At 43.7% G+C, this 72,089-nt stretch overlaps 1 protein-coding gene across 5 annotated transcripts; it reads left to right on the top strand.

Annotated features, from left to right (window-relative positions):
• The first annotated feature begins 7,053 nt into the window (after positions 1-7,053).
• On the top strand, positions 7,054-41,856 carry NPFFR2 (neuropeptide FF receptor 2). Of its 5 annotated transcripts, XM_039355132.1 has the most exons (5): positions 7,054-7,576; positions 19,156-19,275; positions 28,586-28,928; positions 32,105-32,204; positions 40,277-41,856. In XM_039355132.1, the coding sequence occupies exons 3-5, from the start codon at positions 28,598-28,600 to the stop codon at positions 41,118-41,120; spliced, it is 1,275 nt and encodes a 424-aa protein (XP_039211066.1). In that variant the 5' UTR covers positions 7,054-7,576; positions 19,156-19,275; positions 28,586-28,597; the 3' UTR covers positions 41,121-41,856. The 5 variants fall into 5 exon arrangements, with proteins under 5 accessions (XP_039211066.1, XP_039211064.1, XP_039211068.1 ...); XM_039355130.1 differs by lacking the exon at positions 19,156-19,275; XM_039355134.1 differs by lacking the exon at positions 19,156-19,275 and having other exon boundaries at positions 28,592-28,928.
• Positions 41,857-72,089: the final 30,233 nt, after the last annotated feature.

The following is a 72,089-nucleotide window of genomic DNA, read 5'->3' on the forward strand; positions in this document are numbered from 1 at the left end:
CTTCTCAATTTTGACTTTGTATAAATTTGTCCTTAAGGCTTGGTCGTATGCAGCCAGAATTAGTCCCTCGGTCTCTTTCTTCAATTTTCCTGCTCTTAGCCATTGCCAGATCTTGTTATTATCTGCTTCCCCAGCTATTTTTTTAATGTACTGGCCATGTAGTGCTTTGTCTTCCTATGCCTCTATTCCAGGGGTGTCAAACTCAATTTCCTTGAGGGCTGCATCAGCGTTGCAGTTGCCCTCAAGGGGCCGGGTAGGTGTGGCCAGGGTGGGTGCGGCCTACTGGATGGGTGTGGATAGAGTGGGTGTGGCCTACTGTGGGTGTGGCCAGCTCTACTTCATTTGCATCAAGAGTGCCTATGGGGGCCTGGGCAGAAGTGAGACAGATCTGAGGGTCTCTGGCAGAAGGGGGTGGGACCAGGACTAGTGCCAAGGCATGGTCCACTGGAGGAGCCTCACTGTTCCTCTCAGGCCATGCGGGGAGGGGGGGGGGCTGGATGGTGGTGCAAGCTGCTGAGAGCCCTGGGCAGCAGACGTCAAATGCCCAGCCTGGCTCTCGAGCACCCGTGGCACCAACCCCAGCCCCACTTCCCCAAGGGGGCGTCCAACTGCACTTACCTCCTCCTCAAAGCTGCTGCTGCTGTGCTTGCTCTCCTTAGCCAGGTTGCTCATGATGGGTACGAGGGCAGAGACAGAGGGAGGCCCATTCCCTCTCCATGGGAGGAGACCCGGCTTTGTATCCAAAGCTTCCTTAGCAATAGGATGGGAGACCCCCAGAATAGGCCAGGAGGAGAGGGCAAGGGGATGGTGAAAGGGCAGCAGAGCAGGACTAAGGCAGGACTTCCCTCAGACCTTCTATCTCCTTCCTTCCTTCCTTCCTTCCTTCCTTCCTTCCTTCCTTCCTTCCTTCCTTCCTTCCTTCCTTCCTTCCTTCCTTCCCACCTTCCTTCCTTCCTTCCTAAGTACAGAGTGGTGGGAAAATATTTGAGATAAGGGAGGGAGAAAAACAGGCTAGAAACGCAGCTGGGGAGGTGTTACCCTTTGTGAGGAAGGACGAAATGCACTATCGCCTGGAAGTAGCCAGCACATGGCCCTCACCTATTTCCAGCGTCTTAGCCTCCATTTTATTGACTCCTAGCTTGGAGCTGGACCTGATTTTTCTTTCAGTGCACTAGCTTATGAAAAAATAAAAGCACTGATGATGTTACCTAGTAGGGTCATGAAATGTCCTCAACAAAAACAACCAAGCTCAGAGAGCACCAAGGACCCCTCAGTTCAATCTTGATGCACAAAAGTTCTCTTTTACTGGTTAATAAAATCCATTTAATCTGAGCCACTGCTCTGGAACCCTTCCCAGACTTAAAATGGAAGCTGATCTGGATCTCTCATGCTCTTCCCTATTTACACCGTGGGATCCTTCAAGGTTTCTCACAGAAGAAGGCCCTGTTCAAATTCTTTCCCTCATGCTTAAATGATGAAGAAACCACGAACAGTCTATAGAAAAGCATACGTCTTACGCCGTCTGGCAGGATGAGTATAAAAGAAGCAGATGCAACTGATGTGTAGGAACATGCTGGAAAGCTAAGCATCTGGCGGGGAAGGAGCTTGTGAGAAGGTGGAGAGAATAATCATAGCTGACGGGGACTTTGTGGGCTTTTAGTTTCAACCTTTTGCTCAGTGCATGATTCAGCATAGACAAATGATGCTCAAGAGATAATTCTCCATGTTCTATTTGAAGATCTCCACTCCAGGGCAGTGGTTTGATAAAAGAGAGAAGCAACCAAGAACTGAGGAGACATTTCCTATCAGCGAGAACAATAAACTCGTGGAACGAGTTGCCTCCAAAAATTGTGGGTGCTTCAAGACTGGAGGTTTTTAAGAAGAGACTGGACAGCCATTTATCTGAATTGGCATAGGGCAGTGGTGGCGAACCTATGGCACGGATGCCAAAGGCGGCACTCAGAGCCCTCTCTGTGGGCACACGCGCCATCGCCCCAGTCCTAGGTCTTCAGCTGGGTTTTATAAAATCTTTTTGTTTTAGGCCTCCGCCGCCGTGTGCGGAAAAAAAAAGGTTCAATCGGTCAATTTCAACTTCTAGCGGGGAAAAAAAAGGTCTTGCAAACTTGGAATTGATTGAACTTTTTAGTCCCATCCAGTCTGCCGTTACCACTGCAGTCACGCCCACCCAATGGGCCACACCCACCTGGCACTTGACGATGCATAAATGGGTTTTGGGTTGCAGTTTAGGCACTCGGTCTCTAAAAGGTTCGCCATCATTGGCATAGGGCACAGGTCGGCAACCTGCGGCTCCGGAGCCGCATGCAGCTCTTTGAGCCTTCCCCTGTGGCTCCCAGCCTCCTCTGCCTTTGCAGAGAGAGACAGAGAGAGGCAATTTCGCTTCGCTTCTCTCTCTCTCTCTCTCTCTCTCTCTCTCTCTCTCTGTGTGTGTAAAAAAAAGAGAGTGTACTCACAGTGTTATCCGAGGAGCTGAAAAGCTTACTGGGTGGAGCTCCTCCCTTTGCTGCGTCTCTGCAGGAAGCAGGAAGCAGGAAGGGCAGGAGAGAGCTAGCTAGCCTAGCTAGGCTGACTCAGGAATTCTGGGAGTTGAAGTCCATGAGTCATAAAAGAGACGAGGTTGCTTGTTGGACAACAGCTTGAAGCTTGCCAGGTGAGCAGCAGATAGGAGAGGGGGGAGAAAGAGAGAAAGAGAGAGAGGGAGGGAGAGAGAGAGAGAGAGAGGAAAGAGAGAGAGAAAGAGAGTGGGGGAAGAGGAGTGGCAGACCAAGGGCAGATAGAGAGGGAGGGAGAGAGAGAGACAGAGAGAGACCCTTTTGACATCTAAAATGAAGATAACACTGCATATATCCTTTTTTACCTTTATTATGGGTGTGTGTGTGTTTGTGTGTTTGTGTGTGTTTGTGTATACATATATACACACACACATACATACACACACAAACACACACACATACACAAACACACACACTGATAATAAAGGTAAAAAAGGATATATGCAGTGTTATCTTCATTTTAGATATCAAAATGGTTTTGTGGCTCCCAGTGTTTTGTTTTTGGTGAGAAACGGGTCCAAGTGGCTCTTTAAGTGTTTTGGGTTGCCTACCCCTGGCATAGGGTCTCTGTACTGGAAGACCTCCAGGTTCCTTCTGATGCTGATGGAGGAGGAGGAGGAGGAAGAGGAGGAGAAGGAGGAAGAGAAGGAAGAGGAGGAGGAATATTAATACTAATTTGGGCCTTTGAATGGGCCTTCACTCATACTTCTGAGCAACGAGATCTAAAATTGACTTTTCTTTTCAAGGATTGCCGTGCTTCTTCTGCAGGATTCTACAGTTGGCAGCCATTTAAGCGGTAGATAATTTCACATTCTTATTAATATAAGTGGCACGTCTTCAAGTACGACTTGGAGAAATCAAAGCAAGCAGATGATAAAGAGGCCATCTTGGTTAAAATTGGTCCTCTCTCAACAGAGGGGGTGGGATACAACAGTCACTTGTCTGAAATGGTACAGGGGGCTGGACTGGAAGACCTCCAAGGTCCCTTCCAGATTCTATTCTATTCTATTCTATTCTATTCATTCTAATTCTAATTCTATTCTCCTATCCTATAGTCTATTCTACTCTACTCTACTCTGTTCTATCCTATTCTAATCTAGTCTCTATTCTATTCTATTCTATTCTATTCTATTCTATTCTATTCTATTCTATTCTATTCTATTCTATTCTATTCTATTCTATTCTACTCTCTATTCTAATTCTAATTCTATTCTATTCTCCTATCCTATAGTCTATTCTATTCTACTCTGTTCTACTCTACTCTACTCTATTCTATTCTATTCTATTCTATTCTATTCTATTCTATTCTATTCTATTCTATTCTATTCTATTCTACTCTACTCTCTATTCTAATTCTAATTCTATTCTATTCTCCTATCCTATAGTCTATTCTACTCTACTCTGTTCTATTCTATTCTATTCTATTCTATTCTATTCTACTCTACTCTCTATTCTAATTCTATTCTATTCTCCTATCCTATAGTCTATTCTACTCTACTCTACTCTACTCTATTCTATTCTATTCTACTCTACCCTACTCTCTATTCTAATTCTAATTCTATTCTATTCTATTCTCCTATCCTATATCTATTCTACTCTACTCTACTCTACTCTATTCTATTCTATTCTATTCTACTCTACTCTCTATTCTAATTCTAATTCTATTCTATTCTCCTATCCTATAGTCTATTCTATTCTATTCTATTCTATTCTATTCTATTCTATTCTATTCTATTCTATGCTATTCTATTCTATTCTACTCTATCCTACTCTCTATTCTAATTCTAATTCTATTCTATTCTCCTATCCTATAGTCTATTCTATTCTATTCTATTCTATGCTATTCTATTCTATTCTATTCTATTCTATTCTATTCTACTCTTCCCTACTCTCTATTCTAATTCTAATTCTATTCTATTCTCCTATCCTATAGTCTATTCTACTCTACTCTACTCTACTCTACTCTACTCTACTCTACTCTACTCTACTCTATTCTATTCTATTCTGTTCTGTTGTTCTGTTCTATCCTATCCTATCCTATCCTATCCTATCCTATCCTATCCTATCCTATCCTATCCTATCCTATCCTAGTCTAGTCTAGTCTAGTCTCCTATTCTCTATTCTATTCTGTCCTGTCCTGTCCTATTCTTTCCTATCACACCACCTATAGTATCTCCTGTTTACAACACAGTCCTTTCAGCAGTCCCCAAAAGGTACCACACCCGTTTGCATTCCGATTCAGGATCCCTGAGGATACTGATAAACCTCCAAGTGGCCTCAACAACTCAAGGTAGTTCACCGCCAACCTTCAGAGCGTTAACGACCATCCAGCTGCAAAAAAAATAAACCTTTCCATTCCCCTGAGAACCAGCTGACTGCAGAGCGCATAAATCCTTCCATTCTGCACCCTTCAGACAGAACCGAAGAAGTTTTCTTGGATGAGAAGTGAAAGATTTTCAAAGGGGAAAAAAACAATCCCAAGGAAGTTCAGTTGCCTTTTGAAAAGGATTCAGTTGGATGCTGCAGAAGGTTAGGAAGATAAACAGCCCTTCAAGGTATGAATTTGTGCAGGAAAACCTGGGAATTGCCTCTAAAAAATGGTCATATACCAAGAGGAATGGAAACAGCTGCAATTAACAGGAAACGTTCCTCGATGTGCATGTCGTCGGAAGGGCTCTTGAAAAGACACCCTTGTATTCAGGTAAGGCTAGCTTCAAAAGACATCATGAGAATAGAATTCCTTATTGGCCTTGTGCACAATACACAAGGAAGAACTGTTCTTTTCTACTTTTGGGGTGTGCTCTCTTGCCCCCCCATACAGAGATGTTTAAGCAAATTATTCTGAAATGATTATCCCCCCCCGCGCGCCCCACCCCTCGAAAAAATAAATAAAGCAGCATGCAAAATCTTTGATCATCATCTATCCCTAACCTGTTCTTCCTTTTAACATCAATCTTCCAATTTGAAAAAATCTGGGCGTCTTCTAAACTAAGACCATGGTGCTGTTTATTCATTGTTTTGGGAAACTTTCTGGTTTGTGATTCGACCATGCCCCTCCCTTTTTCTTCCTCTCTCTCTCTCTCTCTCCTCTCCCTTTTTCTCACTCTCCCTCCCTCCTTCTCTCCCTTCCTCTCTCTCTTTCCTCTCCCTCTCTCTTTTTTTCTCTCTCTCTCCCTCCTTCCTTACCCCCCTTTCTCCCTCTCGCTTTCCTCTCCCTCCCTCCCTTTCTCTCTTTCCTCTCCCTCTCTTTTTCTCTCTCTCCCTCCCTCCCCTTTCCTCTCTCCCTCCCTTCCTCCCTCCCTTTCTCTCTCTCTTTCCTCTCCCTCTCTTTCTCTCTCCCTCCCCTTCTCTTTCCTCTCCCTTTTTATCTTTCCCTCCCTTTCCTCTCCCTCTTTTTCTCTCTCCCTCCCTCCTTCCTTCCCTCCCCCTTCTCTCCCTCTCTTTCTTTCCTCTCCCTCCCTCTCTATCTCTTTCCTCTCCCTTTTTCTCTCTCCCTCCCTCCTTCCTTCCCTCCCTCTCCCTCCCTCTCTTTCCTCTCCCTCCCTCCCTCCCTTCTCTCCCTCCCTCCCTCTCTTTCCTCTCCCTCTCTTTTTCTCTTTCTCTCTCCCTCCTTCCCCCTTCTCTCCCTCTCGCTTTCCTCTCCCTCTTTTTCTCTCCCTCCCTCCCTCCCCTTTCCTCTCTCTCTTTCCTCTCCCTCCCTCCCTTCTCTCCCTCCCTCCCTTTCTCTCTTTCCTCTCCCTCTTTTTCTCTCTCCCTCCCCTCCCTTTCCTCTCCCTCTTTTTCTCTCTCCCTCCCTCCTTCCTTCCCTCCCCCTTCTCTCCCTCTCTTTCTTTCCTCTCCCTCCCTCCCTATCTCTTTCCTCTCCCGTTTTCTCTCTCCCTCCTTCCTTCCTTCCCTCCCTCCCTCTCCCTCCCACCCTCCCTCTCTTTCCTCTCCCTCTCTTTTTCTCTCTCCCTCCCGTTCTCTCCCTCTCCCTTTCTCTTTCCTCTCCCTTTTTCTCTCTCCCTCCCTCTCTCTCTTTTTCTCTCCCTTCCTCCTTCCTTCCCTCCCCCTTCTCTCCCTCTCTCTCTCTCTCTTTCCTCTCCCTCCCTCCTCCCTCTTTCTCTCTTTCCTCTCCCTCTCTTTTTCTCTCGCCCTCCCTCCTTCTTTCCCTCCCCCCTCTCTCTTTCCTCTCCCTCCCTTCCTTCTCTCCCTCCCTCCTCCCTTTCTCTCTCTCTTTCCTCTCCCTCTCTCTTTTTTTTCTCTCCCTCCTGCGTTTTGAAAGGTTTTTCGTTCTGGAACCGTTGGAAGAAGGCGGACGAAATAGGGGAGTGGGGGGGGGGACACCACGAGAGGCAAGCGGACAAAATCTCTCTGCAAGAGACGCTCCAAACCGCTGGCTTAACCCGCCCGCTCTTTAATTGGGTGGCGGGGGGGGAGAGGATTATAAATTCAATTAGACCCCCCCTCTCTCTCAGGATCGGGCGCTTCCTTGCTTTAGGATCGGGCTGCGCTCAGCCACGCGCTTCCACACCACCACCACCATCACCCTACTTGGCGCGCGCCACTTTTGGGAAACGCCAGCCAGCCACTTGCGCTCGGCGGGATCCGGAGGTTTAGGATAGATAGAAGCGCAGAGGCGCCCCTGGCTTGGGCTCTCTTTTTCTCTGCCCCGGCTCTCCGAAGGGAGGGCGGCCCAGCAAGTGGGGGGGGGATTTGGGCCACCCCCGCCGCCAAGGAGGCCGGCGGGAGCCCCTCCGCCTCTCCGCAGCAGGCGGCAAGGGCCGGGGGCGGAGCGGCGAGGCGAGGCGAAGCGAGGCGGCGCTTGGCTGGCGGAGACCGATCGAGGGCGCGGCGCGCCTTCCACGCTGCGCTCGCCTAGCCGGGCTGGAGTGAAGCTGCTCGCCGCTCCGACGGGACTCCGGTGGGGTTGGCCATGGAGCCGCGCCCGGCGAAGGGCGGAGGATCTGGTCCGGATTTGGGTTTCGTCGGAGCCTCCTTTCCGCCCAGGGTCGTCTCCTGAGCCGGTGAGTGGTCCGCGAAGGGCGCCCCGACGGGGCGGAGGGGGGTTTAATCTGCCGGGTTGTCTGAAACGAGGAATGGCCGTTTGGGACACGGGAAGGCGTGTGTGTGTGTGTGTGTCTGTGTGTGTGTGTTAACAGTAAGGGGTTTTCGATTTGGTTCCACCGATGGCTTTCCCGATTGGGTCAATTCCCACGTGCAATCTTTGCCCCGTGTCAGGTTTCGGGTTCCCGCAAGAGTCTTGCTTGCAGTTGAACGCTCATTCCCGGCGTCTTTAATTTAATCAGAATAGAGCCGGACGGGACCTTGGAGGTCGTCTAGTCCAACCCCCTGCTCAGGCAGGAAACCCTATACCATTTCAGACAAATGGCTGTTCAGTCTCTTCTTAAAAACTTCCTGTGTTGGAGCATTCACCGCTTCTGGAGGCAGGTTGTTCCACTGGTTAATTGTTCTGAATGTTAGGAAATTCCTCCTTAGTTCCAGGTTGCTTCTCTCCTTGATCAGTTTCCATCCGTTGTTTCCATCCGTTGTCTTTGTCCACCCGAAACTCTTGAAGCTGGCCAGACTCTGTCCATGCCTCCAAGCGTTTTTGCCTCTGCTTTGGACGATGGGGGTGTGTGCATTTTATTTTATTTCCAACCCTGAGAAAGGCAAGGGATGGGTGTGTCTGGGCAGTGTGATACGGTGGTGTTTGTTGTAATTCAGCTCCACTTCTGGGGTCTTCTGTTCCTGTGGGACTTCAGCAACCATCCGTCCCAGCCAGGCTGGCTTGACAAAAAACAAGATGCGGAGGCCCCAGAAAGAGTGCAGAGAAGAGCAACTAAGGTGATAAAGGGTCTGGATGAACGATTCATATGATGAATGGTTGAGGCAACTAGCAATAGAATAGAATAGAATAGAATAGAATAGAATAGAATAGAATAGAATAGAATAGAATAGAATAGAAGCTGGAAGGGACCTTGGAGGTCCTCTAGTCCAGCTCCCTGCTCAAGCAGGAGAACCTATACCAACTTTAGTTGACTGTGTTCAGCAGGTCAGCGGTTCAAATCTCACCGGCTCAAGGTTGACTCAGCCTTCCATCCTTCCGGGGTAGGTAAAATGAGGACCCAGATTGTTGGAGGCAATGTAAATATATATAGACATTGCTTAGTGGTGTACACCGCTTAGAGAGTGCTTGCACTTAAAGCGGTATATAAGTCTCATAAATAAAATAAAATAAAAAATCTCAGACAGGTGATTGTCCAGTTTTTTCTTGAAAATTTCCAGTGATAGAGCGCCCACGATTTCTGAAGGCAAGCTGTTCCACTGATTGTCCTCACTGTCAGGAAGTTTCTCCTTAATTCCAGGTTGCTTCTCTCCTTGATCAGTTTCCAACCATTGTTTCTTGTCCTGCCCTCTGGTGCTTTGGTGAATAACATGACCCCCTCTTCCTTGTGGCAGCCCCTCAGATACTGGAAGACTGCTATCATGTCTCCCCTATTTCTTCTTTTCTTTAGAGTAGGCAAACTCAAGTCCTGTAGCCGTTCTTCCTATGTTTTAGTCTCCAGGCCTTTGAATATCTTAGTTTCTCTTCCCTGAATTTTTTCCAAAGTCTCAACATCTTTTTTGTGATATGGTGACCAAAATTGGCTGCGGTATTCCAGGTGTGGTCTTACTAGGGCTTTGTAAAGCCGTACAAGTACTTTGCGTGATCTTGATTCTGTGCCCCTGTTTATACAACCCAGGATTGTATTAGGTTTTTTTGGTTGCTGCTGCACACTGCTGGCTCATAGTCAAGTGATCCAAAGACCCTCTCACAGTTACTGTTGAAGAGAAGGTGACATAACAGCATCTTCCAATACTGTCACTGGGAAGAGGGGAGTCCATTTACCCTCCAAAGCACACCTGAGGGCAGAACAAGAAGCAATGGACACGGGAAGGCGTGTGTGTGTGTGTGTGTGTGTGTTCAGAGGGAGAACCAACATGGAAATCACGAGGAATTTCCTGACACTGAAATCCACTGATCAATTGAACAGCTTGCCCCTCTGAACTTTGGGTGCTCCATCCTCAGAGGTCTTCAAGAAAAGATTGGACAACCAATTGTCCAGGATAGTATGAGGACTCTTGCTTTGGGCAAGACGTTGGACTAGAACAGTGGTTCTTAACTTGGGCGATATTGCCCCCCAGGGGGCGATTTCATTTTTCAGGGGGGCGATGAAACAAAAAGGGGTGACGCGGGGACGAAGGAACAACAAGGGGGCAATATGGGGGTGATGGAGCGAGAGGTTTTGGGGACACTTTTGAGACTTTTTCGTACAGTGAATCACTGTATATCTGATGGAGGGGGGAGCGCTTCTTTCGAAACATTGCATGCTGAGTGGCTCTGTAAAACATTTTGTATTGTATTTTTTTTAGCGTGCGCTCCAGTTCGATATTATATTTTCTTTGTGTCTTTTTAATCCTTTTTACAGTGTGCGTGACTATATATGCTTTCCTCGAATCTTAATTTAGTTTCAGAGTTTTCGTCTTGAAATTCATAGTTCCTGCACTGCGGTTTGTTCTTATGCCCTTTTTATATTTCTTTTTGCATCTTAAATTTCACTTGTAGTTCAATCATTAAATGTTACTGTTTTTCTTTTTGGGCATTTCACTTTCTTGCAATTGGATTTTGTTTTCAGTGGTCACTACATTTAAGTGAATAAATAAGATAATAATGAAATACATGTATCATGAAGTTTGGGAATAAAGTGATGGATGGCACCAAACATTTTTCACACAGTTGAGATATGGGAAAAAGACTGGAAATAAACTATGTGCATCGATATGTCCTGATGACAATTTTAAGGAAAACAAAAAAAGTGTTTGCATAAATTGAAGAATTATTTCCTATGTTGTGATTGAGAGGTTATGTTGGGGGAGGGGGGCGATGACAACTTCCTCATTGGCTCAAGGGGGTGATTCGTTCAAAAAGGTTAAGAACCACTGGACTAGATGACCTCCAAGGTCCCTTCCAGTCCTATGGTTCTCTGTTTTAAGCTCAGGTGTCATACGTTTTCTAGTTTAAGTCACCCATTTAGCAAAGGATTCCGCTGTAGGATGGGATTACTGCTTGTGATAACCATACTGTTAAGGTGCCTTTTGGATCAAGATAAATGTGTACTGGGCTCTTGCCTAAATGAAGCTCTTTTCATCCATCAGCTGAATGCTAAATTATAAGCAAGTGCCTACATCTGCAAAACCATCAAAGTCAACCTATCAAAAAAAAAAAAACCATACCAAAACAAAATCTTAATGGAGACAGAAATTAAGGAACTCCATATTTGATGCAAATGAAACCATTAAGTACTTTAAATGACTCCATTTACAAGCCAGGCTATGGAGCTTGGGAATGAGGACCCTGTAGCGTATTTGCAATAATTGCAAAACAAGGGGATTTTTGCATATGTTTTGGGGGGGGGGGATTTAAGATAGTAGTCATCCAGTATTTTGAAAGGCTGCCACAAAGAAAAGGGGATCAGCTTATTTTCCAATGCACCTGAAGGCAGAACAAGAAGCAACGGATGGAAATTATCGAAAGGGAGAGCCAACCTAGAACTAAGGAGAAATTTCCTGATAGTGAGAACAATTAATCAGCGGAACAACCTGCCTCCAGAAGTTGTGGGTTCTCAAATCACTGGAGGCTTTTGAGATTTATTTATTTATTTATGAGACTTATATACCGCTTTAAGTGCAAGCACTCTCTAAGCGGTGTACACCAGTAAGCAATGTATATATATATTTACATTGCCCCCAACAATCTGGGTCCTTGTTCCAGACAAACAAGCGTTTGTCTGGAAGGGTATAGGGTCTCCTGCTTGAGCAGGGGGTTGGACTAGAAGATCTCCAAGGTCCCTTCTAGTTCTATTCTGACTAAGATCCTCTGGTCCTGGGGAGCATTTTTCTCTCTCTGCTACTCCGCATTGTTACGGCATTATCAGCAAACCTTCAGGATGACATGGGAATCGCTCTGTTTGATCAAAGAAAGGAATGCAGGAGAGAGAGAATTATTTTGTCTGGCTACCAAAAGACTGCTTCCTTGTCTAGTTTGTAAATAGCTAACATTTCTGAACTCTTGATCTTTGTCTCCAAATTCTTTAGCATTCAGGCTTGTAGGAAAATCTGAAAATTGCTTGTTGGGTTTATTGTATTCCTGATCTTGGCAAACTGATTTATGTGACAAGCTTCTGTGACCAATTGAGGTTGGACAGCCTTTAATATTGAATGGCCAGATGGACTATTTACTATGGAATTGAGCCCTTCCATCTCTTGAACTTGTCTGAATATCGATACTCTTGAATAGTTCTGGTTAAACCGAAGCTGGGAAAATGTTAATAATCTTGCATCAATCACATTCGGTTTTGTCATGCCTGCATTGAGACCTTCAAGTCTTCACTGTAATTCAGCAAGGGGAATCTGAATTCTTCTAAATAAATACATTTGGCTGCTGTCCAAGGTTCTGAATGCATTCCAGCATTTGAAAATGATTAGGTTGTTGGCAACATGGTTTATCCTTGACTGTGGAGTCAACTTGGAGCTGTTATCCAAGGTCTTGAATGCACAACAGTATTTGAGAGTGATTAGGCTGTTGGCTACACAGTTTATCCTTGAAACTCTACTCAGCTTGTAACTGCTGTCCAAGGTCCTGAATGCATTATCAGCATTTGAGCATGATTAGCTTGTTGGCTACATGGGTCATCCTTGAATTGTAGTCAACTTAGAGTTGCCATTCGAGTTCAAGTCATTAGCTCAGTCATCTCCACATCCAAGGAAGGATTAGAATGTCTGATTTTAGTTGTCTACATAGGTTCAGGTTTATTAATGCAAAGTTTATAATGCAAATAATATGAATGTAATGCAACAACAGAAAGTGGGATGTTATTTTTGTCATAAATTGATTTAGTGGTTTTGGCATACAGGTGCTGTTGTGTTATAAATCTGTTGTCATCATTGTGACTGTAAAGGTTTCAAAAAGAATGTGCATCAACTTAATTTTTTTGTGGATGTCCGACAGTATTCTAGGAGATGAAGATTGCTTTAAAGTTTTCTGTTGCCTTTTTCCATTGATCTGTCCAATTTTATCGAGCCTAGCATCATGAGTGGATATTGTGCTGTTCAACACAATGTCTGTGTTGGATTCCCTTAAAAGAAAGTGACCGTTTCCCCCTGACTCCATCTCTGTATCCCTAGGAAACATATGTATTTATTCATAGCTCTCCTGTCAATCCAAAAGGAATGTGATTATGCTTTTTGTTCCCTGCTGTTTCCCTGATCTAAACAATGCAAAAGAATGCCTGCTTTTAAATTCCACTGACTTAATGTTTTATTTACATAGTTTAGTAAAGCGTAATTTCAAAAAGAACGACCACAATTAAGAATATTTTTGACACCTTAAAAAAGCTAACCAGTTCATTTTTGCACTCATTTTGTGTCTCCAGGTGATGCATAATAATAATAATAATAATAATAATAATAATAATAATAATACAAAGACCTACAAATAGAAATAGAAAGACTGTGGCAAAAGCAAGCAAGGGTAGTACCAATAGTCATAGGCTCCTTGGGCGCAATCCCAAAACAACTGGAGCACCACTTGAACACCATTGGCATTGACAAATTCGCTATTAGTCAATTGCAAAAGGCGGCCTTATTAGGAACTGCTTCCATCCTGCGACGATACCTGTAATACCATCAAACATCCACATCTGCCTATCCCAGGTCCTGGGTAAGGACTCGATAGGTAGACAAAATGCCAAATCCAGTCTGAACATCTGGCTGACTGTGCGATGATTGATAATAATAATATCTGAACATCTGGCTGACTGTGCGATGATCAATAATAATAATAATAATAATAATAATAATAATAATAATAATAATAATAGTAAAGTTAGAAGGGACCTTGGAGGTCATCTAGTCCAACCCCCTGCACAGGAAGGAAACCCTATGCCATTTCAGAAAAATGGCTGTCCAGTCTCTTCTTAAAAACTTCCAGTGTTGGAGCATTCACCACTTCTGGAGGCAGGTTGTTCCACTGGTTAATTGTTCTCACTGTCAGGAAGTTCCTCCTTAGTTCTAGGTTGCTTCTCTCCTTGATGAGTTTCTATCCATTGCTTCTTGTCCTGCCTTCCGGCGCTTTGGAGAATAGCTTGACTCTCTCTTCTTTGGGGCAGCCCCTGAGATACTGGAACGCTGCTATCATGTCCCCCCTTGTCCTTCTCTTCATTAGACACTAGACCTGCCCAATTCCAGCCACCGTTTCTTATATGTTTGAGCCTCCGGTCCCCTGATCATCTTTGTTGCTCTTCTCTGCCCTCTTCCTAGAGTCTCAGCATCTTTTCTACATCGTGGTGAGCAAAACACTTGTGCAATCAACTTCCATACAAGCTATGTATGTCTAGCTACTTCTTCCTTTATGGGGTTGCAGAAAAGGACTTTACTTATTCTAGAAACAATGTTCAGGCATTTGTAATCTCATATCAGATCAAAATGATTAAACCTTATCTTTTCTTGCTTTGAAATTTAGACAGCCCTATGAGGATGTTGCTCTTTTGCAATTCTTCCTAGCCTTTTCCATTCCTGTGCCAGCTAGATTGTTGTTCTTCACATACCCTTTGCAAGTTTTTGTTTTTTAATTATGCCACCCATAGCAAGAGAATAGGCTTTTGGAAATGGAATCCAGGATGAATGGAATCTCATATTTTGAGTAACGTAACAGGAATGTCAGCTGTTTATCCATTCATAACCTTACTAACTCTCCCCCTTCTTTTAATTTAATTTAATTTTATTTTAAACCAATAAAACAGAACAAAACAAAGCAAAACTTAACACACATACACACACAGTATATATTCCTCCCCCCTTTTTTAACAGCAATTACGTAATGGTAATCTATTATTTACATTTCCCCCCCTTATTCTTCTTTAGAATATTTGTCCTTATTGCCCCGTTGTTTCTTATTTACATTTTTCTTCCTTCATACTCTACTTCTTACTAAGAATAATTCATATTATTATTATTATACATTATTATACACATATTTTCACTTTTGACCTTTCCATATTTATTCTCCTCTATTATTTCTAGTCTCCAACCAGTCATACCACTTGTTCCATGTTATATAGTACTCTGTGTCTTCCTTTTCTTTTATCTCTTTTGTTAATTTGTCCATCTCAGCACAGTCCAGGATTTTTCTTATCACTTCTTCCTCTGATGGTATATTCTCATTTTTCCAGCACTGTGCATATGCTATTCTTGCCGCCGTTATTATATGTAAAATTAAGTACCATATTTCTTTACTATATTTTCTGTTTAAAATACCCAGCAAAAAGATCTCTGGTTTCCAGTCTACGGGTTGGTCTATTATTTCTTTGATCCATCTTCTTATTGTAGTCCAGTATTTTTTTGCAACTGGGCATGTCCACCATAAATGATAATATGTTCCATGTACTTTTTTACATTTCCAGCATGTTGGCAAATTGTTCTGGAACATCTTGGCAAGCTTTGCTAGTGGAAGATGCCATCTGTAAAACATCTTCAACTGGTTTTCCTTGATTGCCGCTGACATAGTCAATTTTATATTTATTTCCCATATTTTTTCCCATTTCTCCAATTCTATATTATATCCAAAATTTTTTGCCCATCTAATCATTGTGTCTTTGACAACCTCGTCTTCTATTTTATATCCCCCCCACTTCTATATTGAAGTTTTTTTTTGTCCTTTCAAGTTACCTTTGATGTCTGGCAAATTATCTGAACAAACCCTTGCAGTTTTCCTGACATGATTTTCAACACTTCCATTTGACACTGTATTCTTCCGAGGGCTGAAATGGCGCTGAAAACCCCAAACTGAAGGACTAGAATTCATGATCTCTTGGTCTCTAGCTTGGTGCCTAGCCTAAACTTCCTTTCATATTGAAATTAGTGGGACTTCAGTTTGGATAAGCAGCAGCTGAAAATGAACTTTGGGTAAAAAAAAAAAAAAAAAAGTGGGAGAGCTAATAGAGCAGTGGTTCTCAACCTTTTTAATGCTGCGACCCCCAACCGGTCGTAAGTTGAGGACTACTCAACCGGTTGTAAGTCGAGGACTACCCAACCAGGCGTACGTCAAGGACTTTCCCTGCCCGGGAGTGCCACGCATGCGTGGTGCCGCCCCCTGCGCTGGTCGAGGCGTAGCTGGCAAGGGGCAGTGACGGCGCAGGGCGACCACCGGCTGGGTCACCAGCTGGCCCAGCCCAAGGGAAGTAAGGCAGCCGCCGGGCCCCACGTGTGCCAGCAACTCTCCCTGCACCCGCCGGCCTCCCACCTTCCACCCCTGGCCCTCTTTTACTTACATTTTTAGTAATTGTTCAGCAGGGAAGGGTGGAAACTTCCAGACAGCTCGCCTTCGCTGCAGACAACTTGCAGCACCATTTGCAGAATGGGACTTTTGGCGGGTTCAGCAGGGCAGAGACAGCCTGGACAATTTCTATTGGCTTTTGAAAGCCAATAGAATTAGACTCTATTCAAGAGAGTCTATTCTGTTGGCTTTCAAAAGCCAATAGAATAAAAGGGAGTAGCACAGCTAAGGAAAAGGGGAAAAAATGGCGGACTGCATTGTTTGGCAACCCCCGTGAAATGGTCTTTCGACCCCAAATGGGGTCCCGACCCACAGGTTGAGAACCGCTGTAATAGAGGAACTGTTTATTCCACTTGCTACATCTAAAAAAGGACCACTCAGTGAAGATTTGGTTGTTTTGATATAATCTAACCTTAGCTAAAGTTGTCTTTTTTTTTTCCCCAAATGCAAGATGAGCTACACCAGAGGTGTTCAACCTTGGCCCTTTAAGACTGGTGGACTTCAACTCCCAGAATTCCCCCGCCAGCATGGGGAAGCCAGCAAGTCTTTAAAATGGCCAAGGTTGGACAGCCCCAATCTACACAGAGAACTCCATCTTCTTCTTGTGCCATATCCATTATCGGACGTTGGCGATCATGTTGGCGATCTTGTTTTTGTTGGCAGCCGTACGAAAAAGCGCTGCTGAGTTTTGTCCAGACCAGTCCCTTAGATTTTGAAGCCACGATGTTCTTCTTCTGCCTGGATCTCGTTTGCCTTCAGTCTTTCCCTGGAGGATTAAATGGAGTATGCCGTATTTTTCTGGGTGTCGCATCACGTGTCTGAAATATTCTAATTTTTGTTTTTTAATTGTTTTGATGATTTCCCTTGGCTTTCCCAGGTGGCTGATCACCTCCTCATTTCTGACCTTGTCAACCCATCTTATACGTAACAGCCACCTGTAAATCCACATTTCAAATGCTTCTAGTCTCTTCAGGTGGCTTTCTGTCAAAGACCAACTCTCTGCTCCATAGAGCAGGATAGAAAGCTACACATAGTCAAATGACAACTGCTGCTGTTATTACTGCCTTTGAATATCACACCCTGTAGCTTCTGACAGTCTTTGACTCCTCCAACTGTTTCCACACAAGACATTTTCAATTACCAGGGGAGTAATCTTACTAAGATACCTGGAGTTTCCTTTGAATGCAGCTTGATTGCTGGGGACTACAGTGTTATGCTCTTTTCTTTGTAATAGTAGAGAAGCAGTTTGCTATTGCACCAACTGGATCAGAAAAAATAAGAAAACTTTAAGATAAAAGGAATTGAAAGAATGGGGGGGGGGGAGAAAAGAAAACACAGCCAAATCAAGAATATACGTCTATCATATTCACACATTGCCTTTTTTTAAAAAAAAAAAGAAAGAAAAAGAATATTCTCATCTCTGCATTTTTGAAGATTAAATGTAGCTTGGCGTAGTAACTAAGCACCAGGCTAGAAAACTACAAGACTACAAGTTCAAGTCCCATTTTAGCCATAAAAGTCAGCTAGGGGACTTTGGGCCAATCACCAGGAGACAGTGAGTTCTAGTCCCACCTTTGGCATGAAAGCCAGCTGGGGGATTTTGGGCCAATCACCAGGAGACAGTGAGTTCTAGTCCCACCTTTGGCATGAAAGCCAGCTGGGGGACTTTGGGCCAATCACCAGGAGACAGTGAGTTCTAGTCCCTCCTTTGGCATGAAAGCCAGCTGGGGGACTTTGGGCCAATCATCAGGAGACAGTGAGTTAGGAATGAAAGCCGACTGATTGACTTTGGGCCAATCACCAGAAAACAGTGAATTCTAGTCCCTACTGAGTCCTGAAAGATGGCTGGGGAATTTGGGGCAATTCACTAGGAGGTGATGAGTTCTAGTCCTACCTCAGGGAACTTTATTTTTCCATGGAACCGGTCCCTGGTGCCCAAAAGATTGAGGGCTGCAGGTCTAGAAGCCTTTCAAGATTCCCAACTCTGTTATTCTGTTAAATGAAAGTGTAATGCTAAAGGAGAACAGCATCTGATTCCTCTATTTCAGTGTTTCTCAACCTTGACAATTTTAAGGCATGTGGTCTTCAACTCCCAGAATTCCACAGCCAGCAATGCTGGCTGTGGAATTCTGAGAGTTGAAGTCCACATGCCTTAAAATTGTCAAGGTTGAGAAACACTGCAGTCTATTTCAATACGTCAGTTCACTGTACAGGGTTCACTCGTTGGCTGATAACTTCTTACACCGGTTGGCCCGCTGACTATTTTGGTATTTAAGAGAATTTAAAAGTTACCTGCTAGAATAAGGCAAACAGTATAGTTTATTTTAATCTTGTTCTTTGCGTAACCATGGTGACTAGCAAGCAGGACATAATTAGAATGTAACGTAGCAGTCTGGTGCTACCCCAAGAGGAGTTTATTTTTCAGTCCGATCAGCTTCTGTCTCCGAGGTTCCAAATAACCAAATATATTATTCTGTTAACGCCTCTTTTTTCCAATAAAAAATAAAATTAGAGCCAGTTTGGTCAAGTGGTTAAGGCACCAGATTAGAAACTGTGAGTCTGAGAGTTGTAGTCCCACCTTATCTGTCTGTCTGTCTGTCTGTCTATCTATCTATCTATCTATCTATCTATCTATCTATCTATCTATCTATCTATCTATCTCTCTCAGTGAACCAACCTGCCTCCAGAAGCGGTGAATGCTCCAACACTGGAGGTTTTTAAGAAGAGACTGGACAGCCATTTGTCTGAAATGATAGAGGGTTTCCTGTCTGAGCAGGGGGTGGGACTAGATGACCCCCAAGTTCCCTTCCAACATCATCATCATCATCTGTCTGTCTATATATATCATCTATCTAGCTGTCTATCATCTATCTATCATCTATCTACAAACATACACACTATAATGATAGTAGTATATTTTTATTTATTTATAGTTGAAGCTTTAGTGATTTATCGATCTATCAAGGATATAAGGCAGGCTTTTTCTCAGCAGGATATTTCCATCTTTTTGTCTTGATAACCATCCACATAAATATTTGAAAATCCTTCTTAAAGATTTACAGATTAAACTCATTTCCATATTTGAAACACAAACATCATTCATTAAAACTTAAATTCTGGGAGTTTTCCCATCACACGTCAGTCTTTTTCAGAGAATTTGCCTGGTTGTTTAGGAGGATCTGCTGTCAAATAAGTTGATCTGGTCTTTGGTTTGTCTTGTCTAACAAACAGCTAAAGACTGTCTTCAGATGCCTCCAATGTGAAGAACAACTGAAGATAATAATGGTTAAGGCACCAAGCTACAAACTGGACGATCATGAATTCTAGTCCTGTTTTTTCCATGAAAACCAGGTGGGTGACTTTGGGCCCAGGAGGTGGTGAGTTATAGTCCCACATTAGGCATGAAAGCCGACTGGGTGACTTTGGACATCACTAGGCATCTAGGAGTTCCAGTCCCGCCTTAGGTATGGGTGACTTTGGGCCAATCACCAGGAGACTGTGAGTTCTAGTCCTACCTTTGGCATGAAAAATGGCTGGGTGATTTTGGGCCCAGAAGGTGGTCAGTTATAGTCCCACATTAGGCATGAAAGCCAACTGGGTGACTTTGGACATCACTAGGCATCTAGGAGTTCCAGTCCCGCCTTAGGTATGGGTGACTTTGGGCCAATCACCAGGAGACTGTGAGTTCTAGTCCTACCTTTGGCATGAAAAATGGCTGGGTGATTTTGGGCCCAGAAGGTGGTCAGTTATAGTCCCACATTAGGCATGAAAGCCAACTGGGTGACTTTGGACATCACTAGGCATCTAGGAGTTCCAGTCCCGCCTTAGGTATGGGTGACTTTGGGCCAATCACCAGGAGACTGTGAGTTCTAGTCCTGTCTTAAGCATGAAAATTGACTGGGTGACTTTGGGCCACTCACTCTCAGCCCAACTCACCTCACAGAGTTGTTGTGAGTAAAACGGAGGAGAAAGTTGTGCTGGATAACTTTGCTTCCTTGAGTCATTTGTAAAAAATAATAAAGGTGGGCTCTAAAGAAATAAATAAATTCAAACAGCTAATAAGATTTTTTTCCTCCTCTGGGTGTCTCACATTAAACCGTTCGGCAGTGATCAGCTAACGGTTACAAATACTTACTGTCCCTTTTCTTGCTTACACCATCCATCACTGAGCAATTTATAAATTGTGGTTAAGATCAAATGGCGAGCAGGCAAAAAGGGGTCCTTTCTTTCAAGAAACCAAAAGGAGGCTAATGGTGGTTTTTTTTTTTTTCAGGTGAGGCATAAATCTTCTCCGTCAAGAAGGTTATTAAGATCAAAATGCCACACGGCAAATCATACTTATTGATTTGAATTAGCCCGAACTATCTTTAGTCGTGGAAAAGGAAAAAAAAATCTTCGCATGCAACCTAAATATACCTCGCCTTCCCCTGTGCTAATTCTGTCATTCACAAAAGAAGGTGGAACAAGGTTAAGTAAAATTCAAATCAGAGACATCAGTATTCTTGGTATATTTAGCTTCTATGTTTTCTATGTGTAGCGGGGCTGGCCGAAAGGCTTTGCGGGAGCCTGATCAGAAGGAGGCCCGGACAGCTGCAGCCAGCTTGGACGCGGCGGGCGTGGATCAGGCAGAAGGAAAGAAAGGGGGAAGGAGAAGATGGGGTGGTTGTGTTGTGTTGTCGGGGAGAGACCAGGTGAAGCCGAAGAGGGGTTTAAGGTTTTTAGGTGATTCCTTTTCTCTGAAGTAGGGGGAAAGAGAAAGAGAGAGTGAGAGCGGAGTTTTATTGCTTTCTTTCGCAGGGGGGGTATTTTGAGCGAAGGGAAGAGTGAGAGCGAGAAGGGGGAAAGTTGCTTTGTTTCCGAGCGAAGGGAAGAGTGAGAGCGAGAAGGGGGAACGTTGCTTTTTTTCTGAGCGAAGGGAAGAGTGAGAGCGAGAAGGGGGAAAGTTGCTTTCTTTCCGAGCAAAGGGAAGAGTGAGAGCGAGAAGGGGGAAAGTTGCTTTCTTTCCGAGCGAAGGGAAGAGTGAGAGCGAGAAGGGGGAAAGTTGCTTTCTTTCCAAGCGAAGGGAAGAGTGAGAGCGAGAAGGGGGAAAGTTGCTTTCTTTCCGAGTGAAGGGAAGAGTGAGAGTGAGAAGAGGTGATTCACTTTAGAACCGTAGCAAGAAAGGTCGTAAAACGGGGCAAAACTCACTTAACCAATGTCTCCCCTTAGCAACAGATATTTTGGGTTCAATTAACGGGAAAACGCTGAAGGCAGGAAGATGAGAGGAAGCAAATCATCAAAGGAAGTTCAGACTTTTAATAATAAACAACTGGAGGGGGGGCGGTGTGGAAAGACAAACACAGACATGGTGAAAAGTTCCTTTTGAAATGTCAGATCATTTTAATTTGAAATGTCAGCATAAGCATCTGCAACTGAATTAACGGCTTCATCGGATTAGTGGAAATCAATTTGATCTGGAAATGGGTGTGTTTTGGCAGGGCTGCGAAAATAATTTGACTTGTTCCACTGGTTCCATTTGAACAGATCCGTTTTATTTGAAGATTCAGTCGAGTCCCTTTCAGACTGAAAAGCCAAAGCTTTGCAGCCTCATAATTGCCGTTATGTCTGTGTTTGCATCTACATATATGAAAGGGTGTGTAGGAAATGACCAGGCTGAACTCGAGGGAGGGGAGAAATGCGTCATTAATCTGGAGTCCCTACCTGCCCACAAGAGATCTAAGTCCACCCCTCCTTGAATTCCATTGAGTCTTATCTACCCCCAATTTGCTTGGACCATGATTAGAATTAGAATTAGAATATGGATGGGATGGGATGGGATGGAATAGGACCTTGGAGGTCTTCTATTCCAGCTTCCTACTTGAGCAGGTGAACCTATATACCATCTCAGACAAGTTTAATAATAATAAGTTGGAAGGGACCTTGGAGGTCATCTAGTCCAACCCCCTGCTCAGGCAGGAAACCCTATACCAGTGGCTCTCAACTTCCTAATGCCGCGACCCTTTAATATAGTTCCTCATGTTGTGGTGACCCCCAACCATAAAATTATTTTCGTTGCTACTTCATAACTGTAATTTTGCTACTGTTAGGAATCGTAATGTAAATATCTGATATGCAGGGTGTATTTTCATTGTTACGAATTGAACATAATTAAAGCATAGTGGTTAATCACAAAAACAATATAGCAATGCTCGTTGGAGAAGCTTACTCTTCCTTGCTCAAAAATGTTGGGAGAGAGGGAAGGGGAAGGAAGGAAGGAAGATTGAAGGGGAAAGGAAGGAGATGGAGAAGGAAGGAGATTGAAGGGGAAAGGAAGGAAGGAGAAAGAGATTGAAGGGGAAGGGATGGAGATGGAATTAAGGAAGGAAGGAAAATTGAAGGGGAAAGGAAGGAAAGAAGGAAGGAAGGAAGGAAGGAAGGAAGGAGAGAGATTGAAGGGGAAGGGATGGAGATGGAGATGGAAGGAAGGAAGAAAGGAAGATTGAAGGGGAAAGGAAGGAGATGGAGAAGAAAGGAGATTGAAGGGGGAAGGAAGGAAGGAAGGAAGGAAGATGAGAGAGATTGAAGTGGAAGGGATGGAGATGGAAGGAAGGAAGGAAGATTGAAGGGGAAAGGAAGGAAGGAGAAAGATTGAAGGGGAAGGGATGGAGATGGAAGGAAGGAAGGAAGATTGAAGGGGAAAGGAAGGAGATGGAGAAGGAAGAAGATTGAAGGGGAAGGAAGGAAGGAAGGAGAGATTGAAGGAAGGGATGGAGATGGAAGGAAGGAAGGAAGATTGAAGGAAGAAAATTGAAGGGGGAGGGAAGGAAGGAAGGAAGGAAGAAAGGAAGGAAGGAAGGATGGATCTTTGGAGAGTTATGTTTTCCCAGATGGTGATGAACTGCAACTCCCAGCATTCCCCACTCTTCCACAGTGCTTTTTAGGGCTGCTGGGGATGGTAGTCCAGTAAGGTCTGGAGACACACACACAGATGCCTTAGCAGGGAAAATGGGCCGGGTAATTGCTGCGGCTTTACTTGGAGGCATTCTGCAGCTCCTGAAAATCACTTTAACCAATTTTCCCTGGTTCAGCAAAGGCAACTAGTAATAAAACAAGCAACAAGTACCAGTAATAAAATATCCCAAATTGTCCTTTCCAGCGCAGATGAAAAGAACCAGGGAAAGGGAAATCGCGTCTGCCTCTTTGACCAATGAGAGGAGAAGCGGTAGGAAAAACGTGGCGTTTCGGCTCGGGCACACAGCCTTCCCCGCAGGTGCTGCCAAGGACGCACAAGCAGCTCCGCACAATTGCCCAGGGAGGGGGGGGAGGCTCTGGTAGAGAGCCAAGTGGCGTCACCTCCGGGGCCTCGGAAGCCGCGCGGAGGATCCGCGCACTTCAGAGCCGCCGGCTGCCCACTCCAGCCTCCTAAGCGCCATTGCAGCGGCGGGCTCGCGGGAGCCCCTTTCCACGCCGCACAGCCCTTCACCGCCAAACCCTTCCCCGACTCGTCATACACGAGAGGGGCATGGCCGGAGTGCCAGCTCCCGCTTGGAAGGTGCCGCTTCTCCCCTCCCGGCCCGGCCGGCTGGCCTCTGACGCACATGCGGGCATCGCCACCGCCTTGCCCTCTTCCCTGCCTCTTGGCCGCTTCCGAGGCGCCAGAGGGCTGAGGCGGCCTCTGACGGTGAGGGAGGTGGGCCGGGTGGCACGGGGGAGGCTCCAGCATGGCGCGGAGGGCAGCCAGGGGTGGAGCGTGGCCGGACAACCAGGAGGCATGGGGACCGGCTTGCCGCCACAGCTCAGCTCAGTTAGCAGCAGCGGCAGTGGTGGAGCAGCCCAGCAGCAGTGCCAGTAGCGGCCCAGAGCTGGCTTGGCTCGGCCTGGCTGCCCACGCAGCTGAGCCAGCTCTGGGTGGCGTCGGGGGCGCGCACGATGGCGCTGCGGTGGCAGGAGCAGGTGCTGTCGGAGAAGGGTGCCCTGGAGGTGGAGGAGCCAGCAGAGGAAGAAGAGGGCAGCGGCGGCAGTGGCCGGGTAGAGAAGCGGTTTCTTGGTTCCTAAGACCATCGGAAATATGTGTTTTCTGAGGCGACCCTTGTGAAAGCGTTGTTCGACCCCCAAAAGGGTCGCGACCCACAGGTTGAGAACTGCTGCCCTATACCATTTCGGACAAATGGCTGTCCAGTCTCTTCTTAAAAACTTCCAGTGTTGGAGCATTCACCACTTCTGGAGGCAGGTGGTTCCACTGGTTAATTGTTCTCACTGTCAGGAAGTTTCTCCTTAGTTCTAGGTTGCTTCTTTCTTTGGTTAGTTTCCATCCGTTGCTCCTTGTCCTGTCTTCAGAAGCTTTGGAGAACAGCTTGACTCCCTCTTCTTTGGGGCAGCCCCTGAGATACTGGAAGATTTGCTATCCTGTCCCCCCTTGTCCTTCTCTTCATTAAACTAGACATACCCAATTCCAGCAACAGTTCCTTATATGCTTTAGCCTCCAGTCCCCTAATCTAGCCTCTTTTTAAAAATCTCCAGTGACGGAGCGCCCATGATTTCTGGAAGCAAAGCTGTTCCACTGGTTGATTGTCCTCACTGTCAGGCAATTTCTCCTTAATTCCAGGTTGCTTCTCTCCTTGGTCAGTTTCCAACCATGGTTTCTAGTCCTTCCCTCTGGTGCTCTGGTGAACAACCTGGCCCCCTGTTCCTTGTGGCAGCCCCTAGTAGTTCAATTGGTTGTAGAAAGCTTCAGCTTGCATTAAATCCTGATATTCATTTGACCTGCCTGGGTTTCCTGATTCTTGTGCTTGACACAGGGGTATCCAATTCCATGAAAAACAAAATTGGTTTTTATTTTTGGGAGGGCACGCAGTCATTTTTAGTCGCAGGTAAGTAGTCACCATAGAAAGAACTTACGGGAGGGTACAAAATTCTGCTTCTCTCCAAGGAGTTAATCGCTTGTTTTCCATTGTAGGTAGTATTTGTCTTACAACCATTCATTTAAGAGCCATTCAAAGTTACAACAGCAGTAGGAAAATGGGACTCATGACCACTCTTCACACTAAAGACGGTTGCAGCGTCCCCATGGTGATCAAACTTCGGGCTTAACGACTGTACAATTCACTTAACAACTGTAGCAATTTGCTTAAGAACTCTAGCAAAAAAGGTCGTAAAGTGGGACCCGATTCCCTTAACAACTGTCTGGCTGAGCAATTGAAATTTTGGGCTCAGTGGCGGGCGTTAAGTCGAGAACTACCTTTAATCTCCCCCCCCCCTTCTTTTTAATTATGCACCAAAATGTTCAGAAAATGCTGAGTCTAATATAAACAGCTTGTAGCAATTGAAAGCGGTTAAGGCAGAGGTCCCCGACCTTGGCAACTTTAAGACCTGTGGACTTCAACTGCCAGAATTCCCCAGCCAGCCATGGGATTTGAAGTCCACAAGTCTTAAAGTTGCCAAGATTGGGGAGCCCTGGGTTAAGGCAGCCGGCTGGAAACTAGAGACGTTTAGAACCATCATTAAAAAAGGCACAACAAGGATGTTCTTCCTACGTCGACTCAGAAAGATTGCCCAAGGAGCTGCTGATACACTTCTACAGATGGATTATTGAGGCTGTCATTTGTATCTCAATAACTGTCTGGCTTGGCCCAGCAACCAAATAAGATAGACACAGACTTCAACGGATAGTCAGGACTGGGGAAAAAACAATCGCAACCAGCCTGCCTTCCACTGAGGATCTGTACACTGCAGAAATCAGAAAAAGGGCTGAGAAAATATCTACAGACACTTCATATAAACTGGACATAAACTGTTTCAGCTTCTCCCCTCAAGATGATGCTATGGAGCATTGCACGCCCAAATAACTAGACACGAAGATATTTTTATTCTCCGTGCCCTCCCTCTGCTGAGCACCTAATTCTCACTGCACTGTTTTAGGCCTAAAGATATTTACCCGTTTAGTAGGTGATCAAAGAGAGAAGCAACCTAGAACTAAGGAGAAATTTCTTGACGGTGAGAACAATCAACCAGTGGAACAAGCTGCCTCCAGAAGTTGTGGGTGCTTCATCACTGGAAGTGTTTAAGAAGAGACTGGACAGCCATTTATCTGAAATGGTGTAGGGTTTCCTGCCTGAGCAGGGGCTTGGACTAGAAGACCTCCAAGATCCTGTCCAACTGTATCATCATCATCATCATCATTATTGATCATCGCACAGTCAGCCAGATGTTCAGACAGGATTTGGCATTTTTATCTACCTATCGAGTCCTTCCCAAGGACTTGGGATAGGCAGATCTGGATGTTTGATGGTATTACAGTTATCGTCATAGGATGGAAGCAGTTCCTAGTAAGGACGCCTTTTGCAATTGACTAATGGCAAATTTGTCAATGCCAATGGTGTTCAAGTGATGCTCTAGTTGTTGTTGTTTGTTTGTTGTTGTTTTTATAGGCTGTATCGCTATTATCCTTCTCATCTTTCCTATTACCTTCTCCTATCGGTATCTTATGATCATATTACTTTGTTGAGTGCTTCTGCATCGGAGGCAAATCACACTTGGCCAATAAAAAATATTCTACAGGTAGTCCTCGACTTAACAACCACAACTGAGCCCACAATTTCTATTGTTAAGTGAGCCATTTGTTAAGTGAATTTTCCCCCCGTTTTATGACCTTTCTTGCCATAGTTGTTAAGGGGAATCACTGCAGTTGCTAATCTAGTAATCCAGTTGTTAAGTGAATCTGGCTTCACCATTGATTTTGCTTGTCAGAAGGTAGCAAAAGGGGATCACGTGACCCCAGGACACTGCAACCGTCATAAATATGAGTCAATTGGCAAGCGTCTGAATTTTGAACATGTGATCATGAGGAGGCTGCAAAGGCGGTAACTGAAAAACGGTCCTAAGTCACATTTTTCAGTGTAACAGAACGGTCAGTAAATGAATTGTTGAAAGTTGAGGATTGTCTGTATTCTATTTCTATTCTGTTCTTCAGTACTAGTAGTCTACAAAGGATCTTCATCTCAACTGACTGTATGCTGTGAGTAACAATGATGTAAAAGAAAGTAAGTGTGTGGGTTGATGGAGGGGGGTATGAATTTCAGATAATATTTTGACAGGCGAAATTCACTTTTCGCACATACTGTGTTTGCTGGCAAAACATACATCTCTTGCAGACAGATGCCAACAAATTTTAAGAATGCAGTTTTCTCTTTTTAGCCTGCACGGAGACAAAACTGGAATGGTTTCAATAAGGATTAAAATTGAGAAGGCAATTAATCCCACAAATAATTGATTTTAGAAATACTCCTAACTTTAAATATGAAATATACACTCGTCCTTTCGTTTGCATTCAATGCCAGAAAGCAATAATTGCATTTTCTCTTTTTGGTTAGTGTGGGATTAGTGATAATTGTTTACTGTATTTTTTTTTTTTAAATAATACTCCTTTCAGGCTGTGAATGTCTAACTCAGGGATAGGCAACCTTGGCTCTTTTATGACTCATGGACTTCAACTCCCAGAATTCCTGAGCCAGCATGGCTCAGCTTGGAAACTCTTCATTTCCCCTCAGCATGGCTGGCTCAGGAATTCTGGGAGTTGAAGTCCACGAGTCATAAAGCAGCCTAGGCCAGAGGTAGGCAACCTTGGCTCTTTTATGACTGGTGGACTTCAACTCCCAGAATTCCTGAGCCAGCATGGCTCAGCTTGGAAACTCTTCATTTCCCCTCAGCATGGCTGGCTCAGGAATTCTGGGAGTTGAAGTCCACGAGTCATAAAGCGGCCTAGGCCAGAGGTAGGCAACCTTGGCTCTTTTATGACTGGTGGACTTCAACTCCCAGAATTCCTGAGCCAGCATGGCTCAGCTTGGAAACTCTTCATTTCCCCTCAGCATGGCTGGCTCAGGAATTCTGGGAGTTGAAGTCCACGAGTCATAAAGCAGCCTAGGCCAGAGGTAGGCAACCTTGGCTCTTTTATGACTTGTGGACTTCAACTCCCAGAATTCCTGAGCCAGCCATGCTGAGAAGAAAGGGAGAGGTTTTCAAGCTGAGCCATGCTGACTCAGGAATTCTGGGAGTTGAAGTCCACGAGTCATAAAGTGGCCTAGGCCTAGGCCAGAGGTAGGCAACCTTGGCTCTTTTATGACTCGTGGACTTCAATTCCCAGAATTCCTGAGCCAGCCATGCTGAGAGGAAAGGGAGAGGTTCCCAAGCTGAACCATACTGGCTCAGGAATTCTGGGAGTCGAAGTTCACGAGTCATAAAAGAGCCCAGGTTGCCCACCCCTGGTCTAACTGGTTAATAGGACGGGGCCCAAAATTTCTGTTGTTAAGTGAGCTTGGTCCCATTTCATGACAATTTTTTTTGCCACAGTTGTTAAGTGAATCACTGCAGTTAAGTTACGAACACAGTTGTTAAGTGAATCTGGCTTCCCTCATTGACTTTGCTTGTCAGAAGTTCGCAAAAGACGATCACATGATCCCCCTGGGACATGCAGCCATCGTAAATATGAGCCAGTTGCCAAGTGTCTGAATTCTGATCATATGACAAGGAGATACTGCAACCGTCGTAAGTTTGAAAAATGGCTCTAAGTCAGTTTTTTCAGTGCTGTTGTAACTTCGAACGGTGACTTAACAAACGGTTGTGAGGACTGCTTATAAGTTCCTTATCTTCTCCACTAACTTATTTTTTCTTTAATTTTTGTGGCAAGGCGCAGTTTAACATGGATAAGAAATACGAGGAGCCCGGTTCTTCCCAGTCCGAACTCTCTCTGAGGAACTGCACCGCTTCTGTCGACGTTTGTCAGATGGAGCCCAACATCACCTATGTGGGTTTTTACCTTCACCACCCGCTGGTTGCTTCGGTCTACATCATCTCTTACCTGCTCATCTTTCTTCTGTGCATGATTGGCAACGGAATCGTCTGCTTTACCATTCTGCAGAGCAAACATATGCACACTGTCACCAACCTCTTCATCTTGAACCTGGCCGTCAGCGATCTGCTGGTGGGGATTTTTTGTATGCCCACCACTCTCCTGGACAACCTCATAACAGGTACAATGGCCAGGGGGCACCTGTTGGATATCATCCACACGAATGTAAAAGAAAGATCAGGGGGTAACACAATCCAACTTGCGAGAGTGTGTTTACTATACGTAATCTGTAGAGTGCTCTCTGAGCTTAGTTCTCTTGCAGACGTTTCATTACCCAACTAGGTAATAGTAGTAAAGTTGGAAGGGACCTTGGAGGTCATCTAGTCCAACCCCCTGCTCAGGCAGGAAACCCTACACCATTTCGGACAAATGGCTGTCCAGTCTCTTCTTAAAAACTTCCAGTGTTGGAGCATTTACTGCTTCTGGAGGCAAGCTGTTCCACTGATTAATTGTTCTCACTGTCAGGAAGTTTCTCCTTAGTTCGAGGTTGCTTCTCTCCTTGATGAGTTTCCACCCGTTGCTTCTTGTCCTGCCTTCAGGTGCTTTGGAAAATAGCTTAATTCCCTCTTCTTTATGGCAGCCCTTGAGATATTGGAATACTGCTATCATGTCCCCCCTTGTCCTTCTCTTCGTTAAACTAGACATACCCAATTCTAGCCACCGTTCCTTATATGTTTTAGCCTCCAGTCCCCTAATCATCTTTGTTGCTCTTCTCTGTACTCTTTCTAGAGTCTCAACATCTTTTTTACATCGTGGTGACCAAAACTGGATGCAGGATTCCAAGTGTGGCCTTACCAAGGCATTGAAGAGTGGTATTAATACTTCACATGATCTTGATTCTATCCCTCTGTTAATGCAGCCTAGCACTGTGTTGGCCTTTTTGTTAGCTGCAGCACACTGCTGGCTCATATTTAGGTGATTGTCTACTAGGACTCCGAGGTCCCTCTCACAGTTACTACTACTGAGCATGGTGCTACCTATGTTGTACTTGTGCATTTGGTTTTTCTTGCCTAAATGTAGAACTTTGCTTTTTTCACCATTGAATTTCATTTTGTTAGTTAGTGCCCAGTGTTCAAGTCTGTCCAGATCCTTCTGTATCTGAAGCCTGTCTTCTGGAGTGTTGGCTATTCCTGCCAGCTTGGTGTCGTCTGCAAATTTGATGAGTTCCCCATCTATCCCTTCATCCAAGTCATTGATGAAGGTGTTGAAGAGTACTGGGCCCAGAACAGAGCCCTGGGGCACCCCACTACACACTTCCCTCCATATAGATGCAGTTCCATTGAGGACCACTCGCTGAGTACACTAGAAGGAAGTGGAGTTTACTCTCATCCAATCAAGGAAGCACCAAGACATTCCCATTAACACTGATGTTACTTAGTTAGGTAATGCAAAGCCCACTTCTTACTCACACTGATGATGTTGCTTAGTTAGGTAATGAAATGTCTCAAGAAAACAGCCAAGTTCAGAGAGCATCAAGAACCCCACAGTTCAACCCTGAGTTACAAATATTATCTTCTAATGAGATAAAAAATCTAAATAGAAGTAGTTAGGCTCCCATGTACGTTTTTTTTCTTCTTAGCCTGGTCTGCCTTGTAACACAGACATGCCTACAGTATTTGGAATCAAACATGGGACCCAAACACCAATAATCAAGGCTTGCTGTAATAATTGTTTATTTAATAATTTCTGGAGGAATTCCAACAGAAAACCGTGAAGTCATGTCCGATCCATCACAACCCTATGAACAATGTTCCGCCAGGCCTTCCTGTCCTCTATCATCTTCTGGAGTCTATTTAAGCTCATGCCTGCTGCTTCAGTGACTCCATCCAGCCACCTCATTCTCTGTCGTCCCCTTCTTCTATTGCCCTCAATTTTTCCCAGCATTAGGTTCTTCTCCAGGGAGTCCTTTCTTCTCATTAGGTGGCCAAAGGAATTTCAACTTCAGGATCTGGCCTTCTAAAGAGCAGTCGGGGTTGATCTCCTCTAGGACTGACCGGTTTGATCGCCTTGCAGTCCATGGGACTCGCAGGAGTCTTCTCCAGCACCAGAGTTCAAAGGCCTCCATTCTTTGGCGCTCAGCCTTTCTTATGGTCCAACTTTCACAGCCATACATTGCAACTGGGAAAATCATGGCCTTGACTCAGTTGCAGTGGTACCTTGATCCTCATCGTTAATTCATTCTGCCGAATACTAAAACTGATGGCTACCAAGAAAATCACGTGATTTACTAAGGGGCCCGCTATTTTGACTGGAAGAAATAGCACGAGGCAGCCGACATCAGCAAGTTCTTCCTTGCATGTTGACTGCTGGGGGAAAGACAAGTGTTGGGATAAGATTTCTGCTTCAAAACGCATTGAATACCGAATTCGACAAGTTTTGAAGCAGTCAAGTGATGAGGTATAACTGTACTGAGAACTGAGGACTTCAAGGCTGCCCCTATTAGCACACATTCCTCCTGTTGCTATCTTGCTAACACACTTCTGTGTTTCCAAAAATTTGTTTTCCTCACAAGCATCATCCTATATCAGTGATGGCGAACCTTTCAGAGACCGAGTGCCCAAACTGCAACCCAAAATCCACTTATGCATCATTGGGTGCCAGGTGGGTGTGGCCCATTGGGTGGGCGTGGCTGCGGTGGTAACTGGCTGGGACTAAAAAGTTCAATCAATCAATTCCAACTTTGCAAGATTTTTTTTCCCGCGAGAAGTTGAAATTGACTGATTGATTGAACCTTTTTTTTTTTTTGCACAAGGTGGCAGAGGCCTAAAGCGAAAAGGTTTTATAAATCCCAGCTGAAGGCCTAGGACTGGGGTGACAGCGCGTGTGCCCACAGAGAGGGCTCTGAGTGCTGCTTCTGGCACCTGTGCCATAGGTTCACCACTACTGTCCTATATCATGATTTTTGATCAATTCATGATCAAGTCCCATGGATTATGGGCCTTGAAAATTAGGGATTGTTTAACCATCTTTGGTTGACTAAACCACTATTTGGAGTCACAAATACGGTACATTATAAATGCCGGTCATAGCTAGTTTTGCATGTTAAACCACAGCCAAACAAATCATATTATCATTGTAATATGATGTATAAACTCAGCCTATGCAATTCAGTTGATTTTTTTTTTAAAAAAAACCCCAGACCTTATCCCTTTAATATTTATACAAAGTGAACTAGAAAGTTATTGAATGCTGTGGCTGTTTCCAAATGCTGTATGTAGCCTTTTGCTTGTCTACTAATTGAAAATAATTGAACACGGTTGTTGACCTTTTCATCTAAAACAATGCTTTATTTTCCAGGATGGCCTTTTGGAAGCGTTGCCTGCAAAATGAATGGCACAGTCCAGGGAATATCTGTTTCTGCTTCAGTCTTCACTTTGGTAGCCATTGCAGTTGATAGGTAAGGCTTTGTAAACACCTAGAAATTGATATGGAGTCCAGAAATCTGTTGTTCCTCTGTCACCTAGAATTGTATGTTCCTCAGACTTAGTAATGAGATCAAAGTGCTCTAACGTCAGGAAGAATTAGCCCCGGGGAAGAAAATATACCCCATAATGATAAAGTGACGAAAAAAGCAAGACATGGATACCCTGTGAAAAGTTATGTTGGAATCTAAGGCTTAAAAGGTAGAACATCAGGGGTCCTTGGTGCTCTCTGAGCTTGGTTGTTTTCTTGAAGACCCAAAGGTGCTTTTTCATGAGCCAACTGGACTTTCTTGTTTTTCTTTGAAGATGTTTTGCTTCTCATCCAAGAACCTTCTTCAGCTTAAAAAAGAAAAACAAGAAAATCCAGTTGCCTCGTGAAAAAGCACCTTTGGGGTAACTATGACTTGGATGACTGAGAATTTCCATAGACTTTTTTTGGAGATGTTTCATTACCCAAACTAGGTAACATCATCAATGCTGCATCAGTGCTGGGCAGTAACATCACTGGCACTGAGGGGGTTCCCTAGTTTGGATAATGAAACCTCTGCAAGAAAACACCCAAGTGTCAACACTGCTAACATTGGATGTTCTTGCTTTGACAACATATGGAGATGCAGCCTTTTTCTTTCTTTACTCTTAGAATAAGATGATACTGGAGGGAGGGGGAGGAATTTGATGGGAGTTAGTTAGACTTTATGGATTACTGCCTTGTCGTGGCGAAGGGGCTTGCATAACTCAATGAAGCTATAAGCTATGCCGTGCAGGGCCACCCAAGACAAACAGGTCATAGCAGAGAGTTTTGACAAAATGTGATCCACTGGAGAAGGAAATGGCAAACCACTCCAGTATCTTTGCCATGAAAACCCCATGGACAGTACTAAAAGGCAAAAAGATATGACGCTGGAAGATGAGCCCCTCAGGTCAGAAGGTGTCCAATATGCTACTGGGGAAGAGCAGAGGGCTAGTACTAGTAGTGCCAGAAAGAATGAAGCGACTGGGCCAAAGCCGAAAGGACGCTCAGCTGTGGATATATCTGGTGGTGAAAGGAAAGTCCGATGCTGTAAAGATTTTTTCTCCATAGGAACCTGGAATGTAAGATCCATGAATCAAGGCAAGCTAGACGTAGTCAAAAAAGAGATGACAAGACTGAACATCTAAAATACAAAAGGATTTGGAAAATTGGAAGAAGCTGCAATTATCCCTACTGGGGAGAATTGCAGCGATTAAAATGAATGTTTTGCCAAAGTTTCTCTTTTTATTTCAAATGATACCTATTTTAAAGAACGAGGCCAACTTAAATGAATGGCAGAAAGGTATCAATAAATTTATTTGGCAGGATAAAAACCAAGAGTAAAACTTAAAATTATACAAGATATTCGTGAGAGAGGTGGACTCAAGGTACTGAACCTGAAATTGTATTATGATGCCGTGGTGTTAACATTAATTAGTGATTGGGTTAACTTAACAAATGTAGATGTACTCCTCCTGGAGGGATGGGATTTACTTTTTGGATGGCATGCCTATTTAATTTTTAATAAAAAGGTTGATAGGGTTTTTAAGTCTAATATTTTAAGAACTTCTTTGGGTTTGGAAGAAATATTATAGAGGTGACTCTAGAATTCCATTATGGGCTATCCTATGGCATGCGATAGAAGGGATAAGGAGAGGAGTTAAGATGGATAGTATTTCTTATACACAATTACTTGGATGGGATGGTAAAAATTGGCAATTAAAATCTATGGAAGATTTAATACAAGAAAACATTATTTATTCATGGTTTCAGTATAGACAATTATTGGAAAGATGGAAGATAGATTGCAAGGTGGGTTTGCTCAGAGAGGATGAGAATTTATTAAAACAAATAAAAGATCAAAGACGAACCCATATTAAAAGAATTTATGGGGTGTTAGTGGAATTGGATTCAGAAGCAGAACTAGTTAAATATTGTATGGTTAAATGGGCACAAAATTTTGATGAATTGGTTCCATTAGATACTTGGGAGATTATTTGGGTGAGGAATGTCAAATTTACACAAGCCCAAAACGGGAAAACTTTTATAAAATGTTTTACTGATGGCACCTTGATCCGCAAAAAATGTCTCATATGTATTCAAACTTGCAGCCTAAATGTTGGAGATGTGGTTGCTTGAATTCCACTTATTATCATATTTGGTGGTTATGCAAAAACATAAAAGCTTTTTGGATTAAGATATGGTGGAATATTCAAAGAATTTTTAAAAGAAGGATAAAATTTACTCCACAATTGTTTTTGCTGGGTATTGTTTCTGATTGTGACAGTAAAGAAACTATATTAATGTTAAATTTAATTACAGCGGCTAGGTTGTTAGTAGGGCAATGTTGGAAGAAGGAATCTTTGCCTACTTTGCAAGAATGGTTTCTTAAAGTTTCTTACTTAGCGGAAATGGCAAAGATTTCGGCTTTCTTGAAAGATCAATCGCAAGAGAAGTACCTTTTGGTATGGAAAAGATGGATAAATTTTATACAATACAAGTATGATATAAAAAATATTATTTAGCTTTTGAATAATTTATATTTAAAGTTTAAGATATTTTTTAGATATTCCCTTTTTTAATTTTTTTTCTTTTTTCTTCTTTTTCTTGTTTCTTTTCCTTTTCTCTTTCTGCTTTTTAAATATTGGTGTTAAAGTATTTTATAATTTGTTTAATTATTGTAAGCACATTTGTATATGGTTTATTTGTGTTTAAAATTTTTTCTTTTAAATTTTAATTAAGCCTGTATTCAGCTCTGGGAAGGTTGGGGGAGTGTTGGGGTGGGTTGGGAGGGTCTGGGGAAGGGAACTTTTTGTAAAATTTTAAAAAATTTTCAATAATAATAAAAAAAAAGACTGAACATTGACATCTTAGGAATCAGCGAACTAAAATGGACAGGAATGGGTGAATTTAACTCAGATGACCATCAGGTATACTACTGTGGGCAAGAATCCCTCAGAAGAAATGGAGTAGCCTTCATAGTCAATAAAAGAATAGGAAAAGCAATACTGGGATACAATCCCCAAAATGACAGAATGATCTCAATTCGAATCCAAGGCCATTCAATATCACAATAATCCAAATCTATGCCCCAACCACTGGTGCTGAAGAGGATGAAATTGACCAGTTCTATGAAGCCCTACAGCACCTTATAGAATTAACACCAAAAAATGATGTCCTTATCATCATGGGGGATTGGAATGCTAAGGTAAGAAGCCAAAAGATAACCGGAATAACAGGCAAGTTTGGCCTTGGAGTACAAAATAAAGCAGGGCACAGGCTGATCGAATTTTGTCAAGAGAATACGATGGTCATAACAAACACTCTTTTCCAACAACCCAAGAGACAGCTTTACACATGGACATCACCAGACAGTCAACATAGAAATCAGATTGACTATGTGCTCTGCAGCCAAAGATGGAGAAGCTCTGTACAATCAGTAAAAACAAGACCAGGAGCTGACTGTGGCTCAGATCATGAGCTTCTCGTTGCAAAATTTAGGCTTAAATTGAAAAAAGTAGGGAAAAGCACTAGGCCACTCAGGTATGAACTAAATCATATTCCTGATGAATATACAGTAGAGGTGACAAATAGATTTAAGGAACTGGATCTGATAGACAGAGTGCCTGAAGAACTATGGATGGAAGTTCGCAACATTGTACAAGAGGTAGCAACTAAAACCATCCCAAAGAAAAAGAAATGCAAGAAAGCAAAATGGCTGTCTGAGGAAGCTTTGCAAATAGCTGAGGAAAGAAGGGAAGCGAAGCGAAAAGGAAAGAATTGCAGAATTCCAGAGAGTAGCTAGAAGAGATAAGAATGCCTTCTTAAATGAACAGTGCAAAGAAATAGAAGAAAACAACAGAATAGGGAGGACCAGAGATCTCTTCAAGAAAATTGGAGATATGAAGGGAACGTTTCATGCAAAGATGGGCATGATAAAGGACCAAAATGGCAGAGACCTAACAGAGGCAGAAGAGATTAAGAAGAGATGGCAAAACTACACAGAAGAACTATACAAGAATGAGCTTAACATCCCAGATAACCACAATGAGATGGTCACTGACCTCGAACCAGACATCCTAGAATGTGAAGTGAAATGGGCCTTAGAAAATCTGAGCAACAACAAAGCTAGTGGAGGTGACAGTATTCCAGCTGAGCTATTCAAAATCTTAAAAGACGATGCAGTAAAAGTGCTACACTCAATTTGCCAGCAAATTTGGAAAACTCAACAGTGGCCACAGGATTGGAAAAGGTCAGTTTACATTCCAATTCCAAAGAAAGGCAATGCCAAAGAATGTTCAAACTATCGCACCATTGCACTCATTTCACATGCTAGTAAAGTTATGCTTAAAATCCTACAAGCTAGACTCCAGCAGTATGTGGATCGAGAACTACCAGAAGTACAGGCAGGATTTCGAAGAGGCAGAGGAACTAGAGATCAAATTGCCAACATACGCTGGATCATGGAGAAAGCTAGGGAGTTCCAGAAAAACATCTACTTCTGCTTCATTGACTATGCAAAAGCCTTTGATTGTGTGGATCACAACAAATTGTGGCAAGTTCTTAAAGAGATGGGAGTACCAGACCATCTCATTTGTCTCTTGAGAAACCTATATGCGGGTCAAGAGCAACAGTGAGAACTGGACACGGAATCACTGATTGGTTCAAAATTGGAAAAGGAGTCTGGCAAGGCTGTATACTGTCGCCCTGCCTATTTAACTTATATGCAGAGCACATCATGAGAAAGGCAGGGCTAGATGAATCAAAAGTTGGAATTAAGATTGCCGGGAGAAATATCAACAACCTAAGATATGCAGATGATACCACTCTAATGGCAGAAAGTGAAGAGGAACTAAAGAGCCTCTTGATGCGGGTGAAGAAGGAGAGTGCAAAAGTTGGCTTGAAACTCAACATTAAGAAAACCAAAATCATGGCATCCGGCCCTCTCAATTCCTGGCAAATAGATGGGGAAGAAATGGAGGTAGTGACAGATTTTATTTTTCTGGGCTCCAAGATCACCTCAGATGGGGACTGCAGCCAAGAAATTAAAAGACGCTTGCTCCTGGGGAGGAAAGCTATGGCAAATCTAGACAGCATACTAAAAAGCAGAGACATCACCCTGCCAACAAAAGTGCGTATAGTCCAGGCCATGGTTTTCCCAGTTGCAATGTATGGCTGTGAAAGTTGGACCATAAGAAAGGCTGAGCGCCAAAGAATTGAGGCCTTTGAACTATGGTGCTGGAGAAGACTCCTGCGAGTCCCTTGGACTGCAAGGCGTTCAAACCGGTCAGTTCTAGAAGAGATCAACCCCGACTGCTCTTTAGAAGGCCAGATCCTGAAGTTGAAACTCAAATACTTTGGCCACCTAATGAGAAGGAAGGACTCACTGGAGAAGGGCCTAATGCTGGGAAAGATTGAGGGTAATAAAAGAAGGGGACGACAGAGAATGAGATGGCTGGATGGAGTCACTGAAGCAGTAGGTGTGAACTTAAATGGACTCCAGAAGATGGTAGAGAAGTCCTGGAGGAACGTTGTCCATGGGGTCGCGATGGGTCGGACACGACTTCGCAATTAACAACAACAACAGTTAGACATACAAAATTGTAATAAGAGCTGATAAGGCATGGCGGGAATAAAGAACTGGACAGAAAGCCAGCATTTCAAACTAATTGGAGAATGTGATTTATGACAGTTAGTTGTAGGAGGGAATTGTGCTTTGATCTATGTGCTGAAGGGAGGGGAAGTCAGATTTTGGCTTCGATTATGTACGTGCTGAAGCTATGCTGCTTGAATAAAGATTCTTTAAGGTAAACAATGCCTCAAAGTTCTTTGAAGAGTTTCATCTTTCGGAACCATGACACCAAGCTCAGAGAGCACCAAGAACCCCTCGTTTCAAAACCTGAGCTACAAATATTCTCCTTTATAGGTTGAAAATCCTTACTGAAAAATCTTAAATGGAGAGCTTTCAACATTTAAACCAGAGGCTTTTGCTAGACCGTGTTTAGGTTTCTGAGGAGGAGTTTATAGCACAAATGGTGGACAAATATTTCATCTGAGGAAGATCTCCAGTTAAGTCCCTCACTTTTCAATGAAGATATCTAAATTTAGTAGCTGGAGCAGTGAGATTGGGCAGTGAGCTAGAACACTTAGAACTGCTTATAAGCGCTATGTGTTTAAAGCTTGAAACATTAGAGACACCACACACCCACTTCATGGTCTGTTCCTGTTGCTCCCCTCTGAGAGGAGGTTTTGAAGTATTTATAGCAGAACTACTAGATTCTGTAATAGCTTTGTTCCTTATGCCATCCGTCTGGTAAACTCGCAAGATTTGGGTTTTTTTTGCCATGTAAGTATACATCCAACCTAGGCTGTGATGTTTCTCTGTGTCATATATGTGTGTGTATATGTAAGTGCACGCAACAATTTGTTTGTCATATTTATGTAGTGTATATTGGAGGTGGGTGATCCTTTGAGAGTTCTATGCAATGAAATCTCATTTTAAGTGACAATAAAGTTAAGTTATTCTACCACACAGTTATGGTTGATTGGTAGCAGAATGCTGGCTCCTGCCTGAGGCAATCTGCACTGTGATTGGTTGCTATGGGTGCGGAAGGGGAGTTTCCCTTTTTTCCCGCCTTTTTTCTTCAGTGTACCCTGTCATTTACCTCACGATGCTCCCCTTAGCATGACTATCTTGTTTGCTGTATATAGAGATGTAAAATATATTTATTTATATAAAACTGCAAGTTAGTGTCTATAACTTAATTTGGACACCAGTTTCGCAATTCCCTGACAAAAAAAAAGTAATTGTCAGGCTGTAGAAACATCTGCCTGAATGTACTTGAAAACTGCTTCCATTATTAGTATAAAATCATGGGCTAAGGGGATCAATGGTTCAACTGAGTGGGCACTTTTAAATATATCTTATTTCAGTAGGACATGAAGAAGCAGAAGGGCTTCTGAGGCCCTCTGTTCTTTTTAGCATAATCACGAGGAAAGCTTATACTTCCTGTTTTAAAATGATTTTAATTTATTCTTTGATCAAAACAAGCCAGTAGATCGGGAGAAATCTGGTTAGTTTGAACTGTGCCTTGTTAACAAGGAAAGATTGTGATGGTATGAACCTGGCTGATTTCAAGAAACCAGGTATTAACCATTGTTCCTCAGTCTATCCCAGTTCAGGCTAATGATTGAATTCCAGTTAAGTCTAGTCAGAAAATGAAAGTTTTTTTGGTTTCCGTTCCCTAAACTTCATTGGATAGAAAAGGATAGAAAGCACAAGCACATAGGTCCACAGTTCATTTATTTTTGCTCAGGCATTTCTGCACCATGACATTAAATATGTACCGGTATATGACAGTTTCTATTGTGTGATGTTGTTACTGAAAGTTAGAGATGCAAGCCAGCACTGTTTCAAAGTCATAATCAATCAAACTAATTATATGTGTATTCAGAAGTCTAGTTTACCTTTTGTAATATTTGACAGGAAAGTGCTGTGCTTTGTAGATTACTGTTTCTCTTTAGCAAAGGAAGGAAGGAAGGAAGGAAGGAAGGAAGGAAGGAAGGAAGGAAGGAAGGAAGGAAGGAAGGAAGGAAGGAAGGAAAAGGAAGGGAGGGGAGGAAGGAAGGAAGGAAGGAAGGCAGACAAAAAAATTACTAGACAATTCCTAGGACAAGAAATAATAGATGGAAACTTATCAGAAAGTGATCCAACTTCCTGACAGTGAGAATAATAAAATCAGTGAAAGAGCTTGCCTTCAGAAGTTGTGAGTGCTCCATCAGAAGTTGTGGGTGCTCCATTAGTGGAGGTTTTTAAGAAGAGATTGGGCAGCCATTTGTCTGAAATGGAAGAAGGTCTACTGCCATGGGCTGGACTAGAAGACCTGCAAGGTCCCTTCCAACTCTGTTATGGTGTTATTCTGTTATTCCATGATTCTTAGCACAATAAAAATCGACTTTGCGTTGCTGTTGACCATGTGGCTATTCTGCGGTGTTGCAGTTTAACAAACTGAAATATTCTTTTTCTCTCGCTTGTAGGTTCCGTTCTATTGTTTACCCCTTTAAACCAAAACTTACCGTATGGATAGCACTTATGCTGATAGCCATCATCTGGGTCCTGGCTGTTGCCATCATGTGTCCCTCTGCTGTAATGCTGAAGTTAATGGAAGAAAAGCATTTCCAGGTCATTCTTGAGGAGGACAACCAAACCCGTCCCATCTACTGGTGCCGGGAAGACTGGCCCAACGAGGACATGAAAAAGATCTACACCACCGTCCTCTTTGCCAACATCTACTTGGCTCCCCTGTCGCTCATTGTCATCATGTACGCTCGGATAGGGATCACGCTCTTCAACACAGTGCTTGCCTCTGGGAAACAAGGCCATGAGCGCCACTCCGTTTACAAGAAGAAGTTGAAAGTCATCAAGATGCTGATCATTGTGGCTTTATTATTCATCCTCTCCTGGTTGCCCCTGTGGACCTTGGCCATGCTATCTGATTACGCAGAACTGGATGAGGCACAGCATAAGCTCATCAATATCTACGTCTACCCCTTTGCCCATTGGTTGGCCTTCTTCAACAGTAGCATCAACCCAATCATCTATGGCTTCTTCAACGAGAACTTCCGTCGAGGTTTCCAAGCTGCTTTCCAGCTGCAGCTCTGCTCCGGGGAGGTGATACCTCGGGAAATGTATTCTCAACGGGCACAAAGCAATGCAGTCTTGCCAGTCACGGTTCCCCAGCAGATAGACCATGATCTGCCCTCCTGTGCTGCAGGCCGGTCAACTCAAAAGGGGAACTGGGTGGACAAGACACAGGTTCTGGTGATGGAGAATCTAGAAGGTGCCTCCAATGACAACGGCACTAAACAAGACTTGCTGTGAGCTACCTCAGCTGCTTGGTGGATGCCCCGATTTAGTATTTCTCAACCTTGGCCACTTTAAGATGGGAGGGCTTGAAGTTGGACCTTTATTCTTTGCTGAAGTTGAAGTTCGCACATTTTAAAAGTTGTCCAGGTAGAGAAAGGCTGCCCTAATTGATGCATCAGCCATGACATTCAAACCCACCTGTGTGGAAAAGAAACACAATTGCTGGTGTTTTGAGATCTTCTAGCTGTACAATGAATCATTTCTGTCTCCTACAGGTTGTCCTTGACTTACGACCATTCATTTAGTGCACATTCAGAGTTACAACAGCACTGAACAAAGGAGAGTACCTGCAAGTGATTTATTAGAATTTTGAAGGAAAGTATTTTTCCAAGATTCATAAGAATCAGGAGTGATTATGTCATCTACATATAACCTTTGGACTATCACACGGAAGAAGTCTCAAAGTGTTACTGGTGGATCTTTACAGGACGTAGTCATATACTGCCATATACTGTATATAAAGTATTTTTTTTAAAGAAGAGAACAATTTTTCAAAAAGATGTTTATATCTGAAGAGTTGGAGATCATCAATTTCAATTTAGAAGTTAGAATAACCCTAGATTCCCTATAAAGATACCGTGGTTTTCCCGAAAGTAAGGCCTACATGAGGGGTAGGCAACCTTGGCTCTTTTATGACTCATGGACTTCAACTCCCAGAATTCCTGAGCCAGCCATGCTGAGGGAAAGGGAGAGTTTCCAAGCTGAGCCATGCTGTCTCAGGAATTCTGGGAGTTGAAGTCCACGAATCATAAAAGAGCCAAAGTTGTCTATCCCTGACCTACACCAACAATAAGCCCTAGCTTGATTTTTGTGGGTGGGCCTAATATAAGCCCTATTCCAAAAATAAGGCCTAGTTTTGGGGTGAGGCACACACTTAAAAATCAAGCTAGGGCGGGAGTGGGGCGTGTGGAGCTACCCCACCCACCCTGCACCCACTTCCCTTGCAGCCAGGCCTCTCCTCGCTGGCCCACTTCTTCTGAGGCCTCTTCTGCAGCCATACCTGCATTTCTCAGTCACAGGGCTTTCTGGAAGGCCTCTGCAGCCGAGGACCAAACTATGGATTCGGTTCTGCAAGACCTCAGCAGCCGAGCACCAAGCTATGGGTTGAATCCATAACTCGGTGCTCAGCTGCTTAAGCCTTCTGGAAAGGCCTGACTGCAAAATGCAGGCCCGAATGCAGCTGCAGAACTTCGTCCCCAGAAGAAGTGGACCGGCTGGGTGGGGCTGTTGGTGCCAGAGGTGAGGTAAGGCCTATCTTGAAAATAAGACCTGGTGCCTCTTTTGGAGGGAAAAAATAATAATAAGACCTGGTCTTATTTTCAGGGAAACATGGTATAAACTCTTGGATATAAAGAGTAAATCCTTTCAACATCCAATAGCCTTAAGTTAGAGAGTGGTACATAAACATTTAGTTTTCTTTGGGCTTTCTTTTAAAGGAGAGTGGGCTTCAAAATTTATGCAGGTTTTATGTATAAAAAGTATGTCTCACAAAAGTAGGTGAATATATATGGCTTAGGTCTGGATAATGTTGCAGGATCCAATCTGGGTCATTCACCCAGACCAGAGATTTTGTCTTCCAAGTTTCCGGACTCGTGCTGAAGCTCATCCTCAGAGAATTTCTCTTTAGCAGTGTATGTGCTTTGGGCTATTCTATCTGTGCTATTTATACGTTGCCTGTTACGTGTGGCTTTTTAGATGTTGACTGTGGTGTTGACAGCTGGCTATTGTCGTTGGCTCTTTTCCTTGTGCTGCCAAGCTCTCATCTCCTAAGTACTTGATAAGCTGGTGGTACATCAACAGTCCTGTTGACTGACAAAGGTTCCATTTTCCAGGTTTCAGTCACTTCCCTGGCTGTTTTTGTGCCTGCTCATCCAACAATATGCATTCAGTTTTGCAGTTACTAAGAGGCGAGAGCTTGGCAGCACAAGGAAACAGCAGCCAATGACTTAATAGCCAGCACCCCAATCAACATCTAAAAACCCACACACAACAGGCAGCATATAAATACGACTCACAAATAGCCTAAAGCACACACATTGCTAGAGAGAAGTGGGCTCCAGCATGTGTCCAAAAGCTTAGAAGACAACAACTTCTGGTCCTGGTGACCAACCCAGATTGGATCCTGCAAAATTATGTCTGCTTTTCTTTATTTTGAGAGGGCAGCAACCCGTATTCCTTAACTCTCACGATTCCTCGAGAATAAAGGTCAATTAGGCAGGATAGCTGTTATCTCAAATTTTTTCTCCCTGTTTTCTCTTTTAGGTGATTAATTGTACTCCTTTGAATATTTTCTTTAGTGCCTGAGAATTGCTGTTCAGGTTCTAACGTTGAATTGACTAAAGCTAGAAGTCAAAACACTTTTTTTACCGGAGAGTTTTAATTTTCTTAAACTCTGCTTTCCCCAGTTCAGCCTCTTCTGGTTGCATTGGGCTGTAACTTCCGCCTCCCCCAGCTAGAAGTATCAGAGATCAAAGTAGCCCATCCTGAGGGGAACTGCAGTCCAATGTGCTCAAAGAGAGCGTGCTTTATTTGTATATAAATGTACACTTTCCCTTGAAATGTAAGATAAGCTTCCATTTGCCTGCTTGCCAAAGGCCTGTAACCACCTTGGCAATTTATTTAGACAGGTTAGAAAATGGGGTAAGCCACATGAATGAACTTCAGCCAGTCCCTATCTCTCAGCTCAACTCATCTCAGAGGGCAGTGGGGGCGAACCTATGTCACATGCGCCAGAGGTGGCCTCAGAGCCCTCTCTGTGGGCACGCATGCCATCGTCCCAGGCCTGCCTCCCCCTGCGGCCTCCTCACCAGCAGCCCCCTGGAGGACAGTCACCCCTGGGCACAGCCCATGCGAAGCAGCACAGCCAAGACATGGCAGCCGGGCAGCGGGGAAAGACTCCGCCCTCATGCTCTGTCGTGTGCAGATGATGCTGCGGGGCGTGGGCAGAGGATGTGGCCACCATGGTACTGTTGGGCCACCTGGGCGATCTGTGGCGGGCCATGGAGGCGGGTGGCCCTGTGGGCAGGTGGGGCGGGGCAGGGGGCAGGATGGGGGTGGGATGGGGTGGGGGTGGTTTTGGGGCACTTGGTCTCTAAAAGGTTCGCCATCACTGTCATAGGGTTTTGTTGTGGGGAAAAAATAGGAAGAGGGAGGAGTATTAGGAAGGATTATTAGGAAGGGATATTATTAAGGAAGGTGCATTAGAAAGATAAAACATACAATGAATGTTTTAGAGAAGGTCTAGGGGAGACATGATAGCAGTCTTCCAATATTTGAGGGGCTGTCACAGAAGAGGGGGGTTGACCTATCCTCCAAAGCACCTGAGGGCAATACAGGTAGTCCTTGACTTACAACAGTTCATTTAATGATGGTTCGAAGTTACAATGGGACTAAAAAAAAATGACTTAGGACTGTTTTTCACAGTTACGACCAGTGGTGGGATTCAGCCGGTTTGCATCACTTCCAGTAGCTAATTTTTGGTTGCCCAGGCCCAGAACGGACTTCCGGAAGTGGCATCCACACAGAGAACTGGTTGTTCACCTATTTGAATCCCACAACTGGTTACGACCATTGTAGCATCCCCATGATTATGTGAACATACTTATGACGGTTGCCGTGTGCCGGGATCCCCTTCTGAGACCTTCTCACAAACAAAGTCAACAGGGAAGCCAGATTCACATAACCACCAGGTTACTAACTTACCCACTGCAGTGATTCACTTAACAATGGTGGCAAGGAAGGTCGTAAAAGGGGGCAAAACTCACTTCAGAAAGGTCTCACCTAAGAACAGAAAGTTGGGGCTCCATCGTGGTCGTAAGTCGAGGGCCACCGGTACACAGACAATTTGCTGAAGATATGTCATTTACAGACTTTGCATCTGTGGATGGATCTTCGTGAAATCTGTAGTGTTTATGACCAGGTTGCCAACATAGCACAAAATGCAGAAATTACAAGCTGGTTTTTCCACAGAATGTTGGCCTACAAGGCGTAAATGGGGTTGCCTGATTTAGTAATGTGGAACGTTATGGGAACAGGAACAGCCTTCCCTTGATATTGCAGCCCCTTGTTTGATTTCTGCAGCTCCACAACTGTGAATTGCTACAACTGGAACACGCCTTCGAACGCTTAGACCAGTGGTGGCGAACCTTTTAGAGCAGTGTTCTCAACCTTTTTAATGCCGCGACCCCCAACCAGTCGTAAGTCGAGGACTACTCAACCGGTCGTAAGTCGAGGACTACTCAACTGGTGCAGCATCGTTTGCAGAATGGGACTTTTGGCGGGCTCAGCAGGGCAGAGACAGCCTGGACAATTCCTATTGGCTTTTGAAAGCCAATAGAATTAGACTCTATTCAAGAGAGTCTATTCTATTGGCTTTCAAAAGCCAATAGAATAAAAGGGAGTAGCACAGCTAAGGAAAAGGGGAAAAAAATGGCGGACTGCGTTGTTTGGCGACCCCCGTGAAATGGTCATTCGACCCCAAATGGGGTCCCGACCCACAGGTTGAGAACCACTGTTTTAGAGACCGAGTGCCCAAATCGCAACCCAAAACCCACTTATTTATTGCAAAGTGCCAGGGCCGCATCAGCATTGTGCTGCCCTCAGGGGGGTGGGGGTGGGCGTGGCCCAGTGGGTGGACGTGGCTATGGTGGTCACGGCAGACTGAATGGGCATGGCCAGGGTGGGCGTGGCCACCTTGATGTTGCTCATGGGGGGACGTCTGTGGGGGTTGGACAGGATTGGGGGAGATCCAGGGGGTTTCTGGTGGGTGGGGCAGTGGGCAGGAGGCTCGTCCTGTGGGGTGAGGCAGGGGTAGGGCAGGAGTGCCATTGCTGTGGGGCAAGGCGAGGTAGGGGCGGCTGCTGCCTGACGCCATCAGCCCTCCCACACAGAGGCCAGGGAGCGCATGGTCTACCACCTCTACTCAAGCTTGCTAGTCAGCTGCTTCACCTCCTTTGTGCTGGGTGGGGCTGCCGCTCTGGGCACCAGCGGTGGCCTAATGGACCTGAGCGAGCTGATGGCGGCAGCAGGTGTACGCATAGATAAGGTTCTGAGTGCTGCCTTTGCTATGCATGCCATAGGTTTGCCATCACTGGCTTAGACCCCCCCCAAACCCTAGTCATTCATCCAGTTTTGTTTTCGTTTTGCGTAAGAAATGCATAATAAATTTCTGTCTTGCTCAAACAGTGCTCAGGGACATGTGCAGGTCAAGGCTGGAAAATATTGTTGGGATTGATACATGTGCTCTCTTGCTCCATAAATACATTTGTCTGCTCTGTCTGAAATGGTATACGGTTTCCTGACTGAGCAGAGGGGAGGGGGGCTGGACTAGAAGACCTCGGAGTTCCCTTCCCACCTGGTTATTCTGGGTTATATTTCCAATTGGCGAGGTCTGCCAGGAGAACTGAAGTTGGGTTGGGTGGTTGGCACATCAGCAGAAGCAACAAACACATCCCAACCTGTGCGTTTCATCTGAGCGGCGAGTGAAACATCTCCCAGCATGCTCTCCTTTTTCAGACTGTACAGTTTTGAGCCATTCTGGAGTACAGCAACATAAAGATAACAAATAAATAAATAAATTGCTTGCATATTTTACTATCATAGCAGTTGGGTGGTCTTTCTTAATTTTCTTTGGGACAGGTCGGCAACACAAAAGGGTAGGGTTTTTTTTACCACAGTGAATAATTCTTCATTGGGTCCGTTTACTGAAGCTCTCTATCCCTTGATTGTTTATTAAAAAGCACATGATTTCGCCAGGAGGACCATGGCTCGTTCTGACGTTTTTTAATTATAAAATTATAACATTCCAAAGATAGGTTAAACAAACAGAGGGATAGAATCACGATCACATGAAGTATTAATACCACTTTACAATGCCTTGGTAAGGCCACACTTGGAATACTGCATCCAGTTTTGGTCACCACGATGTAAAAAAGATGTTGAGACTCTAGAAAGAGTGCAGAGAAGAGCAACAAAGATGATCAGGGGACTGGAGGCTAAAGCATATAAGGAACTGCTGCTGGAATTGGGAATGTCTAGTTTAATGACGAGAAGGACGAGGGGGGACATGATAGCAGCATCCCAGTATTTCAGGGGCGGCCACAAAGAAGAGGGAGTCAAGCTATTTTCCAAGGTGCCTGAAGGCAGGACAAGAAGCAACGGATGGAAACTAGTCAAGTAGAGAAGCAATCTAGAACTAAGGAGAAACTTCCTGACAGAACAATTAACCAGTGGAACAACCTGCCACCAGAGGTGGTGAATGCTCCAACACTGGAAGTTTTTAAGAAGAGACTGGACGGCCATTTGTCTGAAATGGTATAGGGTTTCCTGCCTAAACAGGGGGTTGGACCAGATGACCTCCAAGGTCCCTTCCAACTTTATTATTATTATTATAGAACCTGCGTAGTCAGTGTTCTTACCGTTAGACTGTCATCCAATCCATACAATACAATCCATTCGATAAAATTAAACAGTATTACATTTTGTCCATAGTATTGTCAACGCTGCTAACATTGGATGTTCTTGCTTTGACAAAATATGAAGAGGCTTATACAGAGACTCTCTCTAAAAGTACCACACAGCTTATACAGAGACTCTCTGTATAAGCTGTGTGGTACTTTTAGAGTTAAATTAGATGATGCTGGGAGGGGAGGAGAAAAAATGTTTGTGTGGGGATTAGTTAAGATAGGAAATCATACAGAACGGAAGGGAAACTTTGCCCTTCAAACTGATTGGAGAATGTGATTTATGACTGCAAATTAGAGGAGGGAATTATGCTGAATATTACGGTGCTCAGGGGAGGGGAATTCAGATCTTGGCATCCACCACGTTGTGCCGACACTCTGTTTCACGATTAAAGACTTTTTAGGATAAACAATGTCTGGAAGTTCTTTGAAGTGTTTTCGTTAGGTGGAACTGTGACATCCTGCCAAGATCTACTTTCTTTTTCAAACTAGTTGGGGTCCTGAACTCCAGCCGCTGTCTCTAGGCTTGAGAGAAGCTGGGAAAGATTCAGGAGGAAATTTCATCATGGAAAAAGAGAATCTGCTTGAAGAGCCGAGGTGGCGCAGCAGTTAGGGTGCAGTACTACAGGCCACTTTAGCTGACTGTGTTCAGCAGGTCAGCGGTTCAAATCTCACCGGCTCAAGGTTGACTCAGCCTTCCATCCTTCCGGGGTAGGTAAAATGAGGACCCAGATTGTTGGGGGCAATGTAAATATATATATATATACATTGCTTACTGGTGTACACCGCTTAGAGAGTGCTCGCACTTAAAGTGGTATATAAATCTCATAAATAAATAAATAAATAAATAAATAAATAAATAAATAAAGATGGTGACCTGGCAACTGACATGTATTTATGCCGGCGGCTGTGTCCCAGGGTCATGTGATCCCTTTTTGTGACCTTCTGACAAGCAAAGTCAATGGGGAAGCCAGATTCACTTCACAGCCGTGTTACTAACTTAGCACCCGCACTGATTCACTTAACAACTTTGGTAAGGAAGGTCATAAAAATGGATCCAAACACTGTTAACAAATGTCTTGCTTAGCAACAGAAACAGCACCTAGCAGTGAAAAGAAAGTTCTTCTGTGGTTATCTTGATTTCATGTTCTCCCCTCCGGGACAATTTGTAGCCTAACTACCAATCTTTGAGACAGGTTTTAATGACCTTCCAGCTCTTTGGTTTCTATCAGTGTCGACAGACCATGAATTCTTCCTTAAACAATCTCTAAGTTAACTATCTTTAACTACATCCAACCATTATGACTCATAGGACATCATAAACAAAATGATTCTTTCTCCTATTTGATGGCCTTGGTGGGATCTGCCCCATCGTTTATGCCAAGGGTCTTCAAACTTGGCCCTTTTATCACTCGTGGACTTCAACTTCCAGAATTCCTGAGCCAGCATGGCTCAGCATGGCAACTCTCCCTTTCCCCTCAGCATCACTGGCTCAGGAATTCTGGGAGTTGAAGTCCGTGAGTCATAAAAGGGCCAAGGTTACCTATCTCTGGCCTAGGCCTAGGCCGCTTTATGACTTGTGGACTTCAGTTCCCAGAATTCCTGAGCCAGCATGGCTCAGCTTGGAAACTCTCCCTTTCCCCTCAGCATGGCTGGCTCAGGAATTCTGGGAGTTGAAGTCCACGAGTCATAAAAGGGCCAAGTTTGAAGACCCCTGATTTATGCTGTCATCCTGTTGGTGTCATACCTCGACTCTGGCTTGGTTTAAAAATGAGTATCTTCTACTCTTCTCATCCTTGAACAGATGACTGGAAAATACATTTATCAGTCACAAAGGAGCATGAACTAGCTCCACCTTTCCCTCCTGTAGGGTCTTTTAGGTGTATAAGGTATACCACATGGGCAGTCTAAGAACTGTAAACCAGGAATTCTTTGAAAAAATAATACCTTTGACATATAAGCATCAAACACAATTTAATGTTAGGCATATAATATATTTAATGTATAGTTATAATATGCAATAGTTTAAATGACTGGTGCGTAAATTTAATTGGCTTATAGACAACCTGAAAAGAAGTACAGTACTACAGGTGACATGATAGCAGTCTTCCAATATCTAAGGTGCTGCCACAAAGAAGAAGAGGATCAACCTATTCTCCAAAGTGCCTGAAGGCAGGACAAGAAGCAATGGATGGAAATTAATCAAGGAGAGAAGCAACCTAGAACTAAGGAGGAATTTCCTGACATTTAGAACAATTAATCAGTGGAACCACCTGCCTCCAGAAGTTGTGAATGCTCCAACACTGGAGGTTTTAAAGAAGAGACTAGACAACCATTTGTCTGAAATGGTATAGGGTCTCCTGCTTGAGCAGGGGGTTGGACTAGAACAAACATGTCAAAGACAAGGCCCGGGGGCCAGATGCGGCCCGCAAAGTGGTTTCATGTGGCCCGCGAAGCCATCCTGGAAACTGTGAGGGAACGGCCCCTGCTGCCTTGGCCCTGGCCCAGGCCGGCCGGGAGCCAATGTACAATTTTGTGGTGGCCATCTATGCTGAAACGCATTCAGTCTTAGCTCCACAAGGCCATCTGGAAACAGTGAGGAACCAGCCCCTGCCGTGTCGGCCCCGCCCCCTGGGTGCATGCTGGGGAGGTGTCACCCTTTGTGAGGAATGAAGAAATGGACCATGCCTTGGCGCTTGCCCCGGTCCCACCCCCTTTTGCCAGAGACCCTCAGATCTGTCCCACTCCTGCCCAGGCCCCCACAGGCACCCTTGACATGAACGATGTAGAGCTGGCCATGCCCACACAGTAGGCCACACCCACTCCATCTACCCAGTAGGCTGCACCCACCCTGGCCACACCCACCCAACCCCCGGAGGGCAACCGCAATGCTGATGTGGCCCTCAATGAAATTGAGTTTGACACCTCTGGACTAGAAGACCTCCAAGATCCCATCCAACCCTGATATTCTATTACTCTGTCATTCTGTTATTCAGTACTTCTGTTCCCAGAACTACAGTAGTTCATCACTTCTAAATCAGAGATGGGCAAATATGGCCCCTTTACAACCTGTGGACAGCTGTCCAAGATCATGGATGCAAAATGTGCGAAAATATGGGCTCTACCATGTAAAACAGGAATGGACATCTTTGGCAACTTTATGACCTCTGGACTTCAACTCCCAGAATTCCTGAGCCAGTCATTTGGGACTTCAAAACCACTGTCCTCGCATAACATCACAAAACACGTGCAACTCCATGTCTCACCGACTAGCTGAAAGAAGTATGAGATATAGTAAGATGACAAATAGTCCTCGACTTCATGACAATTCAGCCCAACATTTCTGTTGCTAAGGAGACATTGGCTAAGTGAATTTTGCTCCATTTTTTTGTCTTTCTAGCCACAGTTGTTAAGTGAATCACGGCAGTTGTTAAATTAGTTACCCGGTTATTAAGTGAATCTGGCTTCCCCATCGTACTTCGCTTGTCACAAGGTTGCAAAAGGGGATCATGTGACCCCGGGACACTGCAACCATCGTAAATATGAGTCAGTTGCCCAGTGTCTGAATTTTGATCACGTGACCCTGGGGTAGCTGCAACCGTTGTGAGTGTGAAAAATATATGACCATTTTTTCAGTGCCATTGTAACTTCGAACGGTCACTAAACAAACTGTTGTAAGTCAGGACTACCTATATATTAAGAATATTGAAAAGTGGCCTTCTTTGGCATTCTTGTAAAAAAATATAGGGATGAGATCACTCCAGTGAAACAGCTGTGTGGATTGCTAAATTAGAACCCACACACATTCTCTCTGTGTGGGTTGTTGGGCGCACAAAATAGGGAATTAGCAAGCACTGATCTTGTGGGTTTACTGGCACAATTTACCTAGCTCGAAATGTAAGCAGGCAGCTGGATAGATAAGTCTTCCACTTGTATCCCAACTTGTAATTTTTATGCCTTGCAAAACCAATTCTGTGTTGTTTTTGAAGAGCCACAGTTAAAATGATTGCAAGCTGGTTTAATTTGTGGTGGAAATGTACCTCAATGGAAAAGTTGGGAAAGACAAAGCATTAAAAAAACAGCCAGAGAGACAGATTCCCATTTAAACTCTCTTGCTTTTCAATCTGAAACTATAAATTCTGCTTCGTTAGCTGCTCAGCTCCTTCAGAAAGCAGGTGTGTTAATATCACTTCCAGACTTTGGAGCACATTTCTGGAGATGTTTAATCTACCGTGACCTCATTATCAATAATTCCAGAAGTAGATTTGGCCAGCATTAATCTTGGTCAACCACCAGTCAAATGAGCAATTTGCATTTTCATGAGCCTTCTGCCTGGGTAAATTACCAATGGTGTATTCTATGCTCATTTGTTGGGCTTAAGCTTCTCTAAAATGGCATATAGCGAGGCTTGTCAAACTTTCCTGGTTTTATGTTGATTTGCTTCTCACTTGCATCTGCCTTCATGGCTTTTTCAGGTGTGTCTTGTTTCTCAATAAATCTCTTGCTTCAGCTCAACTTTTTTTTTTCTAAAAAAAATTGAAAATATGAAAAAGAAAAGGAGAGAAATAACTGTGAATGTGAAGCTGTGAATGCTCCAACACTGGAGGTTTTTAAGAAGAGACTGCCATTTGTCTGAAATGGTATAGGCGCAGGGTGGGCAACCTTGGCTCTTTTATTACTCATGGACTTCAACTCCAGAATTCCTGAGCCAGCCATGCTGAGGGGAAAGGGAGAGGTTTCCATGCTGAGCCATGCTGGCTCAGGAATTCTGGGAGTTGAAGTCCACGAGTCATAAAAGAGCCAAGGTTGCCTACCCCTGGCCTACACCAACAATGAGCCCTAGCTTGATTTTTGTGGGTAGGACTAGAATTCACCCATCTCCTGGTGATTGGTCCAAAGTCACCCAGTTGGCTTTCATGCTTATTTCATAAAAAGAGGAGGAAAAAGGAGAAACTGAGTAAAGTAAAATGATTGCTTCAAGGATGATGGACGATGCCTGCAAATGAAAGGAAATAATCATGATGGGGGGATGGAGGAAAGAGCTTGCAATGGATGGAAACTAATCAAGGAGAGAACCAATCTAGGACTAAGGAGAAATTTCCTGACTCCAATTAATCAGTGGAACATCTTGCCTCCAGAGGTTGTGGCTGCTCCAACACTGGAGGTTTTTAAGAAGAGATGGGACAGCCATTTGTCTGAAATGGCATGGTGTTTCCTGCCTGGGCAGGACTAGAAGACCTCCAGTTGCCCCTGACAACTCTGTTATTCTGTTATCTTGACCTGGAACATTGAGAGAAGGGTCTACATCTGTTTACAGCAAGAACAAAAAAATACGACTTAGCCTGGATGTTTCTGCTTTTCGGCCATTTTTCATTCTGCTTTCATGAACCATTGCACATTTGCATAATAATCCTAAGAGAGGCTGCAAGGTGGCATTAACTTTCTGCATGATACATATTCTTGGCAAGGATCATAATCTTTTCAATTCTCATTATTGAAGTTACTTTAGCCCAGCTCCCGTGTCATTTGCATATTTGCAGCTTTTAGGATTTACCGTTCAAACCGAACGCTGGCTGTATAAACAAAGACGAATATGTTTGCCGGAGCGACTATTACTCTTGGTGATAAATGTTGGCCGCAGTTGGATTACACAAATAAAGTCATAAAACTTCATTAGAACTTATACTATTATTAAGTCTGGTTTCTGGAGGAGATCAAGTGACTTGCATTCACATCCCAACTTCTCTCTTCAGATGTCTTAGGGCAGACATGTCAAACAAAAGGCCCGGGGGCTGGATGCGGCCCGTGAAGTGGTTTCATGTGGTCCACGAAGCCATCCTGGAAACAGTGAGGGAATGGCCCCCCTGCCATGGCCCTGGCCCAGGCTGGCCAGGAGCCAATGTACAATTTTGTGGTGGCCATCTATGCTGAAACGCATTCAGTCTTAGCTCCACAAGGCTGTCTGGAAACAGCGAGGAACCAGCCCCTGCCGCGTCACCCCCGCCCCCTGGGTGCATGCAGGGGAGGTGTCACCCTTTGTGAGGAATGAAGAAATGGACCATGCCTTGGCACTTGCCCCGGTCCCACCCCCTTCTGCCAGAGACCCTCAGATCTGTCCTACTCCTGCCCAGGCCCCCACGGGCACCCTTGTCGCAAACGATGTAGAGCTGGCCATGCCCACCCAGTAGGCCACACCCACTCCATCCATGCCCACCCAGTAGGCTGCACCCACCCTGGCCACACACACCCCCCAGGGCAACCGCAATGCTGATGCGGCCCTCAATGAAATTGAGTTTGACACCCCTGTCTTAGGGTTTGGATGTGATTTCCTAATTAATTTGCATCTCTCCCGAGATGTTAGAATGAAATGGTTTGTGACAGTGTTAAAATGATGCCTTTAACCATCAAATATGAATGGTGACAGGAAAGTCACGACTGTAGAAAATTGTTTTTAGATGATCAGGCAACAAAGACAAGGCCTCCTCAGAGTTAAATGATGCTATTTTTTTGTTCAGTGTTTTAATAGGCGGTGGATATGAGAGCAGTGTTCCAATATTTGAGGGGCTACCACAAAGATGAAGTGGCCAACCTATTTTCCAGTTCTGTTGTTCTATTTTCCAGAAGGCAAAGCAAGAAACAACGGATGGAAACTAATCAAGGAGAGAAGCAACCTAGAACTAAGGAGAAATTTCCTGACAGTGAGAACAATCAATCAGTGGAACAGCCTGCCTCCAGACACTGTGGGTGCTTCAACACTGGAAGTTTTAAAGAAGAGACTGGACAGACATTTGTCTGAAATGGTATAAAGCAGGGTGTCAAATTGCGGCCCGTGGGCCAGATGCACCATAGCGAAACCGCGCCCACCCCATTGCCAGCAATGGCAAAAAAAGTCGCGATATGTCGTGACACATCACGTGACGTTGCGAGTTTGACACCCCTGGTATAGACACCCCTGTTGCTTGAGCAAGGGGTTGGACTAGAAGACCTCCAAGGTCCCTTCCAATTCTGTTATTCTATGTTCTAGTACAGTGTTGAAAGCGCCGAGGAATTTCTGAGTTCAAAGTTTTATTAGTTTATAATAGACGATACGATGCAAATACAAAAGTAAATAGCGAAAAAAAATGAGGAAGGGAAAAGGGAGTAGAGAAGTGAGGTAAGGGAGGAAAAAAAAGGCATTGACTTCCAATTTCCCTTGTTGCAATAATAGGATATCAACTTCAAACCTCAGCTTTTTACTTTTACAAAATAATATAGGCTAGCCATTTCAATAACATCAATTGGTAAAGCCCAAAATCAAAATTTAATTTTTTTTCTACCTCAGGCACAAAATCTAGAAGTGGTTTCTATGTGGCAATAAAAGTATTTGTATTCTGTAATCAGTACAGTCAGTTTAGCCATCTCTGCTAGCTCCATCAGTTTTTGGAGCCATTCCTCAGTTGTACGATATGATATAGTCTTCCATTTCTGAGTGTAAAGTAATCTTGCTGCTGTCAACATATATAACATCAAAGTTCCATATTTTTTCCCCCAGGTCTTTGTCCATTAGCCTCAAGAAAAAAGTCTCTGGTTTTCTTTCTCTATTTACTTTAAGAATTTTCTATATTAACATCTGAAAAAGTGCAAAAGAAATTTCAAGAAAACAGAAAGAACGAGGAATATATGATGAAAATCCTATTTATGCATAAAGAGAACCATTTAACCTTTTCCTAAAAGCAAAATGATATTTTCTCTATTTCTGGCACACATTCCTTTCTTTCTTTCTTTCTTTCTTTCTTTCTTTCTTTCTTTCTTTCTTTCTTTCTTTCTTTCTTTCTTTCTTTCATCAGCCACTCATATTGGCTGCGAGGGTAAGATCAGTCACATTAAATAAACATCTGTCTCTTGCTGGATACAGTATGTGACCAGGATACTTATAAGACTTGCTTTATTTTATATTGCAGTTATTTGTTCTGGGGTAAGAACATCCAGAGGAATGGGGATTAACCCCAGAGCAAAATAAAATAAAATAATAATAATCAATAATCAAGGAACTAGTGGCTGTGTATAAACAAGGAAAAAACCCTGCACTCATTTGTACTGATGAAGTTACCTAGTTAGCAGGAGTCAAGGCTGATTTGAATGTAATAATAATAATAACAACAGTAACAATAACAAAAATAATAATAATAGTGATGAAAATGATAATGATGATGATGAAACACCATCAATTACTTGCAAAAGACAGCTTTTCTTGGAAAAGTTAATATTCTGCAACAATATCTTTAATGTTGTAAAACAATAACATTTGCCTATCCCAGGGGTAGGCAACCTTGGCTCTTTTATGACTCATGGCCTTCAACTCCCAAAATTCCTGAGCCAGCCATGCTGAGGGGAAAGGGAGAGGTTTCCAAGCTGAGTCATGCTGGCTCAGGAATTCTGGGAGATGAAGTCCAAAAGTCATAAAGCGGCCTAGGCCTAGGCCAGAGATAGGTATCCTTGGCTCTTTTATGACTGGTGGACTTCAACTCCCAGAATTCCTGAGCCAGCCATGCTGAGGGGAAAGGGAGAGGTTTCCAAGCTGAACCATGCTGGCTCAGGAATTCTGGGGGTTGAAGTCCACAAGTCATAAAACATAATAGGAATAACCCACCAATACCAAAAGGACACACTCAGATTCAAGTCAAAGTACATGACACAAGAAATACAAAGCCTCAAACAGGAAGCACTCCAGACAAAAGCTCAAGAAGATATAAAAACCCACCACTCCCAGCAACATGTGGTCAGCTTTCCCAGAGCCAATTTCTGTCTGCCTCTGCTCTTCAATTATTTGCAACCTTCTTTCTAAAGCAGTCTCCATTTGGTTTATTCCCAGCTTGGACTGGACCCTGATGAAGATCTTTCTTTCAACAGAAGATTGCAAAAAGGGATCACATGACCATAAATATGAGTCAGTTGCCAAGCATCCCCATTTTGAGCACCTGACCATGCAGATGCTGCAGCAGTCGTAAGTGTGAAAAATGGTCATAAGTCACTTTTTTCAGTGCTGTTGTAACTTTGAATGGTCACTAAATGAACTGTTGTAAATCAAGGACTACAATGGTTATTGCAGCTAGTAAAACGGTTGTAAAGTGAATCTGGCTTCCCCATTGATTTTGCTCGTCAGATGGCCCCAGGACACTGCAACCGTCATAAATACGAGTCAGTTGCCAAGGATCTGAATGCTGATCACATGACCATGGGGATGCGGCAACTACTGTAAGTGTGAAAAATGGTCATATATCATTTTTTTCAGTGTCATTATAATTTCTAGCAATTGTAAATCAAGGACTATCTGTATTTTATTTGGTCAAGTGTGATTAGACCCACAAGGAATCTTTATTTGTTTATTTTTTATTTTTGTATGAATTTTTTTTTCAAAAAATGCAAAAACAGGATTAATTTTTCTCATCATTGCAGCATTAGAACTTCTGAGACCCGTTCTAAAATAATGCGATTTAACTAAAGGGAAATTGAAACCAAGGAGAAATCATTTTGGAATGTTTATAAAGAATTCCCTTTGAGCTGTGTAGCACAAGTAATGAAAGATTTAGAGAATTTGATCCCAGTGGGTGAACTGAAAACATAAGGAGAAATAGCTTCAGTATGGATGCAAAGTTTTTGTCACCTTGAGGTACCTTTGACTGAGAGAGATTGGCTAGTTGTTGTTGTTGTTGTTGTTGTTGCAAGAAGACAGGCGAAAATATACAATGACCTTGGGAAATGCTGGACTTGGATAATTTGGCTAATGTTATGCCGAGCTTCTGTCAAATTATTGGGCTGCAGTTTATTCGTTGTTTTGGTTGACTGAAATCCTCTTTGATTACAATTGTTGAAAAATGCCGGGGTAATTAATTGCCTGTCACTCTGAAATGGGAAAAGCACAAAAACTATGTGGCGTACAGAGAAAAGCTAAACATCTCGTTGCAACTTTGAACGGTCACTAAATGAACGGTTGTAAATCAAGGACCATCTGTCAGATAGGATTCAGTAAGGCAATAAGAGAATTGTTTTTCCATACTTGGACTAGCCGTCTTCAATGTGAACTCTGTGAGAACTGCATTTGACTCCATTTTTAGTCACCTTCCAGAAGTTTCTGGAAATGGAACTCTCTTCCAGATGGGATTGAGTTCAGATGCTTTCTGAGGTGTGAGTTTGGGTACTTTGGATGCTAGCTTTTCCTACTTTTTAATTTCATTTTTTATTGTTTCTCCCCAGTTGTAAGCCACCCCAGGTCTGCACACAATTGTGGTGGGCTGTACATGTGATTGATTGATTAATTTTAAATTTGATCAATCAATCTATCAATTAAATGAATAGAGGGTTGTCTAAAGTAGTTGCTGTGCTGTGGGAGGAAAAAATGAATAGAACACTTATCCTACTCAGGTTTAATTAAAATAAGTGCAACTCAGCTGCATTTCTTGATTTTCAAAAGCTTTATGGTTCATTAAAAAAAGAAAAAAACATAGCCTTGATTGCTTTCCTAACATTGTCTTGCAATTGGAAAGAAGTGATTAATTCTAAAAGTGATCCTATTAAAAGGAAAAACATATTTAAACTATCAACAGGCACAATTATGCTGACTTCCTTTCCTCATATATACAAATGTATTATTTTGAAGAGTAATGGATTATTATTATTATTTTTTAAAAAAGATTGTTATCAGGATTTTATCACTTCCTAGACACATTTGGGTGCAATAATGAAATTGTGTTTTGTTGCTCGAATATTTTTTTCTCTCTCTTCACTCTCTATCCAGTCTCATTTCAGTACCATTTGTATTTCAGACAAATCTCATTCTTTTTCATCTCGGTGATGTTGTCTCTTATGTCTCATCAACCCTGTTAATCAAAATTTCAGTTTTTTTCTTTCTTTTTTTTTTTTGTTCCTAGCATTTTCAAACAAATGGAGGGTCTGCTTTTATTAGGATCAACCAAGTGTTGATCCATTTGGCTGTAACAGGAATTAACTGACAGGCTTGTCACCCACCTATGATGCCTTGGGCTGAGAGAGAGAGTGACTGGCCCACTTTCCTGCCTAAGGCGGGACTAGAACTGACCATCTCTTGGTGATTGGCCCAAAGTCACCCAGCTGGCTTTCATGCCTAAGGCGGGACTAGAATTCACTGTCTCCTGGTGATTGGTCCAAAGATATCCAGCTGACTTTCATGCTTAAGGCGGGACTAGAACTCACCATCTCCTGGTGATTGGCCCAGAGTCACCCAGCTGGCTTTAATACCTAAGGAGGGACTAGAACTCACTGTCTCCTGGTGATTGGCCCAAAGTTACCCAGCTGACTTTCATGCCTAAGGTGGGACTAGAACTCATTGTCTCCTTGTGATTGGCTCAAAGTCCCCCAGATGACTTTTATGGCTAAGGCGGGATTAGAATTCACTGTCTCCTGGTGATTGGCCCAAAGTCACCCAGCTCACTTTCATGCTTAAGGTGGGACTAGCTCTCACTGTCTCCTGGTGATTGGCCAAAGTCACCAGCTGGCTTTCATGCCTAAGGCAGGACTAGAACTCACTGTCTCCCGTTTCTAGCCTGCTACCTTAACCAGTAGACCAAACTGGCTTTCTTAGTTACTAAACTAAGAATTACTATGAGTCTCGGTTGATTTAGCCTGGTTCAAACCCAGCGACCAGGCAGACATGTTCTGCAAGACGTGTTCTCAAGTTATTTTCTTGGCTGGAGCTCAGGACCCACTTAACTAATTGTTGCCTTGGTAGCAATTGTTTCTCTTGTCCATCAAGGCTACTCCCTTTCCCCATGACAACAAAATGCAGATGGCATTGTATGATTAAAAAGGAATACTAAAGGCAGGCACAGCCACACTACTCTGTGCATAAATGATTCACCTGGGGAGATGGTTACCAGCATCACATCCCTGGGTGTGCAGCTAATGAGTAGGCTGGCTTGGTCACTCAACAGTTCCGGGGTAGGTAAAATGAGGACCCAGAGTGTTGGGGGCAATGTAAATATATATATATATATATATATATATATATATATATATATATATATATATATATATATATATATACATTGCTTACTGGTGTACACCGCTTAGAGAGTGCTTGCACTTCAAGCGGTATATAAGTCTCATAAATAAATAAATAAATAAATAAATAAATAAATAAATAAATAAACAAACTGGTGAAGCGGGCACAGCAGCACCTGCATTTTCTGTGTTGCATGAGAAAAGCACATCTTCTTTCCCCTGTCCTGACCACTTTCTACAGAGCGATGATCGAGAGCATCCTGTCATACAGCATCACAGTCTGGTATGGAAGCATCCCTGCTTCAGACAGGAAGGCAGTGCAGAGAGTGGTGAGGACAGCTGAAAAGATCATTGGCAGTTCCCTCCCTCCCATCCAGGACATAGCATAGAAGCGTTGCTTGAGCAGGGTCCGCAAGATTATCTGTGTTCTGTTTTTGACGTAAAGGCATTGAGATGAGGCAGGAGTAACAACAGTCTTCTTTTTATTCAGATCACAACAGAACCAAAACAAAATGGCGCGGATTCCTCTTATACCCCTTTGCAGGGACAGTGTCAGCCAATCAGCCAATCAATGCAACGGATTCTCCCGCCTTGCGCATGCACAACAGGCTAGAGACAGCCTGTCTGGTCCCGGGCATCCACATGGTCTGCCCCGGCCTCTCTGCAGCTTCCTGCACCTGCTGAGTCACTCAGCAGGCCCAGGATATAACAATCTGGGACACAACACATCCTCTTTACAACCTGTTTTCCTTGTTCCCTTCTGGGAGGAGGGGGCTCTGTGGTATCTGAAGCAGAACATCCAGATTCAGCCATAGTTTCGTTCCATACAGCATTAACCTTGTGAACTCTCAAGCTTCCTCCTTCCGTTATATATTCAAGATGGACAGTATTTAATATTTATTTGTTATGTATATGTAGGGGTGTGGGTCTACACATATGTTGTCCATAGTATGTTTTAAGTGTGTGTCATGTATGTGTTTCACTTTGAGAGTGGGCAACTAAATTTCCTTTTTGATGTGTGCCGTTGTGCCCACAGTAAAAAAATGACAATAAAGGTTCTCTTCTCTTCTCTTCTCTTCTCTTCTCTTCTCTTCTCTTCTCTTCTCTTCTCTTCTCTTCTCTTCTCTTCTCTTCTCTTCCCTTCCCTTCCCTTCCCTTCCCTTCCCTTCCCTTCTCTTGTCATCTTACAACTGGCAGGATAGCCTAATACCCATGCAAAATGCAAAGGAATGAAAGCTAACCTGCCTTCCAGAAATATGCAGCAGGATCTTAATTTTATTGCACAGTAGGATCACTATTCTGGCTGATCTTTGTTAGAATTGTGGTCCCAATATATCTGGAGTGAACAGGCTGGGAAAAGTTGGGACGAACAGGAGCTTCAATAGAATATCAACTGATATTTGATCTAGTGGTTAAGGCACCAGGCTAGAAATTGGGAGGCTGTGAGTTCTAGTCCCACCTTAGCCATGAAAGCCAATTGGATGACTTTGACCAATCACCAGGAGACCGTGAGTTCTAGTCCTACCTTAGGCCTGGAAGTCAACTGGATGACTTTAAGCCAATCACCAGGAGATGGTGAGTTCTAGTCCCGCCTTAGGCACGGAAGTCAACTTGGCTGACTTTGGGCCAATCACCACAAGACAGTAATTGGCCCAAAGCCAATGAAAAGCCAGCTGGGTGCCTTTGAGCCAATCACCAGGAGCCTGTGTGTTCTAGTCCCAGCTCAGGCATGATAGCCAACTGGGCAGCTTTGGGCCAATCACTAGGAAATTGTGAATTCTAGTCCCATCTTAGACATAAAAGACGGCTGGATGACTTTGGGCCTATCCCTCTCTCTCAGTCCAACCCCACAGCACAGGGTGATTATTGTGAGGAAAACAGGAGGAGCGATGAGCATCGACATTTTCACTGCCTTGAGTTATTTATAAGAATAAAACTAATAAAGGCAGGAATCAAGGAGAGAAGCAACCTAGAACTAAGGAGAAACTTCCTGACAGTTAGAACAATTAACCAGTGGAACAACCTGCCTCCAGAAGCGGTGAATGCTCCAACACTGGAAGTTTTTAAGAAGAGACTGGACAGCCATTTGTCCAAAATGGTGTAGGGTTCCTGCCTGAGCAGGGGGTTGGACTTGATGACCTCCAAGGTCCCTTCCAACTTTATTATTATTATTATTATTATTATTATTGTTGCTGTTGTTATTATTATTATTATTATTATTATTATTATTATTATTAATCAATCTTGTGTCCTCTCTGACTACAACACTTGCAGCATTACTCAACCTGTTTTTCTGGGGGGTGACCTTTCAACCATGCAGCTGATCATTTTGCAGCTCTGGCTGTCTCTGAGAGGCCGCATCAGTTTGTTGTGACACCAGTACTATGAAGGAAAAAGGTTGTGAGGAAAAGGGCTGCAAACATCAGACGCTGGCTTTCCCTCTTATTTTAAGCAGGCGAAGCGATTCGCGCCGTTCCTATCAAGACTCAAAGGCAGCAGGAAAACCATCGCAGCCTCATGGGGTCTGAGCTAGCTATGAACACCAAGAAATAAATAATGATGCCGTCTCTAAAGAAAGTCATTATCAGCCAGACCTAAACAACAGAACCGACGTGGCGTGTTTGCCCTGAGCTGACTGGGTCTTCACAAATCTGATGGCATCTGCAACAGCAGGGAAGAAACCGCTGCCACGCTTCGGAGTTTTTGTGAGAATAGGTTTGGAGTAGAAGAGTTGCAAATATCTTTTTCTGTCTTACTGTTTATATTTTATGACATCAATCTATTGGGTCTGATGTAATGTTTTGAAGATAATAGCTAGCTAGTGATGATAGATAGATAGATAAATAGATAGATAGATAGATAGATAGATAGATAGATAGATAGATAGATAGATAAAAATAGATAGATAAGATAGACATATAGACAGACAGACAGATAGACCAGTGGTTCTCAACCTTTTTAATGCCACAACCCCCAACTGGTCGTAAGTCCAGGACTACTCAACCGGTCATAAGTCGAGGATTACTCAACTGGTGCAGCACCGTTTGCAGAATGGGACTTTTGGCGGGCTCAGCAGGGCAGAGACAGCCTGGATAATTCCTATTGGCTTTTGAAAGCCAATAGAATTAGACTCTATTCAAGAGAGTCTATTCTATTGGCTTTCAAAAGCCAATAGAATAAAAGGGAGTAGCACAGCTAAGGAAAAAGGGGGGAAATGGCGGACTGCATTGTTTGGTGACCCCCGTGAAATGGTCGTTCGACCCCAAATGGGGTCCCAACCTACAGGTTGAGAACCACTGAGATAGACAGACAGATAGATGGACGGATGGACAGACAGACAGATAGATGGATAGACAGACATAGACAGACAGATAAAATAGATAGATAGATAGATAGATAGATAGATAGATAGATAGATAGATAAAAATAGAGATAGATGAGAGATAGATGGATATAGATGGATGGATAGATAGATAGATAGATAGATAGATAGATAGATAGATAGATAGATAGATAAAAATAGATGACATGATAAATACAGACAGACAGACAGACAGACAGATAGATAAGACAGACAGATAAGACAGACAGATAAAAATTGAGAGAGAGAGAGAGATGATAGGTAGACAGACAGACAGACAGACAGATTCCAGTAGAATAGAGATAGCTCAGGGTTTTGCTGTGGAGACCTTGGTGCTCTCTGAGTTTGGGTGTTTGCTTGCAACCTTTTTATTATCTGACTAGGTAACATCATCAGGTTTCCCCCCCCCTATTTACACACAGTAGCTGCCCTGCCAGTTTTGCTGGGGTTGTGGTTTCTCCTTGGTAGTTCCTTGATTATTTTTTTCTTCTTGATTGTTTTCTTCTTGATTGTTTGTCTGGGGTCAATCCCTGCTTATCTAGGTGTTGGCGGCCCTCCATGAGATGTCCACAGAGACCCAAGAATACACAAGGCAGAGTTTCATCCCATAGATCAGAAGAACACAGGTCTCAACAACTCAAGCCAGAAAACAGAGCAGCCTTCACTCTCTGATTTGTACAGCAGAGCTGCTAATAGCTTTGCTTTAAACTATTAAAATAAAACATTTGGGGAAAAGAATACAGGAAGGAGCAATCAGTGAAAGGCAGGATTTTATTTTAAGTTTGATGATATAATTAACTTTGGCTCTTTAGGTTTTCCATAAGTTGACGGCAATAAAAGCATGCAATGGCTGGTTGATTATTTCCATTCAGGCAGAACAAAGCACTTCAATTGGACTGAATGTTGCATCAAAAATGTTCTGCTGAACCCACCGATTGCATGGTGCACTGACTGTGTTACAAAATACATAGGACCTTATATGCAGGGTCAGAAGAGCCCAGTTCCCATCAGTATACCAAGATTATGATCAATTATTTTCTGACTACTTTATTACGCACCAAAGATCAGCTCCACACGGTAAGTTCCAATTAAACTGATTTCTGTGGGGTCCTTGGTGTTCTCTGAGCATGGTGGTTTTATTGCAGATGTTTCATTACCAAGCTACTTAACATCATCAGTTCTAATTAACCTGAACGCTAACTCTAACCTCTAACCCTGTCCCCTAACCCCTCTCCTAATCCCAAACCCTAACCCTAACCCTAACCTTAATCCTAACCCTAACCCCTAACCCCTAACCCCTAATCCTGAACCCTAAGGCTAACCCTAAGTCTAAGCCTAAAACTAACCCTAACCTTAACCTTAATCTTAATCCTAACCCTAACCCTAACCCCTAACCCTGTCCCCTAACTCCTAATCCCAAACTCTAACCCTAACTAACCCTAATCCTATCCCTAACCCCTAACCCTGTCCCTTAACCCCTAACTCCTAACTCCTAATCCCAAACCCTAACCTTAATCCTAACCCTAACCCCTAACCCCTAACTTCTAATCCCAAACCCTAACTCCAACCCTAACCTTAATACTAACCCTAACCCCAACCCTGTCCCCTAACTCCTAATCCCAAATCCTACCCCTAACCCTACCCCTAACCCCTAACTCTAACCCTAACCCTAACCCTAACCTTAATACTAACCCTAACCTTAATACTAACTCTGTCCCCTAACCTTGTCCCCTAACCCCTAACTCCTAATCCCAAACCCTAAGCCTAACCCTAACCTTAATACTAACCCTAACCGCTAACCCTGTCCCCTAACTCCTAATCCCTAACCCTGTCCCCTAATCCCTAACCCCTAATCCTAAATCCTAATCATAACCTTATCCCTAACCCTAACCCCTAACCCAAAACTCTAACCCTAACAACCTTAACCCTAACCCTAGCCCACAGTTCAACCCTGAGCTACAAATATTTCCTCATATTGAACCTAATGTATTGCCAGTCATGTCTAAGCCCAGGAATCTTTTCTAGTAACAGTTAGCATCTACTTGGATTTAGATAAGGGTCAACAGAATTCAAGGGAGGTTGGGCTTGTGACCACGTAGGCCATAGGGCTTCTAGGCTGGTTCCTCTTTTAACTCTGTCCCAGGTTCTGCTGCTCCTTCTCCTACAAACACATTCTGTTGTTGTTGTTGTTAATTGCGAAGTCGTGTCTGACCCATCGCGACCCCACGGACCACGTTCCTCCAGGCCTTCCTGTCCTCTACCATCTTCTGGAGTCCATTTAAGCTCACGCCTACTGCTTCAATGACTCCATCCAGCCATCTCATTCTCTGTCGTCCCCTTCTTCTATTGCCCTCCATCTTTCCCAGCATTAGGCCCTTCTCCAGGGAGTCCTTCCTTCTCATTAGGTGGCCAAAGTACTTGAATTTCAACTTCAGGATCTGGCCTTCTAAAGAGCAGTCGGGGTTGATCTCCTCTAGGATTGACCGGTTTGATTGCCTTGCAGTCCAGGGGACTCGCAGGAGTCTTCTCCAGCACCAGAGTTCAAAGGCCTCCATTCTTTGGCGCTCAGCCTTTCTTATGGTCCAACTTTCACAGCCATACATTGCAACTGGGAAAACCATGGCCTGGACTATACGCACTTTTGTTGGCAGGATGATGTCTCTGCTTTTTAGTATGCTGTCTAGATTTGCCATAGCTTTCCTTCCCAGGAGCAAGCGTCTTTTTATTTCTTGGCTGCAGTCCCCATCTGAGGTGATCTTGGAGCCCAGAAAAATAAAATCTGTCACTACCTCCATTTCTTCCCATTCTACCAGCAGTTTTTTCCTCAAGGGAATAAAGGCTTGTTCCTGAATCCGGGCCCTGCAATCATGATGGATGTTCAGCTAGGGCAAATGGGAACTATAATCCAAACTTTGAGACATGTAGCTCTCTTCTAACACCATATTGCTCGCTCTGACTGGAACTGGCTCTCTAGGACTAATAATAATAATAATAACAACAACAACAACAACAACAATGACACTCCAGACTTAACAATTGTCAATAAGAAAAACAAAAAAGTCTGGATAGTGGATGTGGCAGTGCCTGGAGACAGCAGAATAGACGAGAAAGAACTGGAGAGATAACAAAATACAAAGACCTACAAATAGAAATAGAAAGACCGTGGCAAAAGCAAGCAAGGGTAGTACCAATAGTAATAGGCTCCTTGGGTGCAATCCCAAAACAACTGGAACACCATTGGTATTGGTGTTGACATTTGGCATTTGAACACCATTGGCATTGACAAATTCGCTATTAGTCAATTGCAAAAGGCGGCCTTACTAGGAACTGCTTCCATCCTGCGACGATATCTGTAATACCATCAAACATCCACATCTGCCTATCCCAGGTCCTGGGTAAGGACTCGATAGGTAGACAAAATGCCAAATCCAGTCTGAACATCTGGCTGACTGTGCGATGATCCATAATAATAATAATAACAGTGGCTAACAACTGGGAAAACCTACCTAATAATAAAAAAATCCAGCAAAAGGGGCAACATCAGGCAACTACAAGCCAATTACCTGCTTAACAACAACTTTCAAATTACTCACTGGTGTGGTAGCTGATGCAGTACAACAGCATCTAGTTGAAAACAATCTCTTTCCACTTGAGCAGAAAGGAAACCGCCCCAATAGCAGAGGAACAAAAGATCAACTCCTAATAGACAAAATGATCTTGGAAAACTGCAAGAAAAGGAAGACCAACCTGAATGTGGCATGGATTGACTACAAAAAGGCATTTGACTCTCTGCCACATGACTGGATAATCAAGTGCCTAGAAATAACAGGAGTCAGTAGAAACATCAGAAAATTTGTGCAAAGATCGATGGCACAATGGAAGACACAGTTGCAGATCAATGGTGAGAAGCTGGGAGAGGTTAATATCAAGAGAGGAATATTTCAAGGAGATTCATTATCACCATTACTATTTGTTATTGCACTGTTTCCTCTGTCAACAATACTGAATAACTCAGGACATGGCTATCAAACATCAAAAACATCTGCTAGACTATCCCACCTCCTTTACATGGATGATCTGAAGCTGTATGTAAAAACATCATCTGAAATAGAATCGCTGCTCAACACTGTCCGTATATATAGCCAAGATATTGTAATGGAGTTTGGCTTGGACAAATGTGCCACACTTACTATCAAACAAGGAAAAATAGTGAAAACTGAAGGTATCAAGATGCCCCACGAAAATAACATTAAGAGTCTGGATGAGGAAGAGTACTACAAATACTTGGGTATCCTTCAAGCTGACAACATCAAGCACACTGAAGTCAAGAAAAAGATTAGAGGTGAATACATCAAAAGAGTGAAGAAGATCTTAAAATCCAAACTCAATGGAGGAAATACCATAAAGGCAATCAACACCTGGGCAATCCCAGTTATTAGGTACACAGCTGGAATAGTGGACTGGACTCAAGCAGAACTAAAAGCAATGGATAGGCAGACCAGAAAATAATGACAATGAATCATGCCTTTCATCCACGCAGTGACATTGATAGACTTTATCTACCAAGGCAAATAGGTGGGCGTGGAATGCTACAAGTACATCAGATGGTTGAAGAAGAAAAAATGGCTTTTGAAGAATATCTGAAGAACAATGATGAAGATGCACTGAAATTAGTATGTCAGGAAGGCTTACTAACTACTGGAGAGACCAAACTGGCCTACAAGAAAGACCAAATGAAGAACAGAATAGAGGCATGGGAAGACAAAGCACTACATGGCCAATACATGAAAAAAATAGCTGGGAAAGCAGATAATAATAAAACCTGGTAATGGCTAAGAGCAGGAAAATTGAAGAAAGAGACCGAGGGACTAATTCTGGCTGCACAAGACCAAGCCTTAAGGACAAATGCACACAAAGTCAAAATTGAGAAGACAGCAACAGACAGTAAGTGCTGCCTATGCAAAGAAGCTGAAGAAACAGTGGACCACTTGGTAAGCTGTTGCAAGAAGATTGCACAAACTGATTACAAGCAGCAGCATGACAAAGTAGCAACAATGGTGTATTGGAAGATCTGCAAAAAATATCATTTGCCTGTAAGCAAAAACTGGTGGGATCATAAAATAGAGAAAGTCATAGAAAATGATAAAATTAAACTGCTCTGGGACTTCAGAATTCAAGCAGACAAGCACCTGTGACATAACACCCCGGACTTAACAATTGTCGATAAGAAAGACAAAAAAAGTCTGCACAGTGGACGTGGCAGTGCCTGGAGACAGCAGAATAGAAGAGAAAGAACTGGAGAAGATAACAAAATACAAAGACCTACAAATAGAAATAGAAAGACTGTGCCAAAAGCAAGCAAGGGTAGTACCAATAGTGATAGGCTCCTTGGGTGCAATCCCAAAACAACTGGAGCACCACTTGAACACCATCGGTATTGACAAATTCGCTATTAGTCAATTGCAAAAGGCGGCCTTCTTAGGAACTGCTTCCATCCTGCGATGATATCTGTAATACCATCAAACATCCACATCTGCCTATCCCAGGTCCTGGATAAGGACTCGATAGGTAGACAAAATGCCAAATCCAGTCTGAACATCTGGCTGACTGTGTGATGATCGATAATAATAATATAGTTGGAAGGGATCTTGGGGGTCATCTAGTCCAACCCCCTGCTCAGGCAGGACCCCATACCGTTTCTGACAAATGGCTGTCCAGTCTCTTCTTAAAAACTTCCAGTGTTGGTGCATTCATCGCTTCTGGAGGCAGGTTGTTCTACTGGTTAATTGTTCTAACTGTCAGGAAGTTTCTCCTTATTTCTAGGTTGCTTCTCTCCTTGATTAGTTTCCATCTGTTGCTTCTTGTCCTGCCTTCAGGCGCGTTGAAGAATAGCTTGACTCCCTCTTCTTTATGGCAGCCCCTGAGATACTGGAACACTGCTATCCTGTCCCCCCTCGTCATTCTCTTCATTAAACTGGACATACCCAATTCCAGCAGCCGTTCCTTGTATGCTTTAGCCTCCAGTCTCCTGATCATCTTTGTTGCTTTTCTATCACCTCTCAGGGGATCCCTTTAACTGGGGACTTCTGCACAGAAAGCATCTGCTACCATCTACATAACCTTTCTCCTTATCTTCTGATCATAAATAAAGGATCATAAGGTGGATTGAAATATTGATCTAAGTGGATAATCAGTCTTAACTGGGGACACCTGACAGATGTCAGCTGTGATCATAATACTGTCTAATAAGTTAGATAACACTGAGAGTCAACAGTTCATTAAATCAGTGTGACATTTCAATTCTCTGCCGTTCCTAAGTCATCTGGCATCAGCAGGAGTCTACAAGCCAACACACCATTAGACAAGAAAAGCAGAAGGAGTAGACACACAGAAAAAGCTTGAAAACACAGATATAAATGAAAACACCCTGTCATCCCCAAATACACCTACAGCAGTGTTTCTCAACCTTGACAATTTTAAGGTATGTGGACTTCAACTCCACAGCATTGCTGGCTGTGGAATTCTGGGAGTTGAAGTCCACATGCCTTAAAATTGTCAAGGTTGAGAAACACTGACCTACAGAAATCTGAAGAGGATAAAATTGATGCCCAAAAAATGTTTGATGTATTCCCCCAAGGGTATAGAACAGGGGTCTTCACACGTGGCCCTTTTACGACTTGTGGACTTCAACTCCCAGAATTCCTCAGCCAGGCACGCTGGCTGAGGAATGCTGGGAGTTGAAGTCCATGAGTCATAAAAGGGCCGAGTTTGAAGACCCCTGGTATAAGATTTCCTGCCTTGAGCAGAGGGTTTGACTAGAAGACCTCCATGGTCCCTTCCAACTCTATTATTCTGTTATTCCTCCACTCTAAGCCCTCGCTCTTGCCATGTGATCCACAGTTAGGGGTAGGGAGCCCACTCAGTGATCCCCACAGTGTTCTTACAAATGCAGTTCCACTACTAGTAAAGGACTTAGAACAGGGCTCTTCACACGTGGCCCTTTTACGACTTGTGGACTTCAACTCCCAGAATTCCTCAGCCAGGCATGCTGGCTGGAAAATTGCCCTGTGGACATGAATTTGAGCTCCAGAGGTTTGGAAAAGGCCTCTGCAGGCATAGATCGAGGCAGCAGAGGCCTTTTCCTGGCCTCCAAAGCCCGGATCGGGCCACTGGAGTGCTGGAAAATCGCCCTGTGGCCATGGATCCAAACTACAGATGCTTGGAAAAGGCTTCTGTCACCTGGATCGGCCATGGGGAGGGGACGTGAAATTGCTCTGGAGGCTTACCTGGAGTTGTGCTGGCAGCTGCCTCCACCATCCAGCCCGGATCCGCCTAGCTCTTGCAGTTGCTCCCTGACTCCCAGTGCAGAGAGAAAGAGAGCGAGAGCACAGGCGCACGTGGAGAGGCGGAGGGGAGCAGCTTGGCCCCGCCTCCCTATGGGGTGATGGTGCGCGTGCCCACAGGGACGGCTCTATGTGCCACCTATAGCATGCATGCCATAGATTCACCACCACGGTGCTAGACCAAACTACTCCATGTTCCTGTAAATCTTACCAATCTTGATCTCTCACAAGAACAGCAGACAAATATGTCCCACCCTTTAAAATTAGTGGCTAGATCTTTGAGTATCATGGCTTTTGATCCGAGTTCCAATGGCCACCGCTTAACATAAAAAAAAAAGATGACAAAAATAAGTGGCAAGCTGTATTGATTATTGGATGTACAACACAGAATTGACATTTTTGCACCTTCTAAACTTCTGGGTACTGGGTCAATCTCGTCCCTTGCTAATTCCCTCCAGATGGAGCAGTAACAGATGGAGAAGGAAAACAGCCTAGTTTTAAATACCGGAAAAACCAAAGAGATCATTGTCAATTTCAGAAAAGGCAGGCACAGCCACACATCTCTGTGCATTAATGATTTACCTGTGGAGATGGCTACCAGCATCACATTCCTGGGTGTGCAGCTAACGAGTAGGCTGGCTTGGTCACTCAACAACGAGACACTGGTGAAGCGGGCACAGCAGCGCCTGCATTTTCTGCATTGCATGAAAAAAAGCATATCTTCCTTCCCCTGTCCTGACCACCTTCTACAGGGGGACGATCGAGAGCATCCTGTCATACAGCATCACAGTCTGGTTTGGAAGCATCCCTGCTTCAGACAGGAAGGCGGTGCAGAGAGTGGTGAGGACGGCCGAAAAGATCATTGGCAGCTCCCTCCCTCCCATCCAGGACATAGCACAGAAGCATTGCTTGAGCAGGGTCTGTAAGATTGTCTGGGACACTACACATCCTCTTCACAACCTGTTTTCCTTGTTCCCTGCTGGGAGGGGGGGGGCTCCGTGGTATCCTTAGCAAAACATCCAGATTCAGTCACAACTTTGTTCCATATAGTATTAACCCTGTGAACTCTCAAGCTTCCGCCTTCTGTTATATATTCAAGATGGACAGTATTTAATATTTATTTGCTATGTATATGTAGGGGTGTGGGTCTATGCATATGTTGTTCATAGTATGTCTAGGTGTGTGTCATGTATGTGTTTCACTTTGAGAGCGGGCAACTAAATTTCATTTTTGATGTGTGCCGTTGTGCCCACAGTAAAAAAAAATGACAATAAAGGTTATCTTATCTTAATTAAGTTGAGGAAGGGGGAGCAGATCAAGTAATGGCCTAGCCAACAGTGTCACTGTCGGTCGCCTGTGGATGCTCTTTGTGAAAACAGGCTGAACTAATGAGTTGAGACCCACTTGGAGTTATTCCATCTGCCTCTCACTTTGCGAGCAGAGACTGAGCAACGCTGGGTTACGATAATTTGGATATCTCATAACAATCCCTCCTGTGCACACCAGTAATCCAAGTTGTGGAACCGATGGCTGTAATACTACGTTGTGGTGCAGTGTAAACACCCACCGTTCATTTAGTAGCCGGCAGTAGTTTTCCATGGTCTGCCTGCAGGGAACGTCTCATTAGCTGCCGACAGGAGGTTGGCCTAGTTCTTCCTGCTAAGATGTACTTTCCATCTGCTTGTCCTTTATAACTGTCAATAAGGTAGTCTTGTTTATTCTGACCTGCTGAAAAATTTGGGCC

The sequence above is a fragment of the Crotalus tigris genome, unplaced genomic scaffold (genome assembly GCF_016545835.1).
Source record: "Crotalus tigris isolate CLP2741 ecotype Arizona unplaced genomic scaffold, ASM1654583v1 scf7180000018609.294051, whole genome shotgun sequence".
In the NCBI taxonomy this organism is placed as follows: domain Eukaryota; kingdom Metazoa; phylum Chordata; class Lepidosauria; order Squamata; family Viperidae; genus Crotalus; species Crotalus tigris.

What these genes read in the sequence shown, in the direction of transcription:
- NPFFR2 (XM_039355129.1), top strand. Translation starts at nt 8,229, where the DNA reads ATGGGTGTGTCTGGGCAGTGTGATACGGTGGTGTTTGTTGTAATTCAG. An exon ending in TGCAGAGAAGAGCAACTAAG is followed by an intron (nt 8,397 to 28,585) that starts GTGATAAAGGGT and finishes TTTTGTGGCAAG; the next exon opens with GCGCAGTTTAACATGGATAA. An exon ending in CCTGGACAACCTCATAACAG is followed by an intron (nt 28,929 to 32,104) that starts GTACAATGGCCA and finishes TTTATTTTCCAG; the next exon opens with GATGGCCTTTTGGAAGCGTT.